Source organism: Chionomys nivalis, chromosome 4 (assembly GCF_950005125.1).
Source record: "Chionomys nivalis chromosome 4, mChiNiv1.1, whole genome shotgun sequence".
Lineage (NCBI taxonomy): Eukaryota > Metazoa > Chordata > Mammalia > Rodentia > Cricetidae > Chionomys > Chionomys nivalis.
Genome location: NC_080089.1, coordinates 66380674 through 66452009, shown reverse-complemented (window position 1 = coordinate 66452009; position 71336 = coordinate 66380674). Strand labels below are relative to the sequence as shown.

At 46.7% G+C, this 71336-nt stretch overlaps 1 protein-coding gene across 9 annotated transcripts; it reads left to right on the top strand.

Annotated features, from left to right (window-relative positions):
- Positions 1-26509: 26509 nt before the first annotated feature.
- On the top strand, positions 26510-54857 carry Tpm1 (tropomyosin 1). Of its 9 annotated transcripts, XM_057766878.1 has the most exons (10): positions 26517-26749; positions 27907-28032; positions 40039-40172; positions 43019-43136; positions 44287-44357; positions 45129-45204; positions 45654-45716; positions 45991-46060; positions 47468-47546; positions 49079-49270. In XM_057766878.1, the coding sequence occupies exons 1-10, from the start codon at positions 26636-26638 to the stop codon at positions 49080-49082; spliced, it is 855 nt and encodes a 284-aa protein (XP_057622861.1). In that variant the 5' UTR covers positions 26517-26635; the 3' UTR covers positions 49083-49270. The 9 variants fall into 9 exon arrangements, with proteins under 9 accessions (XP_057622867.1, XP_057622862.1, XP_057622863.1 ...); XM_057766879.1 differs by lacking the exons at positions 47468-47546; positions 49079-49270 and adding an exon at positions 54011-54857 and having other exon boundaries at positions 26515-26749; XM_057766880.1 differs by lacking the exons at positions 47468-47546; positions 49079-49270 and adding an exon at positions 52912-53000 and having other exon boundaries at positions 26515-26749.
- Positions 54858-71336: the final 16479 nt, after the last annotated feature.

Below are 71336 nucleotides of genomic sequence, written 5' to 3'. Positions count from 1 at the left end.
GGGCATTTAAGTTGTTTCCAGGTTCTAATTATGACAAAAAATGCTGCTATGAACATAGTTGAGCACATGTCCTTGTGGTATGATAGAGCATCCTTTGGGTATATACCCAAAAGTGGTATTGCTGGGTCTTGAGGTTGGTTGTTTCCTAATTTTCTGAGAAATCACCATACTGATTTCCAAAGCAGCTGTACCAGTTTGCACTCCCACCAGCAACGCAGAAGTGTTCCCTTTTCTCCACGACCTCTCCAGCATAAGTTGTCATCATTGTTTTTGATATTGGCCATTCTTAGAGATGTAAGGTGGAATCTCAGAGTTGTTTTGGTTTGCATTCCTCTGATGGCTGAGGATGTTGAGCATTTCCTTAAATGTCCTTCAGCCATTTTAGATTTGTCTGTTGAGAGTTCTCTGTTGAGGTCTGTACCCCATTTTTTTATTGAATTATTTGTTCTTTTGATGACCAATTTCTTGAGTTCTTTATATATTTTAGAGACCAGCCCTCTGTCTGAGGTGGGGTTGGTGAAGATCTTTTCCCATTCTGTAGGCTGCTGTTCAAAGCTAGTTTTTAATCTCTTAATACTAGTTTAAATATTTAATTATATTTTTTAAAAAACTTAAGTAGTTTTTATCTAAGTTAATTTTCAAAGTTTGATATATTATAATTTACATTAGATCTTTAAGTTTTAATAGGTTGTTTTACATATCTAGTCATATAAATATTGCCATATGAAAACATGAGAGCAATGAGCTGAAGGGCAAAGATAACCAAAGGACATGATGTTTATGTATTAAATGTTATTATGAGTTCAATTATTTTGTCCAATTAATATATAATAAAAAACAAAATTGATATGGCTTTAATTCATATTTCACCCTTAATTTCGGCAGATTGTTCTGCACATTTTAGTCAAATATTGTATCAGGAAAACATTAGCTGATGCAATAACTTAAATGTTTGTGATTGGCCAAAATTCAGATGTGGACACTCTAGTGCAATGATATCAGAATACGGTCTTCCCAGAAGCAACTATAGGAGGAAAGTAGAGTCCTTGTGAAAAGGGCTGGTACCCTATAAGAAAGTAGCAGAATTAGCTAGCTTTTGTTAAGCACTACTTTTTTTTTAATTTTTTTTTTTTTGAGACAGGGTCTCTTGTACTATGACTCAGGCTAACCTAGAATGAACTATGTAACCTAGGCAAGCCTCAAATTTTCTGCAGTCCTCAGCCTCCTGAGTTCTGGGATCAAAGGCACATCTGTCATGCCCTACTCTTTCGGCTATCAGAAGGTACAACCAAAAGTCAGTGGTCTGCAACCTGCATGAACCCTTGCATGAGGCACCCTGAAGAACCCTTGCATGGAGGCACCCTGAAGAACCCTTGCATGGAGACACCCTGATGAACCCTTGCATGGAGGCACCCTGAAGAACCCTTGCATGGAGACACCCTGATGAACCCTTGCATGGAGGCACCCTGATGAACCCTTGCATGGAGGCGACCCTGAAAAACCCTTGCAAGAGGCACCCTGATAAGCCTTGTATGAGGTACCCTGGTCTCAGACTTCAGGTTCTAGACCTGTGAGAATAAACTCCTGATGTTTTTAAGCCAGGAGTCTGCAGGACTTTGCTGAAGCCACCAACCTAAGATTAAGGCAGATTTACTTATTCCTGTTCCGTTCACACACCTCTCTAGGATTCTTCCTGGGCCAGCAAACAGTAGAATGTTGGGATATAGAGCTTCCTCTTCAGCACGTCACTCAGCAAGAAGTCATCCCCTCCTAGCTGGGGTGAGAGAAGATGAGCTGCTGTTTTAGTTGCTGTGTGTGTACTGCTCAGTTGCTGACTTGTGATATTTCATTAAATTTTACTTTTAATAAATAAAGCTTGCATGAAGATCAGAGAGTAAAACAGCCATACAAACCAAGCAGTGGTGACACACACCTTTAATCCACACTAGTTTGCCGTAGAAACCAGGTGAAAACAGCTCTCAGTCTCATTCTGAGGAGGAGGCAGGATCACCATTTTTGAACTGAGGTAGAGGTAAGAGCAAGTGGCTGGCTGTTTTGCTTTTCTGACCTTCAGGTTGAACTCCAATATCTGTCTCTGGGTTTTTATTAATTGTACTACATTAAAACATACTGAACATAGGTTTCTAATCTTGTTCAAGGTATTGTACCTATACAGCTCATTTAATAACAATGTAATGCAAACTTCTAGTCTTGGAAAGTTATTATTACCAACTATTTAGGATAATAAGAAAACACAGGTTAGTAATTAATCACCTATTATAATAGAACTTGTAGTCACATTAGGTATGCTTTCAAGGTCAAACAAAGATATATTTTAGATAGACAGATCATCTTCAAACACGTCAGAGGTCTACAGAATATGGCATTTAAGATATTTTATTAACATAGACTCTTTTTTATAGCAATGAGACATGTCTGCTACTGGCAGCACCAATCTACTTCAGAGAAGATAATGGGCATCAAAAAACTTCACACAGAGTTTACTTTCTTTGTGGCAAAAGTAAACCACTGGGCAAGAATATTTCTTGCTTTGACTGCTGACAGTATGCTGTCTTAATTGGACAAGCAGGACACAAAAGAAAGTAACTGCCAAACATTGTCAAGACAAAGAAGGATAACCCTTTAAAATATCCTGCTTCACAAAAAAGTCTTTCAGATATACTAGGCCTGTAGGCCGAAAATAGATGCCCCAACATTGAGAGGAACTTTGGGTGACTGTCCAGGCGGCCAACTGTTTCTGTCATTTCTCACATTTTTTTGGAAGTCACTTGCTCACATTTCCTGCTTACTCAGTTAATATTATTTCCTTCTTGGGTCTCTGAGGGAGTCAAAGACTAGATAGTTATCCTTGTTTACCTGATGCAAAAAGCAAGTTATGATAGAAAGTAAATTAGGTACAAGACTTTGAACTCCCAAGATAGGATAGGTATGGAGTATATTCTCTGAATTTGTCAAATACAAATGGACTAAACATTGTTTATGTATTTATTGTCTGTATATAATGTATAGTCATTGTACTTATTGTATATAGTTTTCTTATATTAGTTATATCCTTTTTATTTTAGACAAAAGGGGAAATGTAGTAATATTTCATTTATATTTTAATAAATAAAGCTTGTCTGAAGGTCAGAGAGTAAAACAGCCCCACTGGTCAGCTTTACAAACCAGGCAGTGGTGACACACACCTTTAATCCCAGTACACACACTAGTTTGCCATAGGAACCAGGCAGTAGAGGTACATGCCTTTAACCATGCTACATTCACTGTTTCTTACTTTGACCTTGGCCTTTTTACTAGTTTCTAACTGTTTTGTTCCTGGTCTTCCTTGACTGATGGCATCAATCACTGTCCTCCTGGGTCAGGTCATTGCCAACCTTCTTAGGTTATCACTACTAACTTTCCACCAAACATCTCATGATGGCCGTTGGCCTGGCTGCCTTGATTCCCTAATTATGAATGTTCTTCAAAGACCAAGGCTTGACTGGAGTAGTAGCTTGCTGTTAAAGAATGTTAATGGCATTGCACAAGACCAGAATTCAATCCCCGGCACCCACTAAAATCAACCTTGTGCCCTACCTCTCCCCAAAAAATACAGACTGCCCTTCCTCACTCATTTCATATTTTATAATAAAATATATATCATAATAGTTTTATTAGGCATGTAATGGCTAATCATGATTATCAACTTGACAGGATGTAGAATAATTTAGGAACAGACCTTTAAGCATATCTATGAGGGAATTTCTAGACAGGCTTAAACAAGTTGGGGAGACCCACTCTAACTGTGGGTGGCAAAACCACACTGGGCTGGAACACCCGGAGTACATAAAAGAGAAACCATTATCTCTCCTTCCTTAGCATAGACTACTTACTGCTTTGGGTTCAGCCCTGCCCCCACTCCCATTCTGGCACGCCTTCCCAACCAGGGAGTGAGTACATCCCAACCTGCCAGTCAAAAGAAACAACTCTTTTCTGATGTGACTGTCATTAGGTCCTTTGTCACAGCAGTGAGAAACTTTAACAAGGCTGGCAGTGGTGGCACATGCCTTTAATACAGAGGTTCTCAACCTGGTGGTCCCACCCCTAGGGTTGCAAATCAGGTGTTTACATTAGGATTCGTAACAGTAGCAAAATTATAGCTATAACATGGCAACAAAGATACTTTTTTTGGTTGGGGGTCACCACAACATGATCAGTTGTATGGACTAAAGGTTCACAGCATTAGGAAGGTTGAGAACCACTGCTTTAATCCCAGCACTTGGGAAGCAGAAACAAGGAGATCTCTGTGACTTAGAGGCCTGCCTGGTCTACATAGTGAGTTCCAGGACAGCCCAGGGCCACACAGAGAAACCCTGTCTCAAAAAAAAAAAAAAAGAAAAAAAAAAAGTTAAAACTAATGCAATAAGCTCGTCCTTCATTTCAGGGTAACATGTAAATCATTAAACTAGAAAGGAGGGGCAAACAAGATGGCTCAGCAGATAAAGGCTTTTGCTAGGGCTGGAGAGATGGCTCAGAGGTTAAGAACACTGTCTGTTACTTCCAGAGGTCCTGAGTTCAATTCCCAGCAACCACATGGTGGCTCACAACCATCTATACTGAGATTTGATGCTTTCTTCTGGCCAGCAGGCATGCATGCAGATATAACACTGTATGCTCAATAAATAAATAAATCTTTTAGGAAAAAAAAAAGGCTTTTGCTAACAAAGCTGAACATCTGAGTTAAATCCCTGAAAGCCGTGTGGTAAGAAGCACCAAGTCCTGAAAGTTTTCCTCTGATCTCCACACACCCTGTGGCATGTGTACCTACACACATGTAAAACATATATGCACACAATAAACAGGTAGGATGGGATTGAAAAAAAAAATTAATCTAGAAAGGAGATTATCTAGTTCGATACATTCTTTTGATCACTAGGGAAACTGAGGCAAATGAAAGCAGAAAGCAGATGAGTGACCTGCATCAGCAGGCAAGAAAAGAGAGTCAAGCTGCAGGCCTCGGGTTCCACATCACCCAGTGGGATACTTGCATGGCATTCGCTGCAGCGTCCCACCCCAATAAGTGTCTCCGAGCATCTCACAGAACATTTGTCATGAATTCCGGGGTCACACACCGAGTGCTGGTGTGACAGTGAAAAGCAAGAGAGAATGTTTCCTATGTAAAGTTGAGCCACAGGGCTGCCGCTGCCCGCGTCTGCATGCCTTTCTGGAGACTAAACATTTTCATGGTTCCTTTGGCTCAAGAGCTATTTTCTTGTTGAAAAACTGGTAGAAATTTCCCCATACAGATGGTAAGAAAAATAACTTCAGCTGGGCTAATCCAAAGACAAAGGCTTTTCTGAAGCAGAAGACAGATAGAAGGGTGGGTGGGCGGGCGGGAGAACAGCCGCTAATTTTAAATAAACACTCAAAGTCTCTTCTGGCGCTCATTCTGTTTGCTCGTGCCTAAGAACTCCTACCTGGATGGGGGTGGGGCTGGGTGATCTGGGGCCTTTGTGGTGCTGGGTGGCCTTGAGCCTGCAGGAACAGCTTCAGCTGGGTCCCCTCCCTGCTCTGCTAAGCTGCTGAGAGCCGTGCACCACAGGCCCTGTTCTGAGGGGACATTTGTCTTCTAGTGGAAGCCTTGTCTCAGAGATACTTCTCCTAGTGACAAAGACAGTGGCAGACTGACCCTGTTTCTAATCTTCAAAATACACCTTTGTCTTAATGAATGGAAGCTTCCTGGCACTGACATTTCTTCTGTTACAACTGTTCCTTGATTTCAAAACAATTTTTTAGCTAGGCATGGTGGTACACGGTTTTAATGTCAGTACTTGAAAGGCAGAGGTGGAAGGATTTCTATGAGTTAGAGGTCAGCCAGAGCTTCATAGACTTCATGTTTCTAATAATTAATAATAATAATTTGTAGATTTCATCCATTCATAATGTATGAACTTTTTATCTGAATTTTCACTTAGTTCTGGAGCTAAAATATTTCCAGTTTAGAGCCAGGGAGAGAGTTCAAGCCTGATGACCTGATAAAAGAAGAGAACTGACTCCTGAAAATGATCCTCTGACCTCCACACACACCCCATACACACACACACCCCATACACACACACACCATACACACACACACACCATACACACACACCCCATATACACATACACACCACACACACACACCATACACACACACACCACACACACACACACCATACACACACACACCACACACACACCATACACATACACACACCACACACACACACCATACATACACACCCCATACACACACACCACACACACACCATACATACACACCCCATACACACACACCACACACACACCATACACACACACCATACACACACACCATAAACACACCATACACATACCATACATACACATACCATACACACACACACCATACACACATACCATACATACACACACCATACACACACACATACCATATACATACACCCCATACACCCCCATACACATGCACACTCCATACACATACACACCCCTTACACACACACACCATACACACACACACCCCATACACCCCATACACACCCCATACACACACACACCATATACACCCCATACACACTCACCATACACACACACACTCCATACACACATGCACACCTCATACACGCACACACACTCCATACATACACGCACACCTCATACATGCACACCCCATACACATACACGCCATACACACAAATAAATGTATTTAAAAATTTTGACTACCTTAGTAATAATATTTATAATATTCACCCATGAGGCAAACTTAAAAAACAAAGAAACCTGAAAATATCTATAGTTATCACACCACTTTTCTTCTTTGCACTGAAGGGAGTCAGCTGCAGGTCCAGGGCACGCCTTTCTAGAGCCTGTGCTGCCTTGAAGGGATGCCTGCAACTGCACCACCCTGAGCAGCTGTGGGTGCTAGCCAGAAGTGTATGGTTCTAGAACTTGATTCTCTCAGATGGATGAAGCCACACACAGGTGGTTTCACTTGGCACAAAAAGTTAGGAATTGGGCTGTAGATGTAGTTCGGTTGGTAGAGTCAAACCCCAGCACTGTATGGTGACACAGGCCTGTAATCTCAGAACTGAAGAGGTAGAGGCAGAAGGATCAGAAGTTCATTCTTTACTACAGAATGAATTGTGGCTATTCTGGGCTACATGAGAACTTGTCAATCAATAAATCAATAAATAATAAGGAATTTCTCTGGAAGGCCTGGGGGTTCATAATAGTCTGGCCTGTAAACTGTGCGAGAGGGTTGGCTCAGCCTCCCAAGCATCCCTTCCAGAGAGCCGATGCTCCACTAATGAATGTAGACAACAGCCTGTGAAACGAGGCCCAGGCGTGATTACGTGATAAAGATGTCAGGGGTGGGTTGTGTGACCGTGATCCAGGCTTTGCTGAAGGTGTGTGTCCTTGCTGTTTAAGGAATACTCTGAATTGAGTTGGACTGGGAATGGAAGTAAGCACTTAAATCCCAGCCCTCTGGAGGCAGAGGCCGTCGGATCTCTGTGAGTTCGAGGCTAGTCTGGTCTACAAAGCAAGTTCTAGGACAGCCAGGGCTGTTAAACAAGAGAAATCCTGTCTCAAAAAACAAACAACAACAACAACAACAAAATTAAACCAAAACAAACAAACAGAAAACACTTCTTGAAAGCATATTGTTCACTCAATTATAAATATTTATTAGGCTGCTATGTTCGAGGCACCGTTCCAGCACTGGACTAAGATAGTCTTAACATAGAGGCTCTAGGGCTAATCAAAGATCATAAAAGAGCCAGGATGGGACCCCCATGGCCCCCACACACCCTTACCTTCTGCAAAAGCTAGATATTCTCACAGGAAGAAACACACTCCTTCCTAACAGTGTGACTACCTGTAGCCTTGTACTAACTACGTGTGTGTGTGTGTGTGTGTGTGTGTGTGTGTGTGGTGTGTGGGTGTTTTGCCTACGTGTGTATATGTGTGCCACATGCATGTAGTGCTCACAAAGGCTAAGCTGGATACCCTGGAGCTACAGTTACCAATGGCTGTGAGCTACCATGTGGGTGCTGGCGATTAAATCCAGGTTCTCTGGAAGAGTAGCCAGTGCTCTTAACTACTGAGCCATCTCTCCAGCCCTGTATTATCTGATTTTAAAAATAAATCAAAGACCTCGATTTCCCAGACATTCATTCCAAAAGTAAATTCTCCAAGAAAAAGTCAATCAACTAAAGATCATGCAAACTAGCCCTGATGGCTCCCCAACAACCTCCACCACCTGAGTCTCACCATGCATTGTTCAGGTACTAGGCATAAGAATGTAATGTTAGAACCTCGGTCCTCCTCCCACAGAAACTGACAGGCACCCAACGAGGTCTTTATGTCTGTGACTCCCAAGCCATCAGACCAGCTGATGCCATGACATCTCTCACCTGGGAAGTGAGTTTGCATCAATGGGACGGCACATCCTGCTCTCTACTTCCTGCCTTGCTGCAGGCTCTTGCTGTGGACGTCTCCCACCCTCAAATGCGTAAGAAAAATCTCCATCTCCTGCCATAGAGGCCCTTCAGAGCCTCTGCCATGCTGTCTATCTCTGCTGCTAGGGTCTGAGCTCTCCTCCAGAGCCTCTGCCATGCTGTTGCCCCTGTTTCTCTATCTATGGTATTGATAACTCTTTTAATAAACTCCTCAATCCCAATGATCCTCTTAAACCACTCAAACTATCCAAAACCTAACCCTAGCATAGCATCTCTACAGCACTGGTGTGGCTCTTCCCATTCCACCTGAGCTATAAGCATAGTTAGCATTGTGAACATTTCTGAATTAAATCAAGCCAGGCTGCAGATTCCCTATTCACCTGGCTCAGCAAGAAGTCCATGGTGTGTGTGTGTGTGTCCCCAGTTGTCAAAGTCTTTGTGATCCATGAGAGAATAATGACAAGACCTACAGTCATTGTGTTCTGATGTCCCAGTGTGTGGGGTGCACTCTTAAAAAAATCTGGGGTGGTAGAACTTATGATCTCCCATTCGATAAATGAGGGAACTGAGACGCCAGCAAAGGGAAGCTAGTCTCTGACAAGCCTTGCCTCTGGAAGTGAGAAAACAACCTGGGGTTGTTCTTGCTCAATTGTCACCCACTGGCTGACTCATTTCTACTCTTCCTGACCTGCAAAGACCATAACACATGTGGATGGACAGACGGACACACACACATTCGAATGTGTGAAATCTGACCCTACGTTAGTGGGACACCTGACTCTTTATGGTCTGTAAAGGTTTTATTGTTCCTTCTTTTAGAAGCTTGCTAGATCTCCCCAGTTCTCATAAAGGATATGGCTTCGGCCGCTGCCTCCACCTTTCGTGACCGTAGGTACCCCTTCTCCTCCAGTCACAGGCCTCTCTACCGTGGGTTGTTAACCTATCATCCACCTGCCCCAACTGCGTAGGAGGAAGTTGCCGTAGCCCATGGAAATGTTCGAGATCTTTTCAAACTCATCTTCCATTCTGTCTGTGAGTCTCTTCAGTGTATCAAATGACCTTTGACTACTTCCCCAAGATCCACCATCTCCCAGCTTGGGGGTCATGTTGTTCTCCCACCTGGAGCGTTCTTCCTTATTTGTCTGATTACTCCTTCAAGCCTTTCTCCGTTTTTCTCCTGAGTGTATGACCTCCGCTTTCTCTGAAACGCCACAGAATCTCGCCTGTTCGTCTAACAGTGTTTACCATTCTTTGCTTCTACGTGTTGTTCACAATTGGGCCTTAGAAGTTAGGAGTCAGAAGGTTGAGTCCGTGTCTCATCTCTGTAAAAACTGGGAACGCGAGGCACAAGAAAATCATCTGTGAAAACAGCTTCATGAGGGTGGAATGAGATAACAGAGAGGAGCAAGCCTGATTTATGCTACGCTGGCCCTCTCTCTGCCTCGGCTTGAACACCATATATGGTGTGCATAAAATGACCACATAGTAAGGCGGTGAGTTCTTCCCCTTGGATTAGCCACCAAGATTCAGTGGGCTCGTGTGCGCATGCCACTAAGCACCTTCCCTCACCCATCTCTGGCCCCACACGTACACAGAGTCCGGGGCTGGAGGTATAGCTCAGATGGTAAAGGGCTTTGCTAGCATGTCCTAAGCCCTGGATTTCTTCCCTAGCACCACATAAACCTGTCGCAGTGGGGCACGACTATAATCCCAGCCGTTCAGAGGTGGAGGCAGGAGGATCAGAAGTCTACGGGCATCTTGGGCTTCATAGCAAGTTTAAGGCTACCCTGGGCACCTTGAGGCTCTGTTTCAGAAACAAAGACAAAAATAATCAGAGCCTGGACTGGACAAGTGGTCTAGTCTTCTCACTGGCCCTGGCCTTGCACAGGCTTTAGATGCGGCTGCAAACTGTCCTCCACGGGTGCGGCTTCTGGAACCTGGGCAGAAATTCCCTTGCTCTGCAATAATCATCATCGTCATAACCAATTGGAGTCTCTGCATCCAGGAAATTGGTTTTTGGGGCCCAGGTCTGTGCTGTGACAGAGCAGTGGGAGAGAGGCTGCAGAGCACGTGACTTAAAAAAAAAAATGCAGCTAATCCCCATAAGTGAAAGAAAAAGCCACAGCTGCTGTTGCTACAGACCCGAAGGTGGTCACAAAGGCAGCATGGGGTGCAGCAGCCCTAGGCCTCCTGGACCCCTGTTATCTGATTGTTTGGGATCAAATACTCTGGTTTTGATCCCTAAGTGGGCTGAGCTGTTGGCTTGGGAATCTGCAATTGAAATGACAAAGACACCATAAACCACCCAAGGAAGGAACCCACACAGGCCCAAGTTCCTCATGAGAATCTTTAAGCTGCATCTTTCCCCTCTCTTAGCAGCTTTCCTTCATTTCAGGGCTAGGTCTCCAGGCCCTTCCACATCACACGTACAAACCCTTGAGTCACAGACAGTGCCGAAGGGTGAAGTACACCAGGCCTGTGAACTCTCTCCTGGAGTTCTGGAACTGGACATAGGAAACACTGACCTCTGTTGTGATCTTTACCCAGGAAGTCCCACTTTCAGAGATAGGATGAAATCCTAGACAGAAAAGAGAGGAGTCTGGAAATTTCCATCTTGTTTCATAGAGACACAGGTTAAGGGGACACATGGGGAAAAAACCACAAACAGAAAACATCCCACCAAAGACACTGACTTTGTTTTGCCTCATTGATTTAGGTAACTTGCATGGTGCCTGGCATCATGAGTAAGTTTCTTGACACTTAAACTAGTTGTCCAGGACAGACAGAGACTTAACCAAAGATGCATTTTAGAGAGAAATGCATAGCTGTTTAACAACTCAAAACCAAGTATAAGACATCATTCAGTTCAAACACAGGAGAAAGCTGTTTGGAGTAATGATCACTTCTAGCAGAGATAGAATGAGAAGGAGATGTTCTGGAATGTTCTGGTTCTTGATCCGGGAGCTGATTTTACTTAATCTGTTGAGTCTAGTAAATTGAGATCTGGAGATTCAATGAGCTACAAGTATTTAGCGCATGTTTCTTGTGTATGCTTTATGTTCGCAAAAGATTCAAAAGTACGAGGCTGGAGAGTGGTGTAGGAGGGTCTTTCTTTCTATGTGTTGCTTTCATTGGTCGAATAAAGAAAACTGCCTTGGCTTTTGATAGGACAGCCCTTAGATGGGCATGGTAGACAGAACAGAATTCTGGGAGGAAGAAGGCAGTATGACAGACGCCATGGCTCTCCGGCATGGCTCTCCTCTCCAAGATGAACGCTGGTAGACTCATGCCAGTAAGCCACAGTCAAGTGGCAATACAGATTATTAGAAATGGATTAAATCAATATGTGAGAGTTAGCCAATAAGGGGCTGGAGATAATGGGCCAGGCAGCAATTTAATTAGTACAGATCTCCGTGTGATTATTTCGGGGGTTAAGCTAACCAGGCAGCGGGAAGCAGCCTGTCATCCCTCTTTACAACAGGAGAGCATTTCCTGCTGTTGCAGAGTACCTGAGTTCCAATCTCAGCATCCATGTCAGGTGGCTCAAAACTGCCTATAACTCTAGCTCCAAGTGATCAGACACCCTCCTCTGGCCTTCACAGGTACCTGACTCATGTGCACATCCCTACACACATATGTACATGCACAAACAATATTAAAAATCTGTTTTCTTTTTTGTTGTTTTCTTGTTTTTCCAGAGAGGGTTTTTCTGTGCAGCGCTGGCTGTCCTGGAACTCACTCTGTAGACAAGACTGGCCTCTAACTCACAGAAATCTTCCTGCTTCTGCCTCTCAAGTCCTGGGGTTAGAATTGTGTGGGACCATTCCTGGTTTAAATAAATAAATAAACAGACAAACAAACAAAAACATTCTTAAGGTTCAAAAGTAAACCAGTAAATCAGGTGTTCAGAAACCACCTGACACTGTACTAGAAGAAATTAGCTATTCTACTTCCCTAACCTCCACACACAGATATATCTGATCCAAATAAATGACCAAAACTGGCCGGGGGATATAGTTCATTACTAGAATGCTTGTCTAAGATCCACAAGATCCCAAGTTCTGTCCCCAGAACAATTAATAAAATCAGCACACAAAGACAAGCAGGAATCTGCAGATACATCACAATAGCACAGTGGTGTGGATGTTAGTATTATCTCCATTTTTTGGCTGAGGAAGCGGATGCTCTGAGAGACTTAGTGGCTCGACCAATGTCGCACAGCTAATAAGTCAAATCTAACACTTTAAAAAGGTACAAAGGTGTTTGCCCTTGAGTCCTCTGTGAGAAGGGTAAAGCAGGGAACTATTTGGTTTTGTTAACATGTGGTTTTAGCTACAGAAACATTGTGTCAAGGCAAGTGAGCCTGTTTACTTAAAAGAGTCAATCTGCTGATCACTTTTTCACATATGAACGATGGAGGGGAAACTACAGATGTGGGTTCTAGACCATGCTTAATACAGCACACAATTTTATACAAAATGTATTCTTTTTTGTTTGTTTTTTTTAAAATATTTATTTATTTATTTATTTATTTATTATGTATACAATATTCTGTCTGTGTGTATGCCTGCAGGCCAGAAGAAGGCACCACCAGACCCCATTACAGATGGTTGTGAGCCACCATGTGGTTGTTGGGAATTGAACTCAGGACCTTTGGAAGAGCAGACAATGCTCTTAACCTCTGAGCCATCTCTCCAGCCCCACAAAATGTATTCTTATCTGTAGATAAAATTCAGGAGATACTGAGGTTGGGGAACATTTGAAATCCCTCATCAGACTCTTGCCTAGGTGACTCCAAATGCCATCTACACCCAAGAATATCATCTGTGTCCCCAAATAAACCCCTGAACTGTCCTCAATGGCAGACAGGTTGACCTGGAAGGGCTTTAGTATAAGTTGGTCCAGCATTAAGTCAGGTGTGCCCAGGGACAGGGCTTTTGATGTCTCATCTGCTTGTCACTGGTCCTTGCAAGGTGGTAAAATCCAGAAGCTTAGCAAGCAACGATCATACCATAGAGAAAACCCACCAGGAGCTCCCAGATGGAGGGACCCAGGACAGAGAGTGGCCACTACATAGTGAGACCCTGTCTCAAAAAAACAAAAACAAAAACAAAACAAAACAAGGGAGGGGAAAGGAAGGGAGGGGAGCAGAGAAAATATATAGCACAATAAAAACAATAAAAAATTTTTAAAAAGCACAAAAACCCAAAACATTTAAACTTTAAGGATATTGTTTCATACCCTTTTGATCACCGATTTCATACCTGATTCTCATCACCCCCCTCCCTCTACCTTCTTCCATCCCGCGAGAGGTGAATTAGTTACCATATTCTTCTGCAAACTTCCAAACATGTTTTTATTCTGTGTGGGTATAGAATCATGCGTATGTGTGAAGCACATTGCATGTCCATCGTGTATACTATTTTAGACTAAATTTTACCAATGTGTGTATGATTTGTTGATTACATTTTTCATGCACCAAAATGGAGCTGACAACTTGAAAGGGGATGAGCCCATTTCAGTCAGTATTTCAGTTTTGGTTCACTTCTTTTAATGAGAAAAAGAAAGAAAGAAAGAAAGAAAGAAAGAAAGAAAGAAAGAAAGAAAGAAAGAAAGAAAGAAAGAAAGAAAATCTGGGCACAGTGGCACACACCTTTAATTCTAGCATCCCAGAGGCAGAGGCAGGACGATCCCTGAGTTAGAGGCCAGCCCTGGTCTACAGTGCAAGTTCCAGGGCAACCAGGATTAGGCCGAGAAACTCTGTCTTGGGGAAAATAACAACAACAAAAACAAGTACTCAACTTAATTCTAGTGGCATTTTATATAATAGCATTTGGAAGCACTGAAAAGAGCCAGAGAAGAGCTGTATGGATGTAGTTCAGTTGGCGGAGTGCCTGCGTAGAATGTGGCATGGCTTCAGTCTCTAGCATCAAATTAAATTGGGTGTGGTGATGGCATATACCTTGTAATCCTAGAATTTAGGAGGTGGGAGCAGGGGAACAACAGAAGTTAAAAACCATCCCTAGCTACATAGTGAGTTGAGACTAGTCTGGTCTACACAGGTCCACACTGGGTCAGCCCGAGAATTCATCATCCCGCATTGACTGACTGTGACACCAAGGAATGCTCTGGATGGTATGGGCTGATGTCAACCGCCAAGATTAGAGCTATGCCGAGACACTCGTTATCCTGCATGACCCGCGACACATCTGTCCTCCACAAATGTCCTGGGCTTCATGAGAACACGCTCCCAATTCCAGCTTGTACCATCTTTAGAAGGCAATGAATTGAACCTGCTGTGGGAAAGAGGTTTGTGCCCTTTGTCCTGGAGCCTTGTCTCGTTTTTCAGGGCTATCGAGAAGGACTTTGCTTTGGGGAAATATGCAGATACTCTATGTTGATGCGAACACTGGAGGGGAAAATTGAAGTGAGAAGCAAATGGTGGCTTATCTAGCTGCTATTCCCAACCAGGAGCTGTGATGGCCCTGTAGTTTAGGAAGAAATGAACACGAAATGGCTCCCATTAGAAAACTGTCTCCTGGGTGGTGGTATTTTAGGACATTAGCTCAGGTTGCCTTGTCCTCAGTCATCTCCCTGGCATTTAAGCAGCCCCTTGGGTTACACAGCATGGCAGGTGCTGGGAAGAGAAGAAGGCCATGCTAAAAATATCAGCCTCTTCTGGAACTCTGCCTACCAACAGCCCAGAGAGGGAAGTTCCCTCCTCCAGCTATGGGACCCCAGAAAAGGAACAGTCAGTTTCCTCTGCCTCAAGCCCTAAGAAAGGTCTGACACCCCCCCCCCCCCCGGTAGAGTTGCCAAGGTGGAACAAATTCTTAGGAGAAAACTCTGACGGAGGCAATTCTCTGGAGGACTAGCAAGGCCCATGAAAGCAACAAACAAAATCACAGGCACTCGTAAGGACAACACAGGAGCCCTGTGAAAGTCTTAGGGAAAAGGTCTTCCCTATCACCAGAAAGAAATCTTTACAAAAGCAAAAATCAAGGGCACTACTCACTTTCAGTTTTCCAGTTCAGACCAAACCACCGCTGCTGAAAAATAACCTGTTGGCCCTGGGTCTGAGAGAGACCCAGAAACAGGATGCCAGACATCTGAATTTGAACTTGATACTTGGTCCATGTCAAGATTGGGAGCTTCTAGATTCTTGGCTTCTTATTCGGGGAACTAAAATAAAAGTCCATATAGATTTGCAAAAGTAGCAAGGAACATAAATTTAAAACAAAGCAACGGAATTGAATACACACTAGAAGTAAACACACTCCAGGAGAACAGTGGGCCACAGAGCGAACAGATGAGGTTACTACACGGCACCTCTTCTTATGAGGGTCAAGGAAAGGAAGACGTGCTTTACTAAGGGATGTGGCTTGGGTGCTTCTCTATTCTGATTGACAGATCAGGTCATAAAATCATTTTTTCCTACTGAACAGGTCTCTTTCCATAATGCATTTGATTTTAGCTGTGCGCACACTCAATTGTACATAGGCATAAGACAGCACACAGTGGGGTTGGAGAATTGATGCAGCCATTGAGAATACTTGCTGTTCTTGCAGAGGACCCAGGTTTGATTCCCAATACCCACCTGGTGGTTCACAACTACCTGCAACTCTAGTCCTAGGGAACCTGATGCCCTCTTTCAGCCTTCGGGGCGCCAGGCACACATATGGCTCAGAAACATACATCCAGACAAAAGGCTCATACACGTAAAATATTAAAATTTTAAAAATTAAAAAAATAGTGGTAAGTAGGGGATTCTCCCAAGAAATTGACTTGAAGAACAGAGTTGCGCACATGCATCCGAAGCCAGTTCAGCTTGAATTACCCTCCCCATTCTTCATAGCTGGATATGTGAAACAGGTTGGAACAGAAACTGTTAAGTTGGATTGTTGTTTGGGAGGAGAAAACTATTTCCCTTTTCAGAAAGAGGCATATGTGTAGCTCACCCAGGTGGGGGTCCAAGGTTGCCTGGTGTAGGGTTCAGAGAGGGGGGCATAGTCCGTGCAGGCGAAGGAGACGAACTACCAAGTGTAATATTAGAAACAGGAGTGTGTGCATAACCCAGACAGATAGAGTCCCAGGTTTCTCAGATGCTTCCTGAGCTTGTCTGCCTCAAACTTCCTTAACATGGAGGCTCTCCTTGAGCCTCAGTGCAGGTGGAGTAACTATCATACAGTCCCTCAACAGGTACCTGCTGTGCCCTCCTCCACCTATATGAGCTGTAGTTGGATGACTAGTATAGTGTGTGAGACAGCCACCCTGAGATGTGTGTGTGTGTGTATGTGCTCACACACATGTGTGGAGTTGTTCATCAGATAGTTTTATTAAGCCAGGATTGGGAAGGGGCACACACCTTTATTCTCAGAAGTTGGGAGGCAAAGACAGACAGATCTTTATGAGTTTGAGGTCAGCCTGTCTCAAAAAAAAAGGGGGAGAGGGGTAACCATTCTTCTGAGCAGGCAGGAGGCCAGCAAACTGCAGGAATCTACCTGTCTGCATCTCCCCAGCACTGGGATTACAAGCATACGTCATCACACCAGCATTTTAAAACACGGGTTCCAAAAATTGAACCCAGGTCCTCATTCTTACAAGGCAAGCGCTTTACCGATGGAACCATCTTCCCATGTCCTTCTCCCGGTTTGAGACAGGGTTTCATGCATGCCAAACTGGCCTTTAATTTACTATGCAGCTAAGTATCATCTTGAATTTCTAATTTTTCTGCTTCTACCTCCTGAGCACTGGGATTTCAAACCTGTGGATACACCCAGTTTATGCTGTGCTGGGGACTCAACCTGGGGCCTCCTGCATGCTAGGTGAGCACTTTACCAACTGAGCCATGTTTCCTGCCATCCAAGGTCATTTTGCCCTGGGTTCTATACTCTGCGGAGTAAGATTTGAGCTCTGCAGAGGTCACTTCCACATGTGTTACTGTTAAGTACATCAGTGGAAACTTGAGAACCGAGTATAGAAATATATGAATGAACAGGTGGCTTTCGATATGAAAAGAATGCGGAGGTCACTGGGAAGTAATGATTAAAGCCATCCAAGCTCAGATGTGAGCCCTGCAGCAGGCTGGAGTCTCTACTCTACAAGGTCCAGAGGCGCTTTCATTTCCTATTGGGTCTCTCTTGAAGAAGTCCTGAATGCTGTCCCTCACTGTAGGTTTTTCATTCCTCTCCCCACACACATTACTTGGATGCTTAATCTTCAAAGACAACGTGACTAACTTAGAACTCATTTGGTGATGGTGAAGCTCACTTCTGGGTGTTTCTGGGAAGGCCTTTCCAGGAGCCTTAACTGATAGCGGAAGGTGATCCCGAATGGGAGCACTGGCATCCATGAGCTGGGGCTGGGGCCATGCAAAAGCCAGCAGAGAGTGCCGGCCGGCATTTCCTCTCCCTTTGCTTCCTAGCCTGCCATGATGGGAGCTGCTCTGCTCCACTGCACCTTCCTAGCCATGATGGACTGAATCCTCTGAAACTGTGAACCCAAACAAACCTCTCATCCCCCGAGGGGCTTCAGTTAGATATTTGGTCACAGTGGAAAGAAGAAAAACAAAACAAACTAACAAAAAACCTCTCTGGTGGCTCCTTCTCTTTTGATCTTTACCTTACAGTGTTTTAAAACATGAAATGAAATATGCTAAAATAGGCTTAGAAATGAACACAGTGAAGCTTTGCTGTTGGAGCAGAGACTTTTGTCTTCTTCTCCCTGAACTGTCACCTCCCAGGGAGGTGGATGCAGCAGCTCACTGCCCTTGGTTTTCTGCAGTGCAGAGGCTATGATGGCAACACTCACCCTAAAGTTGTCAGAAGAGGCTGTAAGCAGGGAATGAACTTGAGAGTGCTTTCTAACACTTTACATCATAAAGAGAGGGTTGGACAGATGGTGCAACAGGCAAGAGCACTCGCTGCTCTTCCAGAGGACCCAAGTGAAGTTCCAGCACCCGCAGTGGCATCTCTCAACTACCTGTAACTCCAGCTTCAGGGAATCTAGTGCTCTCTTCCAGCTTCTGCAGAAACTCATTGTACACACATGCACGCATACACATACATAAAATAAAGTAAGATTTTGAAAACAATCGTTCTTAAGATGGCTAAATCTCGTTACTAATTGGGACTTGGTTAACCCGATTAGACCCACACATTGATACTTCTGTCAAGAGGCACAAGAGAAAACATAATGCGGGAAAACCCTTGTGCTCTTCTTCTTCTTCTTCTTCTTCTTCTTCTTCTTCTTCTTCTTCTTCTTCTTCTTCTTCTTCTTCTTCTTCTTCTTCTTCCTCTTCCTCTTCCTCTTCCTCTTCCTCTTCTTCTTCTTCTTTTTATTCCTTAATGTATTAGGAAAATGGTTTTGCTCATGTTCTCTTTCCAGAGGGTAAGAACACTCCGGGGTCTCAGCAGAGTCCAGGCCAGCTATGGTCACTAACCAATAAAGACAGGCAGCCATGATGGTCCAAAGACTCCAAAGTGTTCTCAAGGCTCCACCCTCGCCCCTGCTCCCAGCAGAGGCTGTTTTCATGGCCCTCGATGACCCTTGGGAAACAACAGGCTCCAGTGTATGATGAGAACGTGCTATATCTTGTCCCGGAGGACAGGGAGCCATGAGTATAACACGCTGCGTTCCAAAGCCTAGTGGAAGGCGCATGTTTCTGGATTTAATTGATTCTTCACTTTCCCTTCATTGTGTGAGTCAGCGCAGCGGACTCTGGGGGAGTCACAGAGCACAGGTAGCTCTTGCTGTTCAACACGGTGTGACTGGCGGGTAATGAGAGTTTTGTTTTGTTGTTTTTTAAAAAAAGCAGTGCCTCACGTACACATTCAAGCAAGCATTCCTGTTGAGGGTGTCAGTTAGGAAGCTCTGCTCATGTGGACTTTCTTTTGTAATTAAATATTGGGGAATGCTGTATGGTAAGTACAGATGCTTTCCCCTGAGGGAAAGGGGCAGTGTGTTTACTAGGCAAACTCTCTTAGGAAAACTGAACCAGCCGGGTGTGCCGGGACAGGCCTGCAATCTCTGTATTTGGGGAGGCTGAGACAGGGGATGCCTATATAGACTACATTTCAAGTTTAGGCCCTAAACTTAGCTTAGGGCCCAAGTTCAGCTTAGACAATTTAGGAAGTCCCTGGTTCAGAAAGGTGGGATAGAAGTGAAGAGAGGAAGGAGGGAAAGGAGGACAGGGTGGGAGAAAAAGGAGGGGGCGAGAAGGAAGGGAGGGGGAAGGGAGAAGGGAAAAAAGGGGAAAGCTGGCCTACCTATGTTATTCTCTGGACTGGAAAAGATCTCAGTCAGCTGGGGCAATAATAACAAAACTGGAAATAAATGCATCAAAGGGAGAGTTTTACCCAGCATTACACAGAGGTATTTTTCCTAGAGGAAAATACCCACGTAACACGGACTTTGGATGTCCCCTAAAACCATGCGTTAAAGACTTGGTGGACATTTGGAAATGGAGGAACCTTTAGTTGGTGAAGTTGGAAGGAAGGTGCATCATAGAGCATGCCCTTGAAGGGGATGTCGGGACCGTGGCTCCTTCCCACCGCTTCACCTTCTGGCTACATGGAGACCAGCCCTCTTCTAGCTCACTTCCCCACTTTCCCACTAACTGATCACAGGCCCAAAGCAACAGCCAACTAACCACGAAATAACACCTCAAGAAATCAGTCTTTACTCCTTGTGTATAGTTGACTGTCTCTGGCGTTTTGGGTCAGTGATGGAAACTAGCCAGCCTATCTCCTTGCCCTGTCCCTTGGTGCCAAAAGCCCTAAATATTTTGCACATTAAAGTATCCAAAGATAGACTTGGTGGCTCACGCCTGTAATCTCAGCACCTAGGATGCTGAGGTAGGAGGACTGCCATGAGGTTGAGTCCAGCCTGGACCACAGAATGAAACTTTATGTCAAAACTAAAGGGGGCAGGGGCATAACCCAGTGGCAGCACACTCACGAAGCACACACCAGGTCCCAAGTTGGATTCTCACTACTGATTTTATTTTAAAGGTGCCAAATGTTCCCGACACATGTGTGAGGCCTTAGTAAACCTCCTGTATTCCTTCTGAAAACAGAAGTCCCACAACACAGGACAGCAGCAGCATGTCCAGGAAGAGTCCCAGCGAGGGCCCAGCATTAATGGTGTAACAGAGACCAGAGGCCTCGAACCAGACCAATGATTCTTTGCAATGAACGCCTGCGTGTAAAAATGTGTGAATAAAAGGATTTACTGCGTGACTTACTGTGTCACACTGCAGCTTCCAGGATGAGATTTTCCCTTTTTCCCCTTTTTTTCTTCCTTTTTTCTCTTAAATTTTATTTTGTTTTCTTTGGGGGTTGAGGGAGAGATAGGTGGGATTGGGAGGCATGATGTGAAAGACACAAAAAATAAATAAAAAGAAAGTTAAAAAATTAGATGTTCCTATCTTGGGTGGAAATGTGATCTTTTGAAGGCTGTTTCGATACCTCATCTTTACGTTGACTGCCGACTGGCTTGCATTTATAATCGCCATGGGAAAAATCTCTGGGCCTGCAAATGAGGCAATATCTAGATAATGTTAACTGAGGGGTGAAGACTCACCCTGAGTGTAGGGGGCACCATTCCATAAACTTGGGAGCTAGACTGCACAAACAGGAGAAGGAAAGCTGAGCACAGGCGTTCCTCGTGTTTTGCCTACTGGTCGCGGACATGTGACCAGCGCCTCAAATTCCTACTGCCATGCCTTTCCCTCCACAATGGACCAATCCCCTCACACTGTGAGCCAAAATAAAGCTCCCTTCCTCAAGGGTGCTCCTTGTCAGGTGTCTGGTCACAGCCATGAAAAAAGTCACTAATACGTCTCCCCAGACAGTAGTTCTCCGTGACTGCGATTTTTTAACAAATACTTGTGGGAAAATGTCTGAACGCCAGGTCAGGATGAAGTATGGACATTCAGTGTTCACACAGAACCTCTGAGCCAAGGGTGTTGTTTGTGTTTGTGTTCCCACACCACCATTGCTTGGTGACTTTTTTGTTTTTGTTTTTGTTTGTTCTTTTCTTTCTTTTTTTCTTTCTTTTTTCTTTTCTTTTCTTTCTTTTTTTTTTTTTTTTGGTCAGGGGTGTTGAGACAAGGTTTCACTGTGTAGCTTTGGAGCTTGTCCTGGAACTAGCTCTTGCAGACCAGGCTGGCCTCAAACTCACAGAGATCTACCTGTCCTCTGCCTCCCAAGTGCTGGGATTAAAGACGTGTGCCACCAGCACCTGGCTGTTTTTTTTTTTGTTGTTTTTTGTTTTTTTTAATTTTAAAAAAGTCAGGGGCCGGGCGGTGGTGGCGCACGTCTTTAATCCCAGTACTCGGGAGGCAGAGGCAGGCGGATCTCTGTGAGTTCGAGACCAGCCTGGTCTACAAGAGCTAGTTCCAGGACAGGCTCCAAAACCACAGAGAAACCCTGTCTCGAAAAACCAAAAAAAAAAAAAAAAAAAAAAAAGTCAGGGTTTTTGCTTGTTTGTTTGTTTGTTTTACGATCAAGAAGCACAGACCTTCTCACACGGCCTTGGGAAATGAGAAACCTAGGTCTTTGGTCTTTCTCTGAACTGTGTTTCTGTTCATTTCAATACGGCTGCCACATCCTTCTAACCTATGGTTAGAGTTCTCTGCTTCTTGCTACTGAAACGATCTAGAGTTGTGGATTCGTCACTTACAGCTAACTCCGTTTCAGTATCAAACAAGCCACAGACTTCAGGGACCTAAAATCACAAAATATAAACCCAAAGGTCTTGGTCTTGTTACATGTTCACCAAGAGTTGGTCATGGGGAGGGGTACGGGTCGTGTGGGAACCCAGAATGGCAGAGAAATGGCAATCTTCAAAGATAAATTCTGTGAGGCGTGAGCTAGCTCTTCAAGTGTCCAGCCCTGTGAGGCATAGGCTAGCTCTTCTAGTGTCCACCCCTGTGAGGCGTAGGTTAGCTCATCAAGTGTCCACCACAGGTCACATAAGCTCGCAATGCCTTGACTAAAGCAAGCACCTAGTGTACTTTGGTGAGGATATATAATCCTGTCAAGGCACTAGCTGGCAAGAGGGAGCCCAAGTGCCTGTAAATAAACGAAATCACTTTTGCACGTGGCCCCTCCAGTTCAATCTCCAAATCCTTTTCATTTCATCAGTTAATAATTTCTGTTTTCTGTGTTCCTTAGTGTGAGCTACAGTGGGAGAGAAGCTGAGTGGCCCAGTTTACCTTTGCCTCACAGGCCACACTAGCTGTTGGCTGGTCTTTGTACCTGGCCTTATTAATGGCTAATCACTGGAGCACAGAGATATACCATACAGCAAGTGGCTATCCAGCCATCTCTTCATGGCTCACTTCGAGGATCAGAAAACTTGTCCAGTACAGAATTTGTTGTTGAAATCATGACATTTGGCTTGTCATATCCCTTGATGGAAGAAAGTGATGGAGGTGGGTCTTGTATCTATCTGTTGCTTTCATTGGTTAATTAATAAAGAAACTGCTTGGCCTTTAATAGAACAGAAAATTAGGTAGGTGGAGTAAACAGAACAGAATGCTGGGAGAAAGAGGCCGAGTCAGGCAGTCGCCATGATTCTCCCACTCCAGACAAACACAGATTAAGATCTTTCCTGGTAAGCCAGCTTGTGATGCTACACAGAATATTAAAAATGGGTTAGATCAATATATAAGAATTAGCCAATAAGAGGCTAGATTATTGGGCCAAGCAGTATTCAAAAGAATACAGTTTCCATGTAATTATTTTGGGGCTTAAGCTAGCTGGCGTCCAGGAGCTGGGCGGCAGGAACGTGGCCCGCAGCTCCACACTACAAGAAAGGTCATGGGTAGGACAATCCATGAAGCTGGGTGGTATGTGGCCAGCTGTCAGGCCATTCAGAGAACAGAAGCCAACAGGGGTGAGATGGTAATGACTGAATTACAATGTAGGAACCCACCATGTCAACCCACCAGTGGTGACAACATGGTAGCTCTGGGACTAGGGAGCCAGCTTAGTGAGCACTCGACTCCCCAGAATATACACTGAAAATCCAGGTGTGTTGGTGCACACCTGCCATCCCAGAACTAGAGCAGGGGATCCCTGGAGATCTTTACCTGACAAGCTTAGCCTATGTGGCAAGCTCCAGGCCATTGTCTTAAAACCAAAGCAGAAGCCGGGCAGTGGTGGCACACGCCTTTAATCCCAGCACTCGGGAGGCAGAGGCAGGCGATCTCTGTGAGTTCGAGGCCAGCCTGGTCTAGAAGAGATAGTTCCAGGACAGGAACCAAAAAGCTACGGAGAAACCCTGTCTCGAAAAATCACAAAATAAAACAAAAAAACAAAAAAAACAAAGCAGATGGCATCCTGAGGAGCAGCATCCAAAGTTGACCACACACACACATGTGCACACACATGCATGCACACACACATGCACGCACGCACTCACGCACACACACGCACACACATGCACACACACAACACACGCATGCACATAGAGTTAGCTCGTTGTAACTCCATTTCTATGCTTGAGCTCCATTGGTCCAGCCTTTGTAGGTGAGAGCTCCAGGGCTAAGGAGAGGTGGAAAGAAACATGTAGCTTCTATCCACACAAGAGCCATGGACTATGTAACTCCAGGACTCATGGGGCAGAGGAAAGAGGACGGGAGCTCAAGAACAGCCTAGAATCCCACATCACCCTGCCTTTCTAGCCTAACGTCAAAAAAACCCTGTTGCCCATCCACTGCCAATGGCTTCCGGCCCCCTCTGCTACTCTCCTCCAAAATCTCTTTAAAAGATTCCCAAAGCAGGCTCTTCTGTCTGCTCTGACCTGGTTCTTCCCGGGTCTTCCTTTCTGAGGTCTTGCACCTCTGCTCGTTCTCAACATCCAGATGAGAAAGACAAATGTCCCCCAATTTTGAGTTCAGAGTCTAGTAGTGCCTGTAGTGTGTGTAGCAGGTATCCAGCCATGCTATATGTTTACTGAACTGTAGCTTTAGTTCATTTCAAAAGGCTTTAGTGAGTTTTTCAGCTCTGCCTAGCACGTTGAGAAAGTCAGTATCCACTTCAGCACCCCATTAATATAAGAGAGAATTGAGGAGGCTTTACCATGGCTAAGGCTACATTAAGAAGAAGTGGTGACATCCATTTTGGATCTCAACTTCTAACTCCCTAGTCCCTGTTCTTCCCCCTCTGTTAAATCCCAGGTTGGAGAGTCAGCTCCCTATAGCCCACACATCTGAATACTGCCCAGGGTCTATGCTCAGTGTGTCAATGCTCTGAGCCATTTGGCATGTGGCAAGTGAAGGCTCTAGTGAATTTACTGTGCCACAAAGTCCCTGTGCATCCCACTCCAGTGCATCCCACTCTGGGGTTCCGGTCTTTACAAGGGGGTCTGCTTTCCCTCCTGGGCAGTCAGAAACCTGAGAAAATCCTGAAGAGGAATTTGATCATTCTCTCTTGGAGGACTTAACAAGTCATTTGGCCTGCCTAATCTGCTCGGACACCGTCTGGGGAATATTTTATATCCATGTAGTACAGGGTGTAAATTATTCTGTAGGGACTGTTCACAAGACCCTTGCAACCCTGTCTCAGATGGTCATCGGTAAGGTTTGGGGACAGACCCCCTCTCCTGAAGACTCATTGAAACTGAAAAGATCAGGCTTCTCCTCCTTGGGGGATGAAATGAGATACCTTTAAACGGAGGGGGAAATCCTCCTGCCTTCTAGCCTCACTCACAGAGCAGAGCTGGCCCCTTGCCTCTGCAGAGTTCAGGCTGCGGATCGAGCCCCGTTAGTTAGACTCATTTGTACCATGTTTTCAGCACCCCGGCAACCAAGTGCTTAATAGAGAGATGGACTCTGTGTGTGGATCAGCGCGAGGAAAAGATGAAGAGTGAGATCTGAAGGGACTTTAGAAATCCTCTACCCTCTGAGGAAACCCGACCGGCAAGATGGCGCAACAGGTAAAGGAGCCTGCTGACAACCCTGAAGACCTGTGTTGGATCCCAAGACCCACAGGGTGGAAAGTTGTCCTCTGACTGTCACAGTCCACCAGGGCACCAGTGCGCCTCTGTGATCCCCCTACACCATGAGTAAATGAAAACAATCAAATATTCAAATACGTAAACAAATAGAGGGAGCTACAGAATTGAGGCTGTTCTAATCACGGCTACACAGTAGATGAGGGCTAAAGATCAGACGCCAAGATGCCCTAGTCTAAACTCAACACCCTCCCCCCCCCGCCCCCCGCGCGCGCGCAACTCCCACAAGGAAAAAAAAAACCAGACCTCTACACACTAACACACTCCCTCACCCTTCCCAAAGCACCAAACACGCGCATAACTCAGTCAGCTGGGCCCTAAGGCCCTAAAGTATTTTATTACCCACCCCATTTTAGTAAAAAGATTCAAGAGACATCAGGAATCATCCTCACACCTTCCTTCCAGCTCCATTTCTCTGCTCTGGTTGAACTTTCCAGAACATAAGAGCCCTGGTCTACACCTGGTAGGCCGCGAGCTCCCAGAAGAGCGCAGCTGGGTACTGAGAGCTCCCAGGTCCAGATGCGAGGTGCAGAGACTGTGATAGGCGGCCCCCAGGCTTTAGGCTAGGCACCCCAGAATCTAGATGCCGAGTGAGACCAGTGCACACGCGCCACCTGCCCTGTTCCCAGGATCCCGGGTGGTTCCGGGCGGGCTCTCCTGGGGATCCTGATGGCCAGGCTATGGCTCTGGGAGGTGGCTAGAGACTCGCACAGCGCCGGGCTCTGCTCCAGCGAGGTCCGGGCGCTCTTTCCCAGGCGCACAGGTTTAGAAATAGGACGGCCTTGCCTGGCCGCCGCCTCGGAGGCTCGGGTCCCCATATATAGTCATATCCACCGTCAACTGGGAGGCCGGCAGGAGGCAGCGAATGGGCGTGCGGGCCCCGCGGGAGGAGCGAGGAGGGGGCACGGGGCGGAGGCAGGAGACTGGGAAAGGGGGCAGGAGGAACAAGCTTTTCCAAAAAAGTATTGGCTGTCCTAAGGAATGCGGTCGCCCCCCTGGGAAAGTACATATCAGAGAGCAGCAGGCAGCTCCGCGCTCGCACTCCGTCTCAGCCACCCCACCGCGCTCGTGTCTTTGCTCCCGACGCTGCCTAAGGGCCCCTCGCCACTGCCACCATGGACGCCATCAAGAAGAAGATGCAGATGCTGAAGCTCGACAAAGAGAACGCCTTGGATCGAGCTGAGCAGGCGGAGGCTGACAAGAAGGCGGCGGAAGACCGAAGCAAGCAGGTCTGCGTCTACCCCGCCCCCCACCGCCCCGACTCAGCCCCCGGGACCCCAGCGGGCACCCTTTCCCCATCCCATCCCAAGCCCAGGGTGTCCAGGGGCGCACATCTTTAAAAAAAAAAATGGGAAGGAAGGAAGGAAAGAAAGAAAGAAAGAAAGAAAGAAAGAAAGAAAGAAAGAAAGAAAGAAAGGAGGGAGTTAGGTTGATTGGCTGATTCTAACTTTTCTGTCTTGTCCGCCGAAGATGCTGGTGGCCCTTCCAGAGTCCGCGAGGTCCATAAACTCCCTAGAGAGGCTCTTGACCCTCGGGATTGGGAACCAGTTTTGAAAGGGGAAGGGAGAAAGGATACCAATTCTCGATGTGACTGAGGGGAAGGGTGGGGGAGTCCAGCAAGGCTCAAGTCCTAAAGTGTCCGAAGTTCTTTGAACTTTTTGGTTGGGGAGAAAGAGCCCCTAGATAAGAGATGGAGACTTTGGAGGGAAGAGGGGGACTCACTTAATTATTTCCTAAGAACAAAGATGGAACAGACTAGAAGACACAAACGGAAAGCTAGCCAAACAGGGGCGTGTTTCTGTAACCCTTCAAGTCGGGGACCTGAGCTCTCTAAGCTCTCCGCAAGAGAGTGTGGTCCCGGGGGTGGGGGGGGGGAATGTTGAGAGATGAGTCACTGAGCGGTTCCAGCTCTGGGAGAGAGATTACCTAGGGTCCCTTAAGCCCCAAAGCAGCGATCTCTCAGCCCCAGGGCCCCAGCCAACCTGGCACCCGTTTGTTGTGTGTCTCACACCCGGTCCATGCCGGCCGCCCGCGCCCGCTTGCCGCTGCCCCCAGCTCGAGGAGGACATCGCAGCGAAAGAGAAGCTGCTGCGGGCGTCGGAGGACGAGCGGGACCGGGTGCTAGAGGAGCTGCACAAGGCGGAGGACAGCCTCCTGGCTGCAGACGAGACCGCCGCCAAGGTACCCGGGCGCTCGGCGTGGCACGGCACACGAATGGCTAACTTTCTCTTTCTCTCTCCCTCCCTGTCTTTCCCTGTCTCTCTCTCTCTCCCACTGTCCCTGTCCTTTACGGTCTGTGCACCCTCACCCCGCACCTTGCGGGATCACGCTGCCTGCCGCACCCCACACCCTCCCCCCTCCCCCCGTACTCCCCGCCAACTCCCAGCTGGAAGATGAGCTGGTGTCACTGCAAAAGAAACTCAAGGGCACTGAAGATGAACTGGACAAATACTCTGAGGCTCTCAAAGATGCCCAGGAGAAGCTGGAGCTGGCTGAGAAAAAGGCCACAGATGTAAGTGCACGCTGACACTGCCTCCCTCACCTCCTGTCCGCGTGACCATTCTGGGGGTCACCACAGGGACTGCAGAGCAAAGGAGGGGGGGGGGTAAAACCTCCTCCTGCCGGGACACCTGCACACAGCCTGGCTGTGGCCCAGAGCACTGGATGACGCCTCTGACTACCGCTGAGCACATTCGTTTATATTCCATGCATTCCTTTTTCTCTTTTTCCTCTTCTTTACCTCCTCCCCTTTGGTCGGAGGTGGGTGGGTGAGAAGCTGAGAGAACACAGCCTCCAAATTGGGACTTATGGAGGGGAACTTATACCTGTTGGTATAAAGCCTCTGAAGTGTGTGTCATCACCAAGGTTTGTGCAAGACGGGGTTTTCTTGTTTGCCACCCTCAGTGGCCTCCATTGCTGAGCCTAGTCTGGACACAGAGAGCCTGGTCTTAAAATGTACTCACGCTCTTACTTCAAAGGCTAATCTTGCAGGCTACAGGGGACACTTTGAGGCGCTTTTTCTCACTAGGCAAACCTTAAGACCTGCCCAGGGAAGATGATACTTACTTGGGTCTGCAGTCTGAGGCACTAGATCCAGAAAGGACGCAGGGCGTTATATATAGCTCAGTGCTTTATAAGGCATAGAGAGCTGGCTGCCCCTCGCCCGCCCCACCCCCACCTGTCAGCCCTCTGACAGCCACCGCATACTCCAGGGTGTGATAGACACAGCTCCAGCTCGGCTAACACCCTCTCCACTGCCCTTCGGAATCTTAACTACAGAGCTAGCCTCTTCTGTCTAGAAAGTCAAGCTGAGGGTCAGTTTTCCAATGAACTGACTTCACCCCCACATTCCCCTGGAGAAGCCAGTTAAGCCTAGAGGCCCAATTAGAAAAGAATTCCTTGGGAAGCTGATAACAATTCCAAGAATGTGTGAGTAGCAGACAAAGCTACACCCGAAAGTCGAACCCCCAAGTCTGACAGCAGTTTGTACGGTTTTTGGTTTTGTGTTTTTGGATAATGTGTAATGCAGATTATCCAAGGGTTTTGAAACTGGCAAGGCCTTTTGTATCACGAAAGGCTTGAGATTTATCTAGTGTTCTTGGTAACTGAGTGGTATGGAGAACCAACAACTGGGACAGGACAAAAGGAAAACTTTCAGTGACAGTCAAGTTCCCTGGAAAGGAGGCTTGGGGAAGCATGGTTTAGTGAAAACTCATGCTAAAACCTACCTGACTTTAGAAAGAAAAAAAAAAAAAACAGCCTCCGCCAGTTTGTATAATGTGAATCAGATGTCTGCTTTGTCCGTGCTAAATGGAGGATACCCATCTCCCCCAAATCCTCTGGCAGGACATTTATTTAGGTTTTTCAAAAGAGCCGCCGATAGATCTAAGGGAGATATTCCTTATAAGGAAAGGAATTCAGAGAATTTGCAAATAGCCCAGTGTGAAAGAAAGCAGGAGGAAAGAAAGTTACTATAATTCTTAAGGGGGGGTAATAATTGTTGTAACTATGGAGTGGTAATCTTGTCTTCAGTGAGAAATTGTGGAGGGGGGTACTGGAATGGGGTGGGGCAGAAGCAGAAAAGAGGCTATTTAAAGTCAGCTGTGGGGCGGGGCCAGGAGGAGAGGGTGGTTCTTAACACCAGTTTTGGTTCTCTCTATGTGCTGGAAAACTGTCTCTAAATATGGTGAGAGTGTGCACTTCTCTGTTTCTTTTGGTTCGTGTATTTCTCATCTACCTCTGTAAAACACCGTTGGATCGTTGGAGACTAGGAATGTTGAAGGGAGTTTGTGACGTTATATTTAGAGCCATCTTGACTCACTTAAAATAGCTCAGACTTGAGGAGGAAAAGACAGGTGTCGCTTGAGGGGAGAGGTGGAAGTGAAGTCATTCTTCTGGAGAGTTGCAGTGAGGACGTTTTACTCTCTACTGTTAAAAAAAGTCATTTTTTGATTATTATTACTAAAATCATTTTCCTATTTTACCCAAGCTACTTTACAAGCTATAGTCTTCCAGAAACGGTTTTTTCCCAGTTTAAAAGGAGCTGGCATCCCTAGCAATCTGTTTTGGATTTTTACTGGTTTTTTCACCTACAGGAGGCTGAGTCCTGTTAAGACTCTGTTATCTTGGCTCCTTTCCCCCAATAACTGATGGAGCTGATATTTGCAGGATATGAGTCTTTATCCCTCTAGGTCTCCTTCCTGATGTAGTGACTCAGGCTTAACCAAACTCCGGTTTTCCCCTGGGATCTCTTGGGATGGGACCCAGCCACAGTATTTCCATCCCATAGCTAAACCTAACAACTAACTGCCCATAGCTCTTCAGTAGTGACATCAGCTTGAAAATAAACTCCTGAAACATGTTTGAAAAGCAAGATATTAAATCACTAGGATGGCTGCTTACTGCACTGGCAAGGGGCCAGCATTTTCCCTGGCTGCCTTTGGAGGGTGCAGATGCCCTGTCTGGGTATCCTCAAGGTTGGAGGCAGATGGTCTGGGAGCTTTGGGGAGGAGCTGTACCCACCACTGCTCAGCGAACCAACAGCTTGGAAACCAAGCAAGAGTCTCCACCTACAGGACTTGATTGAGGCCCTAGTGGGAGTTTGTAGGCTTGCTTTCTGCAGCAGAGACGGGTGGGGACTAGGAATTCCAGAGGTGTTCTGGTTTTGGAAGACAGCCTTGGCAGAAATGTTTTCTTTTTCTACCTTTGTTTATAACACACACACACACACACACGCACACATGCACGCACGCACACACTTAAATAAGGACTGACTTTAACAGCTCTCTTTGACCAAGATACAGGAGGATATAAAGCCCAGAGACTTGACAGGCTTTTAAAAACACAGCACAGGAGGGAATGGCCGAGATGGCTTCTTTAGAGATTGTATTTGTGTGACTTTGCAGCTGGTAACCAGAGGCTCTGTCACAGGCTTCTGTAGTCTTGTACCTGGGGTTCATCGGATTCCAGGTATCAGACTGAATTAAAACCAGGAAAGGTTAGGATGCTTGCCTTGTCTGAAATTGCACAACTGGACACGGGCCCCAGCCAAACTCTAAAGGCAGTGCCTGTGATTGTTTAATTATATCGTTTGAGTCTTAACTGTATGTAAGGCATTGTTCAGCGTTTTATAGTATCTGATAATTCTCAACAGCCCCGCGAAGAGCCCTGTGCTATTATACTCGTTTTTAACAGATGAAGCCCTGAGAAGGCATTTGTCCAAAGACCTAAGAGCCAGATTCAAATCTAGAACTGCTGTAATTAGAACAGTCTAACCACTCCGCATTGTCAGATAGGAATTTACACTTGGCCAGATAACTCAAGTGTTGTGGTTCTTGTAGTCAGGAGCTTGTGTTCCGGGATTCTTTACAAGAACCGGTTTCCCTGAGGTATTCATATCATAGGCTCCAAGTTCCTTGTTGGGATTCTGGGAAGTCGGGATTGCAGAGCGCTCCGGACTGCCAACAGGAGTCGCCATGGCCTTTAGCATTCGGAATGATGGCGCTCTTTATGACCAGAACAGTTCCTTTAGGGAGCAGTCAGGTTTTGGAAGGCTCCTACCCTGGCTCAGTTTCAGAGTAATCGGGATTCCGGAGCGCTCCAAGCGGCCAGCAGGAGTCGCCATAGGCTTTAGAATCTAGGTCCTCTACTTGGGGCCACCCAGGGGCAGCGGCAGAGTGGAAGCAAACGCCCTCCTGCGGTGGCCTTCCTCCAGGCGAAGCAGCCCAGAGCCGGTCGTCCCCGCGCGCACGCGCAGTGGTTCCACCGGCTGCCTGTTTCCCGGGGTCCGCGGTGCCCCGCCCGCCTGCCAGCCGCGCCCGTCCTCTGCTCTCGCGCACCCGCCCGCGGCTCTCTGCGGCCCCGAGGCCGTGACTTCCGGGCTGCTTCTGGGCCGCAGGGGGCGCCGGCATTGCAAAGCCGGCCTGGGCGGAACGCGCCGGACTTGGGCTCGGTAGCTGCAGCAGCAGAAGCAGCAGAAGCAGCAGTAGCAGCTACAGAGCGCAGAGACAGAGCACAGCCTCAGCCACCGCCTGGCCATGGCGGGTAGCAGCTCGCTGGAGGCGGTGCGGAGAAAGATTCGGAGCCTGCAAGAACAGGCGGACGCCGCGGAGGAGCGTGCGGGCAGCCTGCAGCGCGAGCTGGACCAGGAGCGGAAGCTGCGGGAGACCGTAAGGGACCCACCCATCACCCCAAGGCCCCATGCCGCACCTGGCGCACCTAGGCCAACTGGAACCCTGCTGCTCAGTCATGCCTTTGTATCTCTTGTCTAAAGTCAAAAAACCTCCGCGGGTAGCAGGAGTGCTGTTGAGAAGGTTCAGGGAGCGGTATTTTTCCCCTAAGAGGACTGCATTTCTGGGGCGATCATGAATTGTGTCCCAGGGATGTGCACTTTGCGCTACTGGCATTTATTTACTCAAACTGGGGTTGGAAGGAAGAGTCCCTCCTTTTAAAGATCAGTCTCTGGGGAGAAGCACTGTGGGACTTCGGGGCCTTCAGATGCTGGACTTTTGTCTGTGTTGATCCTGTGATTCCTAAAAGCTATTTCTCTATGGAGGTGAAAGACATTGACAGTACCGGGTTCTGAGGGAAGAACTAGAACTTGCAGAGCTTGCATCCCTTATAGCGTTAGGTTTCTCAGTCTTCCCATCTTCCAAGTAGATATCCCACTACAATAGATATCCTTTTGTTGCGAGTTTTGGAAAAAGTTGGCCAGATGTCAATGGTTACTGGTTATACCTCTTGCCGGCTACCCCCTCCTCTTTGTCTAATGTAGTACCTGGCTTCCTTTCTTCGTAAAGCAAATGTATCCAGCAAACAGAAACAAGGTTTCAAAGGGAGTTTAGGTATTAGAATTTATCGTGTGTGTGTGTGTGTGTGTGTGTGCGCGCGCGTGTGCGCGCGCGCATGAGTATTCGCACATGGCTGTGTCTTAAATCAAGGTATTCAAACACCTTGGGAGTTTTATGACAAACTATAATATGGTGTCCAGCTGTGCTTAATATACACAGGACTATTCCAAACTGAGTCATTCCTCCAGGCTGAGTGTAATGGTTGCATGGCTTGCAGAAACTTCACAACATGTTTTGTATAAAATACAGAGAACCAAGGGAGTCTTCCTAAGAGGAAGGCCCAACTAGAGGAAGTTTAAGATAAAAATACAGATAAAGATTAAAAATAATCAATAGATAAAAGATAGCAGTATTAGCTTGAGAGGACTAGTTAGCAAAAGTCCCACTGTAGAGGACTCCAGGTGGCTGGGGATACATTAATGGTGATCCATGCCTGGCTAACCACTGTGAATCAGTGAGCTAAAAAGCAGGATGCAGAGCACTGGGCCCAGTTTGGCAGTATTTGAATCCTGGCCCATCTCCTCTCTGGCTGCGGACAATTGTTAGTGCTTTGGTTTCCTCTGAGTCTAATGTGGCTAGTATGTAAAGAGATCACAGCCAGGCTTAGCAGACAGAGGTAGTGCTACTTACACTGCCCTTTCTTAGCAATGTCCAGCCCTGCCCTGCCCAGCATTCTTTACAGTAATGACTTGGCAATGGCTCCTAAAAATGGCCCTACTCACTTCATTACCCATAAAATCCCCCCATTTAAGGCTTTTAGTTAACAATTATTTTTTTTCAATTTTAGGAGGGGAATTAGGCAGGCTGGAAGGACTGTGGGTCGAAAAGGCATTAGTGATGGACCCTCACTAGACTCCTGGCCTAGTGACTGGTGGCACACACAGAAGACACACCTGCTGTCTTGTACCTTGTTTTGGTTTGTTTTTGTTTTGTTTTGGTTTTGGTAATAGCATTTGCAGGCTAGTTTGCTAAGGACAGAGCTTTCATTCATTTCAAAACTTCATGCCTTTGTTGAGAGCAATTTAAATCCCTTTTAAAGAAAATTTAAGATCATTTTTCAGGAATCCTCTAGCAGGGTGATTGGTATTCACAACAAAGGCTGAGTATGACCAGTGAGACTGATGCAAACTGCCGGTCACTCCTGACTCTTAGGCTGGAGCTCACGTATGGATGGAGCTAATTTAAGTCGTTATTAGGCATGGCTTAGGCTATGAGTTAAGCTAGCAGTTTCTCTTGGCAGCAAAGATTAAGATTTGGTGACAAAGCCCTGAGCCACTGCAGAAACTATTTCAGTGTAGAGTTGGCTCTGGTTCAGGTACTCCGAGGTTCGGGCAGACCTAAGGGGCCCTCTTAAACTGATATGTACCTTGGAAAAAGCAGGTATCGCTTACTTCCTCCTTGTTTGTTTTCCCAAGGCGTGTGGGCCCTTCAGAATCTTGGAATGAAGTTACTTTCCTTGATGGAATGCTTGACTCTAGGTCTTGTGTCCTAAGGGTTTTGTAGGGTGGTGAGACGCGTGTTTCAAGTAGAAAAAAAGCACTTCCCTCTCCAGCTTTCTGGGTAGAACCTGGCAGATGAGGAGACTTAGAAGTGCAGGCAGGTTCTTGATGGCTAACTTTATTAATCATGGGAAATAACCAATTTCCAAAACTCCCCAGCCCTTTCCTGACTCTTGAGCATTGGCAGCTTCTTCTGGAACCAGGAAACAATGTACTCTGCTTGCCACTTCTAGGGTGACTGTGACTGACTGGACTCCGGGTTCCCACTTTCCCATGCAGTCACAGCAAAGGCCCCTAAGGACCTCACTTTCTTCGCCTGTTGCTACGCCAGCATGCCTCCGAAATTACAGGCTTCGGCCCAGATAGAGGAGGTTGTGTTTATCTGTTCTCCATGGGAGTGCCCCTAATGTCCGTCCATCCGTGTGTGTGTGTGTGTGTGTGTGTGTGTGTGTGTTTTCCCTTTCTTGACCATATAAGGGCAGAAGTTTTACTTGGCTCTAGTCACTTTGGTCTTGCACAGCGGGCTGGGTGAAACCCTCTCTGTGTAACTACAGCTTACATGAAATAAAAGACCTGACCTTTGATCGTTTCAGGCTCCGCTCAGATTCAGTCAGGACTTTGAGAATATATTCCAGAGCATTGGCTTTCAGAGTAAAAGGGTTTTCTTCTGTCTGTACTGGCTCACACACGGGACTTTCATGTCAGTCTTCGATTTTATTCAAGTCTGGTTCGGAATAGCATTTTGCAGTGCTGAAGTGGAAACAAGGCTTTCTACACACATAGTCCCTTGTTGGGTCGGCAATAGCGAGCGCCTGTTTTCTCTGAAGGTAGCCACTTCCTTGTTTGGGGGCAGGGCAAAGGGTAGGAATGGTGAGCTGGCAGGACTTCCTTGGTGGGAGTTAGTACTTACAGGGGCAGGGAAATGTACAACACTGAGGTTCTCACATGTGTGAGCACTGGGTGGAGGTTTAACCAGGGCTCATAATTGCCCCGCTATAACAGTCTCTTTCTGAGTAGCTCACTACATGTTGAGTTCCAGGATCACTTTTGAAATAAAAGAAACCAGCAACCCAACTGGAAAGGCTTTGCTGGCAGTGTTGACAGATGGGGCCACTGTGAGAAGCCTAACTCAGTGCACTAAGAGTGATCTACATACCCAGGAATAGTTTGTGTCTGGGGTCTCAACCCTCCCCAAATGCCTTATTTCTATGTGCTTTTGACTGATAGGCACAGGGCAGTAGGTCCGTTCTGACAGACAGCAGCAACAAATACTTAAGACCACCTGGGTGCTGTGATGCCGAGACCCTCAGGAAATATCTAGCAAAGCTGCAACCCTGAGGAGAAAACCAAACCAGAAATAAGCTGGTGAAGGTGACAGGTGTGGGCCTATGGAGCACAGCACATAATAAATCAGGGTAACTCATGCATGCCATCTCTGCGCTTGAGATGGCCAAGGCAGAAGCATCGCCAGCCAGCCTAGACGTCAGAGTCTCAAAATGAGGGTAAGAGAATAAGAGACGGGACTTTTATTAGGAAATTAAACTTGTCTTGGGGTCTGAGGAGATCTTTAAAACTGTTAGGCCAGCATAAGAGAGCCCTTGGAGCAGAATGCAAGGTTCCCCCCAGGAAGGTGGTTTGTCAGTGAGCCCAGGTACCAGTCTCAAGCTCTCATTCTTGAGGGTTAGAGGGCAGTGTCCTTGTGTGAGCTCCTAGCCACTCTAAAAAAGAATCACGATGACTTGCTGATTTTCTTGCAGTAACTGCTTTGCTGGTGTTAGCCAGGATCTATCCAGACAGTCTCTTAACGTACTTGGAGTACTGCAGGTCAGGGGATGGTAGGGAACCTTTCACTCTGGTGTCTGGGAGAGACTCCAGGGGTGAGAACCACCAATCCCAAAGCATCCATAAACTCATATTTAAGAGGCCAAAGGGCTTGGATTTCAGTCCTGCCTCACATTGCCCTGATGGAGCTCTCCCGAGCATGCCTTAGCCCACTGGGTCCGAGGTCCTTCCCTTGGTCTTAGTAGAGAGCTTGCTGGGCAGCTCCTGCAATCCTTCCCAGCTTCCTTGGGTGGTGATGGAAGAGAAGGGCTTGCCATTTACATTGTGGGTCCTGCCCCTTCGCACTGGCCTCTCAATCTCTAGGCCTGGGAACCAGGAGTCTCTGTTTCTATTACACGTCTCCCAGTGGGGTCGTATGTCCAGCTAGTGGTGGCCCCTGTGTGAGGTTCAGGTTCAAATCCAGTTCAAACAATGAAGCTTCATTACATATACTTAAGAGTGTCTCCTCCAGATATGGTCTCTATAGCTTGGCCTTATCCTCTGCCAAAACTGGCCCAAAGGAACCAGTCCTAAGTCCAGCCACTGCATAGGCACCTGTGTGAAGCCCTTGACTGGTCTTCTTGGAGGTCGTTAAATAACCTGAGTGTCAGGGAGTTTAGAGTTGTAAAAACCGTGCTGGGGGAAGGATGTGGGGGGATATTTACAAAACAGCACTCAACTGAGCTGCATCAAGAGCCAGAGGAAGTGTGTAGAGGGGGTGGGAGCACAGAAGGAAGTGCAGATCGAATGTGGTGGGCCCTTGTGTGCAGAGAGGCAGGAACGAATCCGGGCTGCCATGGCTTCTGGTGCTGTGTGCCCCCCAACCCCCCAACCCCCCACCCCCATTTATTCCCACCTCTGTACATCAGCAGTCATCCTGTGAGCCAGTCGGGTCCTCGAGGTTTGGTTCCACTGTGGGGAACTTAGGATTTCATGTGCAGAAGTGTTTTTAAAATCCTGCCCATGTTTGTCTGATTCGCCAGCAGCAGGAATAGTGAGGGCACTTGCTTTTATCTTAAATAATAATGATTTTATTATGTAACACTATAGTAAGAAGGGGTCTTTTGAACATGACCTAGGCACTCTAGAGAAATCCATACCAGCCCTTCTTGGCCTTTAAAAAAAAATGATTTATTTGACTTGTCTAATGGCTGATATTCTCTTTTTTAAAAAAATATTTATTTATTTATTTATTTATTATGTATACAATGTTCTGTCTGTATGCCTGCAGGCCAGAAGAGGGCACCAGACCCCATTACAGATGGTTGTGAGCCACCATGTGGTTGCTGGGAGTTGAACTCAGGACCATTGGAAGAGCAGGCAATGCTCTTAACCTCTGAGCCATCTCTCCAGCCCTCTGATATTCTTATAGTAACTAATATTGTGATAACTAATATTTTTGTAGCAACTAATGCTGGTCAGGATTAGACTACCTGGGGCACTGGGTGTTCAGAGGTAGCCCAGGGGTCTTGAAACCACCGATCCCAATCGATTTTCTGTTTTTGTTTTCTGTCTCCACCCCACCATCCTGTTTGTAAAAGGAATAGATTTTTTTCTAGAAATGAAATACATATAAGAGGAAGAAATTTAACCTGACCCAGAGCTATGACCTTAATATGTATGTATTTCCAATTAAAGAGACTGAGGGAGATGACCCAGAGATTAAAAGCACTTGCTGCTCTTGTAGAGAACCTGGGTTCTGTTCCCAGTACCCACATGGCAGCTCACAACCCTCTGTAACTCCTGGCTCCAGTTGCAGAGCACCTGGAACTGGCTGCAAGCACACGTGTAGGGAAAACACTAGTACACATAAAATAAGAAGATAAAGGAATGGTTGTTCAAAGGCAGTTAACTCTCTGTAGTTAATAAATTGGTTATTCCAAGCCGGGCAGTGGTGGCGCACGCCTTTAATCCCAGCACTCGGGAGGCAGAGGCAGACTGATCTCTGTGAGTTCGAGGCCAGCCGGGTCTACAAGAGCTAGTTCCAGGACAGGAACCAAACGCTACGGAGAAACCCTGTCTCGAAAATTAAAAAAAAAAAAAAAAAAAAAAAAAAAAAAAAAAAAAAAGAAAGAAAGAAAGAAAGAAATTGGTTATTCCAATCCCTCCACTCTTCGAGGAAAAACTCAGTCATCCAGGACATTTCCAGCTTGGCCCAGTTCCAAGCTGTTCTCCGATAATGATTGACCTTGTGGGCTGGTTCAGTTGTAACTGCTCCTCCCCATTCATTCCACACTAGCCCTGCTTCCTGCCTCGGGCAGCAGTTACTACATAGTAGCTTTTTTCTTTGAGATAAGTGTGTCTAAAATGTGTGTGTGTGTGTGTGTGTGTGTGTGTGTGTGTGTGTGTGTGTATATATATATATATATATATATATTTTTTTTTTTTTTTTTAAAGACTGCAGCCATTCATGGTGGTGGGAGAGTCCCTGTTCACTGCCATTGCTCAGATAAGACCTAAGCAGATCTAGATGAGCGCAGAGCTGCAGGGTCTCAGTTCCTGTGACTCAAGGACGTGATTGCGGCCTCTCTCTAACTGCACATGCTTTTCTAGTTCCCTCAAGAACTTTGGAAGCTGTTGTTGTTTAAATTAGGGTGCTTTCACTTGCTCAGTTCAGTAGACGAGAGTGGCCTTGAACTTAAAGACAGGTGCTTAAGCAGAAAGCTGTAGCAAGAGCTCTGAAGCATGGATTGCGATTGCGAGAAAAAATGGCTCCTAAATATCCTAAGGGCTCATCAGCCTTTGGTGAACACTGGTTGGGAAAGGTTGAGGATAAATAACCTAGTTAGCAAGGCCCACCTTCCCTTCCAGGCAGTCTAGGCTCAGGGCTCTGATCACCGAGAGACTAGGACTCAGAGCAAAAGTACTTAGAGCAGGAAGCAGTCATTGCCTGCCCACGAGAGAAACACTTTAATTCAAAGCTTTTTAAATTAAAAGATTAAAATAAAAACAGTATCTATGTTGTTTCCCCCTTAGACTTGTGAAATTTCTTGTAACAACCTTGACTTTTAAGAAACTCCAATAAGCTTAGGGGGGAAAAAAAAAGACCTTGGGGCAATTTGTCTTGGCCTTGTTCCAGGAAGGTCAGTTATTCTAAAGAGGTTACCGAAAAGGTGGGGCAAGGGGGAAGTTTCTAGATGGTATTAGATCTCCATATGGTATGGTTTGTTGTTTTGGTTTCTGGTTTTTGTTTTTTTAATTTTCCTGGTATGTGTTTTTAAAACCACTGGATTTTAAAATATTCGGTCTCATTGTAAGTCTCCTTTGAGAAGTCACTTAGAGAAAGAATAGTTGAATGAAATGTGGCATTCCGAGTTCCGTTCATACTGTTGGGGACTCTGCAGCTGGGCCTGGATAGGGCCCCATGTTCCCCTTTCCAGCCTGCAGGGAGCTGTGAGGAAGCCTTCCTTCAAGCAGCAGGAAGGCAAGGCATGGAGACTAGGGCAGGACAGAGCTGTGTGAGCGTGTGTGAACACATGAGAGTACGTGAGCGTGTGTGAGCATGTGTGAGCACGTGAGCGTGTGTGAGCGTGTGTGAGCATGTGAGCGTGTGTGAGCGTGTGTGAACCTGTGAGCGTGTGTGAGCGTATGAGCATGTGAGCGTGTGTGTGTGTGTGTGTTGCTGATGGCCCACTCTCTGCTGAGAGTTGTTTCTAGGTTTGTGTCTTTCCAAGTGTGATGCTCGTGAGTGAGGACTTCAGCTGGTCAGGACTTGCAATACACTGGAAGATAGCTTACACCAGGCCCCAGACTTCCTGTCTGGAACCAGCACCTCCTTAGTCCTGGCCAGTTTCTGAAGGTACCACCCTGGCTTTCTCCCAGCTCTGAAGTGTCTCACTTTCTGCCTAGGCTGAAGCTGATGTAGCTTCTCTGAATAGACGTATCCAGCTGGTTGAGGAGGAGTTGGATCGTGCTCAGGAGCGTCTGGCCACAGCTCTGCAGAAGCTGGAGGAGGCTGAGAAGGCCGCAGATGAGAGTGAGAGGTGAGACTACACCATCCAGCTCCTGAGTGTGTCTGCACATTGCCCAACACACACACACACACTGAGAGATGAGACTGCACCATCCAGCTCCTGAGTGTGTCTGCACACTGCCCAACACACACACACACACACACACACACTGAGAGGGAGAGATGGCTTAGCACTTAAGAGCACTGACTGCCCTTTTGAGGACCGTGGTCTGAGTCCCAGCACCCACATGGCAGTTCACAAAGGTCTGTAACTCTAGCCTAGGGCATCTGATGCTCCCTTCTGGCCTCTGCAGGCATATGATGCACAGATGTACCTGTAAGCAAGATACCCAGATACATAAAAAAGTAAAATAATATAGCCCAAGAAGTCTTAGATCTAGAGAAAGGGGCTATGGTAACCAAATAGGTAGAAGAGAAAGCATAGATAAACCAGATCCAACCTACAGGCTCTGCAGAATTGAAATGTTCTGGATTTAATACATGTATACACACAGACACAGTCAGGGGCTTCTGTGTTTTGCATCTACTTCTACTGTAACCTGACTTTAAAGACCCAGCCTTGTCATAGTAAAGGGAACCATGTTTCTTGCAGGCCAGCTTTATCGATTTCTTTCTTAATAGTGGGATGGAACACCTGGAAAGAAGCAACTTACGAAAAGAAGGATTTATTTTGGCTCATGGTTCAAAGGGACGCAGCCCATCCTGGTGGGCAAGTTATGGTGACAGGAACATGAGGCAGCTGCTCACACACTGGGTCCACAGTCTGGAAGCAGATAGCAATGAATGCTAGTGCTTGGCTAGCTTCTCCTTCTTATGTAGTCAGGGACTCTCACCTGTGGAATGGTGCTGCCCACATTTAGAGTGGGTCTCCCCACCCTTACAGGCCCCATCTATAAACTCCCTCACGGGCGTGCCCAGAGGTTTGTTAACCAGGTGATTCTAGAGCCTGCCAAGTTAACAGTCCATTTTAACCATCCCACCACACACTAACCTCATGCAATCTGAAAGGCTTTTTAAATCTGTACTTTGCTGTGCAAGCCACAAAGTGTGAGAATACTACATGAGGCTCTTGGCATTCTATTGGTCGAGGGGTGGCATAGCAGTGTGAGCTCAGAACAGTGCGGGTATGCCTTACCCCTGCGGTGAACCTCTGCCCTCTGGCACTAGATACAAAGAGTCCCTGCAGACTTTAGGGCTAAGGAAGCTTGTTAGCTAAAGTTTTCCTCTTGTTCTTTACTACGGCTCAGTTTTCTTTGCTGGTCAAGAGTAGTCTTGCGCATAACTCCCTCCCTGTAGTGCACTTTGAAGGCAATCTGGCAGAACAGGACTGGAGGAGAGGGGATGTCTACTCGTTTATTTTGATGATTTCTTCTGGCGTCTGAGGGCACTGCACACACATGGCGCATATGCAAACACGTAGACAAACACAGACAGGAAATAAAAATCAATGCCTTTTAAAGAATAATGCTTTAGGGCTGGAGAGATGGCTCAGTGGTTAAGAGCATTGCCTGCTCTTCCAAAGGTCCTGAGTTCAATTCCCAGCAACCACATGGTGGCTCACAACCATCTGTAATGAGGTCTGGTACCCTCTTCTGGCCTGCAGACATACATGCAGACAGAATATTGTATACATAATAAATAAATAAATATTTAAAAAGAAAAGAATAATGCTTTATTAAAACTGCTTACTTAAGTTTTGTTAAGTGAAATCCATTTATGGTTTGCTTAAGCCACAAATCTGTAAAATCTAGATCAGCTAACATTTCCTGAACTGTAACACCATGCTACCATATCCAGTGCCAAAGTCTTGCCTCCCAACACCTAGTCATCCATTTTTTCTCTTTCTCTCACCCTCTGGATAGGGTTGCTCTGTGTGGCTGTCCTGGAACTCTCTATGTAGACGAGGGCAGCCTCTAACTCAGAGATCCACCTGCCTCTGCCTCCTGAGGGCAGGAATTAAAGGCATGTGCCACCACACCTGGCTATTCATCCATTTTTAATCTGAGGCTTCCCTCAGGAAAAGGGAGAAGGGGCATGATCGCTACATTAACAAATAAAGCATGGTAGCTTTCCTTGTTCCCATGCTTCCCGGACTCAGATAGGATCCTGACATAGCTCCTTCCCACGTAAGAATAGGTAACTTAGAGGCTGGAGAGATGGCTCAGAGGTTAAGAGCACTGGCTGTTCTTCCAGAGGTCCTGAGTTCAGTTCCCAGCAACCACATGGTGGTTCACAGCCATCTATAATGAGATCTGGTGCCTTCTTCTGGTGTGCAAACATACATGTAGGCAGAACACTGTATACATAATAAATAAATCTAAAAGAAAGTTGTTGTTGTTTTTTTTTAAAAAAAAATAGGTAATTTAGAAGTTTTACCAGTACCCAAAATGTTATCATTTTGCTGACCTTCCCTGTCCCTTTAAGAGACAAGCTCTGCCCACCCCCAATCGTGCCCCCACCCTTCCTGATGAGGCAAGCTGATTTCGAACCTCACTTCATCCCCTCTTTTTGTTTGTCCCTCTTCTGAAGATGTAACTATTGCCTCTCCCCTTCCCCCATTTTTGTCTTTATCTCTTCACTCCATAATCCCCTTATGCACTAAATAAACTCTGTACCCAAACTCTCTTCGCATGGCGTGTCTGTGTCCCACGGCCATGAATCTTTCCCAGAGTGCACCCAAAGATCTCATTCACAGTGAGCAGAGAGAAATATGTGTCTTTTCTGCAGTCTTGCTCTGTGCTGGAAAATAAATGGCTCTCTGTTCAACTTTGGTGAGCCGGGTGTGTGGAGCCCCATGTTCCGCAGCAGCAGTGGTCATCTCTCCGTCTCTGCTCTGCCCCTTGCTTGTCTTTCCAGAGGCATGAAAGTCATTGAAAGCCGAGCCCAAAAGGATGAAGAAAAGATGGAAATTCAGGAGATCCAGCTGAAAGAGGCCAAGCACATTGCTGAAGATGCTGACCGCAAATATGAAGAGGTGAGTTTCTGGGGCCCAGAGCCTTACAGACTCACAGCTGTGACCCAGAATAGGATGCTGTCTGGGTCCCTGGCTCTAGCAGTCAGCTTCCCTCATAGAAGTGGATGGTTCTGGGAAGCAGGATTCCTTTACCTGCAGAAACTGCTTCTTATTGTGATGAAGCCAGCACAGTCACCTGCACTGGGAGGAGAGACCAATACCTCCCCCCATACCCTAAAGACTGGGACAAAAACATCTTAAGCCAGAAAGAGGGAGAGCCAGGCCCTTAGGAAAGGAAGCTGGCCTGCTGTCATGATCCAGATGTTTCAGTTCAGATACTGTAGAGAACATGGACCCCAGAGCTCATTGGGAGATTTCATAGAGGCCTCTCCAGGGTGGTAGAAATCCTTCGTTATCCAGGCAGTGGTTGTGCACGTCTTTAATCCCAGCGCTCAGGAGGCAGAGGCAAAGACAGGCAGATCTCTGTGAGTTCGAGGCCAGCCTGGTCTACAGAGTGAGTTCCAGGACAGCTAGGACTGTTAAAAAATCAAAGAGAAATGCTTCGTTAGCACGGGCTCTGTCTGCAGTAACGTAGTCCCCTATGGAACAACGCGTGATGGTGACCGCAAGGGTGACTTAGGTTCTGGTTTCTCTTTCTGCATTTCATCACGATTGTCTGAAACTGCCCAGGGCTTGGAGCTGCCTCAGAGGAACCTTTCCTCTGGACTGGCGTTTCTGGCTGGAGATTTGACCTTCAGCCATCTCACTGGATCTGGCCTTCTGTGCAGATCTCCATGTGGTGTAGTCTCTGGGTTTATTTTTGGTGCTCTCTCGACAGCCCCCTTCCTTTTCAGTCTAAAATGCCTCCTCATGTCTCATCGTTGTGCTATTTTTAAGATTGCAGATTTCATATTCCTCTCATTCCGAGAATTGCTGTGGGTGCTGTGTAATTATCTAGACCCCACCTGGAGCCAACCATTCCAGTCTCTGAGCAGGGGCCCCGGTCTCTGCTGAGGGCGCGCTGCCTGTCTCTAGTCTGCGGAAAGAAGAGCGGTCCATTTGTAGTCGACTAGAATCCCTGGGGCCGGTGGATGTGATCGCTACCCTATAACCACCCCCTACACCAAGTACGCAAGACCTCAGTGTGTCTGCTGTGTTTGCCCTGCTGCAGGTGGCCCGTAAGCTGGTCATCATTGAAAGTGACCTGGAACGTGCAGAGGAGCGGGCTGAGCTCTCAGAAGGGTAAGCGGGCCCATTGCCACCACATGTGGGGATGCTGCAGAGCAGTGACTAAAAACAGCATGACCTTCTAGCAGCTGCACCTTCGCCCACCTCGGCTCCAGGCTCCTTGCGTGCTCCATGTGCTGTGGATGAGCCATGAGCGCGGACCATGGAGGAACCATGTGGGGTGTCTGTGAATGCGTGTGGCACTGCATGCCTTACCTGCACTGATTTTGTGAATGGCCTTGTGCATTTCCTGTGTCCACTAACAGCCAAGTTCGACAGCTGGAAGAACAATTAAGAATAATGGATCAGACCTTGAAAGCATTAATGGCTGCAGAGGATAAGGTACTGACGGCTCACGTATGGTTTTTAGGTTTAACTGCATCCCAGACAGCTTTGAGCTTCCAATGCCTACTGGTTGGTTTGCTGTAATGACTGTACCTTCACTACACCCTCTGCTATTTATATCTTGCTTCAAGTGCTTTCTCTTGGTCCTTTATGCTCTTTGTTTTTCCCTTCATAAATACTCTGAGGGGTGGCCAATAAGAAGCCAAACGATCACACCATGGAGATGCTGGATTTTGTCCCTCTGTCCTTCCACTGTTGCAGCGGAAGGCAGAGCCCATGGCAAAACCAAGCTTCATGCCTCGTGGTTTGGCTACTTAAGGCAGCCCCCACCCCCGTCTCTAGGACTCAGTTTTCATTTTTTCCCATCCCTCTCCTTTTTTTTTCTCTTCTCGCTCCTTGGGCTTGTCTCCCACCCTTTCTGCTTCTGATCGAAAACATTAGCAAATGTGCTGAGCTTGAAGAAGAGTTGAAAACGGTGACGAACAACTTGAAGTCACTGGAGGCTCAGGCTGAGAAGGTAGGCCAGGAGCAGGGATTGGGGACGACACCTTTTTAAAGGGCTGCTCCAAAGAAGCCCTGCTGTTGAAACTAATGGCGCAGGAGGCATTTTAGCAAGGGGCAGCATTTTGAGACAATTTCCTAATGGTTCTTGGATGGTAGGATGGTTTTTGTTTGTTTAGTTTCTTTAAACGAAAAAGATTAACAGAGAATGTATCTTATGTTGGGCAAATCATCAATTCAATTTAAACCAAACGCCAAATGGATAAGTTATCTCTCTCCCATCCCATGTAAAGTAATAGGCAAGAAAGCAGAGAATGTATTGTAGTGTGCCATGTGATACCTGAGGTCCTGTTACCTGCTAGGGGATCCCCAACATCTGTTGGTTGGGCTGGCACGTTCCCTGTGTGAGAAGGCATGAGTGTGAGAGCCGCGGCCTGACATCTGGACCGCTCTTTCTAATTACAGTACTCGCAGAAGGAAGACAAGTACGAGGAGGAGATCAAGGTCCTTTCCGACAAGCTGAAGGAGGTAATGCGAGAACCTGAAAGAGGCTGTCTAGATGGTGGTTAGGGTTCTGTGGAGTGGGTCAAGGTACCGTCCTTTCGAGTCGAACGGTCCAAGTCAGGCATGTTGAGAGGTTTTCTATGTACCATGTTAGCTAGCTGCTGTCGCTCACAGTAGGCACTGAACCTGACTCTCCAGGGTGATAAACACCTGAGGTCCGTCCTCTGGTTTTCCCTGTATCTGTAGCGACTGGTCGGAATCTCCCTGACTTTGACTCAAGTGAATTAAATCCTTACAGGCTGAGACCCGGGCTGAGTTTGCCGAGAGATCAGTGACTAAGTTGGAGAAGAGCATCGATGACTTAGAAGGTGAGGCCGTTAACATTTGAGATCCAGACCTTGTTGTTGAATATCTGTCTTGATAAAACAGTCATGCCATCCGAGGGCTTCCACCCCGACTCTCTGTCTTGCTCTCTCACTTCCTGTCTGGCTCTCCTCTGGGGTTCTCACCTGTGACACTGAAACTCTCGGACCCTTTGGGATGGTTTGTCAGAACCAGACAGCTTACTCTAATTTCTTGGACTTCAGAAGTGGGTCTGGGCTGTTTTTCACTGAGGGAATAAGTATAGATGGATGTGACTCTGCTTTATTCTGTGTCTCTGGTGATATTTCCTAACTATCAGAACAGTGTGGGTGTGTTTTAGACACGCCCATCTTCCAAGCGTGTGCCCAGAAGAAGGCCTTGGTTTTCTTTTCTTTTTTAAGCCATTCATTAGCAATCAATAGGGCAGCAAGTCTCAAGATTACACTTAAGCATTCTTAAAGAAAAAAAAAACCAACCATACATCACAGACAGAAGGGGTTGAAGGAGGGCTTGAAGGGTGTTTAATTACCAAGACAGCAGCCAAGCATAGTAGCACTCACCTTTGATCCCAACACTCAGGAGGCAAAGGCAGGTGGATTTCTGAGTTTGAGGCCACTCTGGAATATACAGCAAGTCTCAACCTAGCTGTTGAGACTAGAAAAAGAAATAGAAAAAACAAACAAACTAACAAATAACAACAAGAAAAAAAAGAGAGAATGGGATGTGGGTACAAGCCTGCCGGTGTGTGGCAAGTACAAACCCACAACCATTACAAAAATTAAACTGCAGACAAGCCCCAAACTGTGGCTTCCTTTTCTTTTCAAACTTCTGGTACTGGCAACAGGCACCTCAAGAGAGAAAACCATGGGAATAATTTAAGTACCGCCAAAAAATCAAAATCCCATGGTCTGGCTTGGGCAGAAAGTGAGTGGTTTGAAGGTAGCATTGCAGATTGTCATTGAAAACTGAGCTTGCTGCCTTTGAATATACCCCCCCCCACACACACACACACACAGCTTATAGCTGCAGGTTGCTGACTACTCCAGAGTAAGCAGATAGCTCTGTGAAAAGGAAGAAGTTCCATTGCCCACCAGGGGAGACAGTCTTCTGTGGGTGTCTTTAGGATTTAACAGTTCATTGGTATTACCTACCCTTGGTGTTGTGTTTTTCATATTGGGTCTTTCTCATTTTATTTTCTAATGGGTTTTTGTTCTCTTTGTTTTTGTTTCGATTCCTTTAAAAACAAATCGCACGCCTCCTGCATTGGCCATCTGCTGCGGCACCAACCCCTTCATGCATTGCCCTTTCCTTGCTGACGTGTCGGGATGGCGCCCACACCACTCTTGCTCACCCTCCATCTCTTGACCATTCTCCATGTCCTTGCACCTCTGCCTTCCACTTCCTGCTCATAGATGAGCTGTATGCTCAGAAACTGAAGTACAAAGCCATCAGCGAGGAGCTGGACCACGCTCTCAACGATATGACCTCCATGTAAATGCTCATGCACCCTGCCTGCTCGCATCCTCACCCTCATGCTTGTGTGATGAACTCACCATGGCTCCCTTCTCAGTCTCCGCTCTCCATTTTTGCACCTTTTGTTGGCTCTCTTGCATAGCCTAGCATAGCCATGGTCTTTTTCACATTGTGCTAACAAAGACCAAATGGATCCAGTCCACGCAAAACATTCCAGTGTCCTTTTATTTCATAAATGCAAATCTGACTTCTTTCCACTGAGAGATGAACTGGACTCTGAATGGCCCTGAGTACTATCCTTTTAAAACCTTAAACCAGACTCAAATAAATCTAGAAGGCCATGTTGCAGTGATGCAGGAAGCTAGGAAGAAATACCAGGTTGTTTCCTGGGATTCTGTGAAGTACAATATGGTCATTTTCACTTAACACTGTTTAGAGTATTCAGATTATTAAAAATCTGAGGAAAAGGAAATGGACATGACCAAGTACATATCTCAGCTTCCTGTAACGAATTCCAGAGTATGACCAGCCTTGGTAGTACCTGACTTTTATCTCAGTACATGGGAGGAAGAGGCAGGTATATCTCTGAGTTTGAGGCCAGCCTGATCTATAACAAGTTCCAGACCAGCCAGGGCTATATAGTGAGACCCTGTCTATAAAAAGAGAGAGAAAGAGAGAGAGAGAGAGAGAGAGAGAGAGAGAGAGAGAGAGAGAGAGAGAATTCTAAATCAAAAATGAATGGTTTCCTGAGGAACCAAGTCTTTTATTTGCTGTGTTTATTATATTGAATGGAATTAAAATACCCACAGTAAATGCTTGCCACAACTGACATCAGAGAAACAAGAAATAAAACATTTACACAATATTAATTTGTAAGTTACTGTTTATATTTTACTCATGTGAGTAATAGTTGGCCTTGTTTGAGGACCCTCAGACATACACAGCTAATTTACATATTACTAACCACACTTGTGCCCCTTGGGATTCTAACCCCTGGAGTGTTTCACAGAGGTCCTAATACTTGTGGGTTCCATCAAAGCTGGGAATGGCGTTTCTCTAACCATTCAGAAATATAGTAGCCTCAGGGGCATGCCATGTGCCTGCTGCCTTGGAGATTCCAGAATATCCTTTAGAGACCTGGCTGTCACCATAGAAACAAGAGCATGCCTCTTCCCCACCACTTGTCAATGAAAGCAGAACCAGGTCATCTGTAGCCCAGCCCTCCCCAGTGCTCAGATGTGATGCTCTGTGGGGGAAACTCTTAAGTGTGACAAAAGTCCCAAAAGGAGGGCTTAGTTTAAGGTTTGTTTTTAAGTTCTTTTTTTAAAGTAAGGATTTTAAGATCTTCCTCGAGGTTGGCCCATGACAGCCTTGGGTCCAGACACTTGTTGGCACAGATGGCCTCCCCAGGTGCAGCTGGCAGTGGGTTTACGCGCCTTAATACTCGTTTGCATTTCACATACTGCATTCATCCGTGTGGTTTTCCTTCTTCCTTTTTCCTTTTCCATTGCACCATTGTTTCTCTCTCTCTCACCTTTTGTTTCACACAGATAAGTTTCTTTGCTTCACTCCTTCCAAGACTCCTTCGTCAAGCTGGACGTCCCACCTCTCTGAGCTCTGCATCTGTCTGTTCTCCAGCTGACCCAGGTTTCCTTTTAGCGCCCAGCTTCAGGCCGGGCACATACTGTGTTGTCTGTTGTACAGGAGCTATCCACCCAGTGTAAAATAAACACTGTAAGCTATTCCCGTTTGCTATTCTCTTACTCCTTATTTATTGACGCTTTCATCTCAACACTAAATAAAGCTGCAGTTCGGCTTCCTGCATCTCAGGGTACATTTTTCTTCTGAACACTGTATGCTAACATCAGGAGTTTTTAAGGGGTAGTTCCTTGTGCAACTTTTACAATAATAACCTGGTTTTGAGATGCTGGAGTAAGGGCCCAGCCATCTGTGGTTTTAGGAATTGTGATAGTTCTGACAGTTTGGGTTCAGAATCTCCACACGGTAGATAGTGGGAATCAAATTCTGGCTTGAGCAATGTTTTCCCTGCCAAAAGTTTAGTTTGGGGTGTGGCACCCTCTCTGTGCTGATACAGAGATGGCTCCATCTGGCTCAGTAATGGAAGTCTGTGTAGCCATCCTGTACTTGGTAGCTAGGGAGTTTGCATATTGTGAAGAACTAGGATTCTAGCACTGTAAGTCATGGCTGTTATATTGTCCTATTACACAGAGATGAGTCGAAGCGTTTGTCTTTAAATACGTTCATTACCCAGATACATTCATTTTGAACACAAAATCACATTATAGAATTTCTAAATATTAACTACATTTGAGCCATGGTTTATTTTTGGGATCTGAAGCACAGCATATATTCTACAGAAGGTGTGCTTATGTAAGGTGAGTTTAACCCCTTCACTTCTGAACCATTGCAGCTAATTCACAACCCACCCAGCCCAAGAAGCAATGCTTGATATCACTCACAAACAGCTAAGTAACCTTTATTTGAGAATTAAGACTTTAAAACAATGTGACCACCTCTAGCATTTTAGCTCTTAACGTCAGCCTGGCTCCGTTCCTGTGTCTTAAGCCTGAGTAACCCTCTGGCTCATGTGTGGTACTTGTTAGCCTAATAAGACTGGCATACCACTCTCCTCAAATCAGTTTGGGCAAACTCTGAAAATAGCCATTTACTCTGAACTCTTCAGAGCAGAGCGATTTTTTTTTTTAAAAAGAGGGTCTGGATTAAAATATTTTAATTAATGATATGATAGACTCTAATTTTAGGATCCAGGCAGTGTCTCTTCACCAAAGGGTGCAAAGGCTTCTGCAGTTTCTGGTGTTTGTTTTTTTTGGGGGGGGGGTTGTTTTGTGGGTTTTTTTGTGAGGGGTGTTTTGTTTTGTGTTTGTTTTTCTTTCCCTGAGGCTCCTTGGGCCCACTTCTCAATGATTTTGGAACCTTGTTCTCTTTAAAGTTCAGAATAATAGTAATGTCCTTTCTCAGAGCGATCTGTCACAGAGGAAACTAGACTCTTGGAGTTCTGCCAAGCAGACATTAAAGCATTTTGGGATACAAATTTCTTGACTTTCCCCAAGATTTCTCCTATGAGCATTCACTCTGGGGGAAATAGGAACAAATGGATCATGAAGGCCAATCCCGGGTAGCTTAAGGTGTGTACATCAGGAGCATAGACAGCAAATTTTGAGTTTATCGAGAACCTATTTAGTGGCCTTCTAGTTGAGCAAGGGCCAGACTGTATCAGCAACTCTTTCAAAAGCTTTAGTTGAACCAAACCAACAGCATTGCCAGCTCTGAGACCAGAGGCCTCAAGACGACTGGGATCCGTGCAGAACAGGAGAGAGCTCTTACGAATGTGTCTGGTCCCCGCCTTGAGGTCATCTCAGTCTCCAGCTCCCTTGCAGCTAGAAGGAGCAAGGCCCAAAGTGGGTTGATATGGGGACCACTGCCATTTAATCCAAATTCCTAGTTGGCCTCTGGATTCCCTAGGGTTTCCCCAGTGCTTTCCTCTTCTAGATGGCCAAGCATGTGGGCTCAGCAAATGGGACAGTCCTGCCCGCTGCTCAAGGTGCTGGTTCCCCGTGTTACTGCGGATGTAGTAATGGTAGTAATGGGGTTTCTGGTTTGCAACTTCTAAGTGTGGGAGACACTGGAAGGCAGCAGGATAGAAGATAAGCTGGCCATGTTGAAAGAGAGTCTATACTGGCAGACATTGTGTGTTTGGAGCCAACGGAACAGAAAGTCTCACTGGGTGCTACCTGGAGGAGGTGACAGCTGACTGGAGTTTTGGATATTCAGAAAACTTAGATAAGAGGAAAAGGCATGGGTTGAACATAGTTCTTCATAGTATGTCTGCAACAGACATCAGGAGTGTAGCAACTTCCCCCACCTCCCACCATTTATGAGAGAGAGTTGACAGAATCGCTCCGTGCCCAGCAGTGAGAGCCGTGGTTGCTCTCTAGGTTGACAGAACCGCTCCGTGCCCAGCAGTGAGAGCCGTGGTTGCTCTCTAGGTCGCTCCGTGCCCAGCAGTGAGAGCCGTGGTTGCTCTCTAGGTTGCTCTGTGCCCAGCAGTGAGAGCTGTTGCTCTCTAGGTCGCTCTGTGCCCAGCAGTGAGAACCATGCTTGCTCTCTAGGTTGACGGAATCGCTCCGTGCCCAGTAGTGAGAGCCGTGCTTGCTCTCTGGGTTGACAGAATCGCTCCGTGCCCAGCAGCGAGAGCCGTGCTTGCTCTCTAGGTCACTCTGTGCCCAGCAGTGAGAGCTGTTGCTCTCTAGGTTGCTCACTAGGCAGTAGGATTCTTAGCTCTCCAAGATCATCAAGTAGAATGTCAAGGTCCACGGAGTCTCCATCATTCAAAGCAACCACACACCCCCCACTTTTCCTAGTAGGTGCTAGCTTCTTTGTCACCAGGTGTCCCCTGGCTCATCAGACACAGGCTGAGTTCTGTGGTGGACTGCTTTGCACCTGAGTGGACTACAAGGCAGTACCTAAAGCTTCTATCACACTGGGCAAGTGTAGATGTTTGAGAAGGTTTATTTAAGGGGGGACGCATACCACAGTGTACATCCGGAAGTCAGGGGACAGCTCGTCCGAGTTGTTTTTTTTCCTTCCACTGTGTAGAACTTGGGGGACCCAACTGTCATCAGGCTCTGCCGCAAGCACCTCTACCCGCTGAGTCATCTCCCTGGCCCAGTTTTATTTATTTTATGCATGCCGTCAACACCCAGCATGAATCTCATCCTCTTGAAGCACACGGATAAGTTCTGAATCAGCGTGGAGTAGAGATAAACACTTGTTTGCTGTGGGTGACACACCACTGAGGTCAGAGGAGAGTTCAGACTTTGTATGTGCCCCTGTGTCTAGAGGGGAGTCTTTCAAAACATGTCCTTGTGGTGGAAATGGTAGTACTAGCTCAGCACCACCCTGCACCTGAGCAGTGAGGATGGGGTTCAAGAAGAGTGGATGGAAGTGGGCTGGTCAGGGGCTCACCTAGAATCTCTGCGGAGCTCTAGCAAGGCATGAGTGGCAGGACCTGGCCTTAGTCCCCAAATCTGTTGTCCCAAACTGCACATAGCTCAGGTCACAGGATGGTTTTAATGAGGTGCAAAAGGAACATTGGTACCTTCCCACATCCTACACCTCCTTCCTTCTGCTCTACATCTCCATCAAGGTTCCAGCCCTTTCTCCATTCTCCCAGGCCTTGCCATGCACTGTCGCAGGGCACAGGATACAGGACCTTGGGTCAGGGTACACCACTGCTGTCCTGTGTATCCGTGTTTTCCAGTCTGTTAACTGCCTCTCACTGACTCGAGCTAACCTCTTCTTCTGTCTCCTCTTTTCTGCTAACCCTTGCTGACCTGTCCAGACCAGCTCTACCATCAACTCGAGCAAAACCGCCGCCTAACTAACGAGCTAAAGCTGGCCCTGAATGAGGATTAAAATTTGTGTGGAGAAACTTGGGCCAAGTTCTAGGAATGGAGCCCCTGTTCAGGAAATCTATGACTCATGGGATTGAAAACGATCGCTTTCTGCAGAAATGGAAAGGAAAGGCATTGGTTGGAAGACCAGTCTTGCCTTGTTTTCCTCTGTATGTCTCAGTTAAATCCTTATTAACCCCCCCAAAGTTTTTATGATATATTACGTATATGTGAAAATATTTATACCAATCAATTCAGCCCTTCCCACATCAGCAGGTCCACTTTGAACTGACTGATAATGACCAAAAAACACCAAAAAAAGTTTTTCTATTTTCTCTTAACCAGCTGTGAGTCCTGCTTTAAATATCTATTACAAATGTGTGTCCCTAACATCTTCGTAACATGTATAGTGTTTGAACTGTGATTCAATGTACCTATGCTTGGGCAAAATAGCTTTTGAAAGCAGGAGCTCATATCAGAAGTCCCTGGTTGAAAGGTATGCTTCGTTTAGCTTAACGGTGTTGGATTCTGGTGGGTGTCATTCTAATAAGTAGAATACCATAAAAATACTAAGAGACTGTGCTAATGAAGTGTGCATGAGGTGTGTCCATAACCATTTGTGAGCAGTAGAAATAAACCGTTTAAAAAGTGGTTAGAAACCTATTTATGTCATCTTTGTTTCTGTGAGGTTGTGTGCTCGCTCACACAGCTACCAGATCTTTAACTGCCTGTAACCCAGAATCCTCTGCTGGTATTAACTTCAGTTTGTGTAACAATGCTCTCTACCTGTATTTGGTTTGTGCCCCTCCCTTGTTCCCGCAGCACCCTGTGGGTGAGCCTTCACCAAACACATCCTGCCCCTGCCGTCAGGATGGATGGATGGTGTAGGTGCACCCTGGGTCTTGTCTGGAAACGCGTGCTGTCTTAAGCATGTAGAGTGCCGTTCCTCTTCTGTGTGTGCGACTGATGTTTGCTTACTACGTGTGCAAACCACTACCACGTCTGGCGCGCAGCTATTCATGACTTCATTTTCTAATCCCATCACAGAGAAAGTGGCTCATGCCAAAGAAGAGAACCTTAGTATGCACCAGATGCTGGACCAGACCTTACTGGAGCTAAACAACATGTGAGAGCCTCCTTAGCCGCGGCCACACCCCTTCATTGTCCTGTCTTTGTTTTCTTTCGTTTTCAAACACCCGCTTCAGGAAACTCCTTCAACGCATTTTTATATACTTTTAACCACTGTCACCAAAACATCTGCAAAGAGCCAGCTAGGGCAGGGGGTGGGGAAAGACACACAGAGAAGCAAGGCCCGGCCGGGACCCTTATCACTTAAACGTGCCATTTCCCAGGATGATGTTGCCACACTTCTTAGCGTTTTAGGCCTGCGGTTTGCTTAGCCAGGGTAGGAAGCCTCACAGAGCCAGAAAGATTTCCAGCCAGAGTGCCAAGGTAGAGTCACCAAGAAGACTGATGTTGGAGACAATCGGGTGCGGATTGGTGCTACTTTAAGCAGAAGGACCCCTGAGGGTCTTTTGTTCAATATTATACAATTTAGACCTCCGTCCAACACTAATTTATTTTCAGTTTTACTGCAAGACAAGACTATGGGTTTCTTATGCCTGTCTTCATTAAAGCCAAGGGTCTGGAAGCCGCACTGGTCTTTTAAAAGTCCCTTTCCTTCCCAACTAACACACCTGCAGCCCCTTCCAGCTCAGCAGGGAGAGCATTCCATGGGGAGTGCCCCTCTTTGCAGTTCTCCATGTCAGGGTGAAAGATCTAGGCACTACATACATAATTGGTAAAGAAACGGCATTTTCTGAAGAGTTATAACTATATGTAAACATTGTATAATGATATGGAATAAAATGCACATTGTAGGACATTTTCTAAATCTGGTGGCCCTGTCGTCTTTTTTTTTGTTTGTTTGTTTGTTTAACTTCATGAATTTTAGACTGGTTGACATGCCTGGTTGCTCGCAGTGATGTTCCGAGCCAGATCCCCTGGCTGCCCTCTCAGCCGTGATTTGAGTGTGTTAAGGTGGCAGCAGTCAGGGAAAGCCCTTCCTAAACGTCATTTTCCATGTTCCTGGCCTAGCTCTGTAGACTGAGAGACAGACCCTCTGCAATGAGCTTACTGCTCCGGATGTTTCCCTCACATTGTAGCTAAGTCTCAAACAGTGGTGTGTCCACATTTCAGTTCAGCCAGTGGTGGGTTGAAGTACCCAATCTCCGGTGAAGCTTTGTGATTATCCGCGTTCAAGTTCACGCAAGTTCTCCAGTTCACTCCATCTTCTATTTCTCAGAGCTAGAAACTGAGACTGTTGTTTCCTAGCTCTTGAAGACACTAAACAAACAGACTATAAACAGAGTCAGTTGGCTTTGGTCTTACTACAGCAAGATTTAAAGGGGCTGGGGGTGGTTCTCAGCAAAAGCAAACAAACAGTGGGGTATAAAGCGAAAGCTCCCTTCATAACGTTTTGGTTAACAAGCATTAACTGTTCTGATTGTATGACAAAGATCCTAAGCAGAATCCTGCACACCTGGCTGTCCTGTCTGTAGAAAACTGTCCCCTTACCCTAGGTAAATAATTGTTGGGAGTCTCTGCCTTCCCCTGTGCGCCATCCCCAGCTCCTTCAGTATAGTCATGGGAGTCTTCCCCTAAGCACAGGGCTGTCCCTTCAGATCTGGCTTCCCATCAGGAGTTGCTGTGAAGGGCCTCAGCCTGAGGTGTCACACACAGATGAGGTGAGCATAAGTCTGCTGTGGTGACCTGACTGGAACCCAGGCTAGACACCTAAGCATGCTCTATACCACCGCTGCTGTCCTCAGTCTGTTACGTGTCCAGAAGACCACCTCTGTGAAGCTAAATGAACCCTCCCTTTGCCCTGGATAAGGGTAACTGTTACTGTTCTTGGATAGCAGTGTTTTTTTTTTTTTTTATGTGCTATAGTCTGTTCACCTTACAAACAGTAAAAGAACAAGTCAGGTATGCGTAACTCCACAGCTCACACGTGATGGCCAAGATCTCACGGTTTGGCTTGGAGACAGACGCCAAAACTCAATCTGGATTCTTACACTCTTGTACCTGTCACAGCAACAGAAAATTGGGGAGCCGGGCGGTGGTGGCGCATGCCTTTAATCCCTCCCAGCACTCGGGAGGCAGAGGCAGGCGGATCTCTGTGAGTTCGAGACCAGCCTGGTCTACAAGAGCTAGTTCCAGGACAGGCTCCAAAACCACAGAGAAACCCTGTCTCAAAAAACCAAAAGAAAAAAAAAAAAAAAGAAAAAGAAAATTGGGGAGAGTTGCAGGAGAGGAGCCCTGGAAGATGTAGGTGTGGCCTACCCGTTAGCAGCAGGCATAACCACGAGGGTGTGGCTTAACATCAGACCTCTCCTGGGTCCCTGAGATCAATTCTCTGTGAAGCATCATGCCAATTCAATAATTTCCACATCTATCAGATTAACAGAGCAGCCATGCCTCTTGTCTGAGCCCGTGTGATAGCCTCTGGGCAGGCCGCCCAGTACAGTCAGGGTGAAGAGATTAGGACGATGACTGGGTAAAGCCAGGCTGGAAGCCGACAGAGACAGTGAGGAGAGGATTGAAGATTCACGATGTGAATACTATTGCTGAGACCGCAAACAGAAGGAGGGCTGGGTAGCTCAGGGTAACTGTGAACTCCTCAGAGGAAGGAGATGGACTAGAATATAAACATCTCCAAGACAAACTCACATGAGATCCAGCATCCTCAGGGGGAAGGGGGAAAAAAAGCACAACATAGGTCCACTCTGAACTTAAAAGCTGGCCGTATATAGAACACTGCCTCCCCTGACTGCTCCTGGGGACTCTTCAAGAAAAACAAGATCTGCCCGCCATGAATACCAGTGTGTTGCTGTCAATGCTGGTGTGTTGTCTTCGTGGAGCCTGGTTTTGTTTCGCTTTTCTCCATGAAAATATTTTTTACTTGAACCAATATTTGAGTGTGTTAAGTTGTTTCAGCCTGTCAATGCTTTATTAGATGTATTTTCTGCTCCAGTCAAATGTACATGAGGAAGAAAATATAAATTCTCCCACCAAGACAGAAAACACCAGTAGATTTGGGGAGCCGTCCTTTCCAGAATTATGGATTGTTTGGAAAGTAATGTGTGACGACAGGTAACACACGAAGTGTCCCCTACTGTCACATACGCTTCTGACACTGAGGGTTTTCAGAGCTATGCTCTTCCAAGAGGTGACATCAGTTTTCTGTGTCACACAATGAGTGAGGCTGTATTGAGCGTTTCCTAGTAAGAACATGACTTAGTCAAATGTCTGACAGATGGGCACAGACCCAAAGGATAAGGCTGGTTCTTGCTGCCTGTGAGCGTTCACTTCCCATCTGCTGCCAAGCCTGGGAGAACAAAGAGTCAAGTCAGGGCCTTATCGGAGCCTGCCAAGGCTGGTCCCCCGTACACAGATGCCCAGACTGGGAACGGCCTCCTCTGAGGCTTGGTCCTTGTTCAAGGCCACTTGGCCAGTTTACTTCCGCTCAGCCGAGGACCTGGCTGCTCCTGTTCCTCACATCACAGTGAGACCTGGTTAATGTGGCCATTATATGTCTTCATCCTTTAAGGAAGTGGTCTCACCTCTTTCTGTGCCGTGAACTTCCTCAGGACTCTGCACAATGCTGTAGTGAGTATCAATGCCGCCCTCTCAGTCTCTTGGCTGTTCCTCAGCCCCACAGCTGTATTGAGCCCTAATGGAAATGCTAAGGCCACTCTTCTTAAATAGATGTCCGCAGCTGAGGAGATCGTCAGCACAGGGTTTGAGGGCCATCTCCAGAACCCACTTTAAAGAAGGGACAGGAAGGAGAAGGAGCGATGTCTCTCCATCCTCCAGGGGTCTCCTGTTTTATTCTCAGCACCCACGTGACAGCTCACAACCATCCAGAACTCCAGTTCCATGAGATTCAGTGCCATCTTCTGGCCTCTGTAGGTACCACACACACAAGTGGTGCACAGACATACATGCAAACATAGCACTCCTACATATTAAAAAAAAATTAATAAGCTGGGCACAGTGGTGCACACTTGGAATCACAGCACTGGGAGGTGAAGCCTGGCAGAACCCTGAAAATTGCTGGCCAGTCAACCAGCCTAGGCCTGGCAGAGCCCTGGAAACTGCTGGCCAGCCAACCAGCCACGCCTGGCAGAACCCTGGAAACTGCTGGCCAGTCAACCAGCCTGGGCCTGGCAGAGCCCTGGAAACTGCTGGCCGCTCAACCAGCCTAGCCTATTTGGCAAGTACAAGGCCAGTGAACAATCCCATCTCAAAGCGCAGAGTGGACAGCGGCTGAGGAATGACAGATGAGATTATTCCTGGCCTCCACACACCTGCACTTGTCACATGTGCATCTGCACACATGTTCAAGGAACAAGAGTCAGTAGTGCCGCCCCTGTGGCTACCACCGTGTGTGCGGCTACAGTGCCCCACAAAAGATAGAATTTAGTCGTTGGTGAGACAAATGACCCAGAATGAAACACAGCCAGAGACGGATTCTGTAACGTACATTTGGATTTCTCTTTTAAGCAAAGCACTTGGCCTTTGAAAACAGGATGCTGGGCCTCTGTCCATGTGTGGAGCAGCTGCTAAGTGCAGGCAGGCAGGCAGAATTCTCAGCGCTGCGCAAGATGCTAAGCTTTGTTGTCAAGGTGACACACGTGGAAAACAAGAGCCTCAGCTGAGAAATTTCCTCCATTAGACTGGCCTGTGGGCATATCTGCTGGGGGCACTTGAGTGTAGGACGGCCCAGCCACCTGTGGGTGTTGCCAGCGTGTCTGGGCCACAGAAGTAGCCGAATGGTGAGCCCGGAAGCTCCTTGGTCTCTGCTTCTGTTTCGACCTACACATTTCAGCCTTGAGGTCCTGCCTGGGCTTCCCTCATTGATGGCTGTGCTCAAGTGTGGAAGCCGAAGTCAAGCTGAGAGGACCCAGGTTGCTTTTGGTCAGTATTTATCACAGCAACAGGGAAATGAACTAAGACAGTGTAGGCCCAGCAGAGAGTATCCACAGGAGCATTCAGCCCTCATTGACCCTACAGGAGCCATAAAGCAAGATGAATGCGGAATCCCCTGGTCCCCTAGATTCAGATGAAAGCTGATGACAGGTAAGAAACACCCCCGCCCTTCCTGCGCCACTGCTTTTTTTTTTTTTTTTTTTTTGGCAGAAGAGCAGCCCACGGTGATGGCTTCCACTTTATTTTCGACTCGGTGTTGATTTGGGATGCTACCCTCCCAGTGAAATTCTTGTCTAGAGTCTTAGACAAAGCATTAAAGTCCCCTGTGCCTACAATAAAGTAATAAGAGCCCTTCCACCTCCCAGGGAGCCTCGCTTTGATGTGCTGACCACATCCCGCACCAGCTTCATCCCAAGCTTACTTCCTCTATGGAAACTATAGTTCACAGTAAAATAACCCCCAAGGAGTTACTAAGGACATCATTACCCAAAGTGAGCCCAATATTGGGCTTAAAAGAATCATTTCAGCCTGTTGCTGAAAGTCCAGTGACCTTCACAGATGTGGAAATCAAAAATCAGTACCCGGAAGGCAGGAGTTTTGTTCTGAGGAGCATGCTGACTCCACCGGGAGCTGAAAGGCCTGCATCCTGGGAACCCCAAGTCAGCCACATCTAACTAATGGCTGGCACAATCGGCATGAAGCCCACCATTGTGTTCCTTTCCAGAGAGTTACATAGACATTTCTTTCCAGAACACTCTACTGCTGTCAGCCTAGCCCCTTCACACGAAATTCAAAAGGAACCAAGGATAGGCTGACCAGAAACAGGAATATAAAAAGTGTCAAGAAGCTGTAGGGGAGATGGCCAGTGGATGAAGTGCTTGCCACACAAGCCTGAGGCCCTGAGTCTGGGTCCTCAGCACCCAGGTAAAGAGTAAGGTGTAGTGTGTGCCTGTCATCCCAGCATGAGGGAGGAGAATGCAGGAGGATCCACTGAGCTCGCTAGCCAGTCAGTCTAGCTAAATCGGTGAGCTCCAAGTTCAGTGGCAGAGCCTATCTCATAAAAGTAAAAATGGAGAGTGAGAGAGGGCACCCATGTGTGCACATGTGTATGCACGTGTGTGTGCGCGCACACACACACACACCTTTGTTACTCTAATCTCTTGTTCTGCTCACATAGGCATAGAAAGGGCTCCAATGTTGTCTGTTTTAGACAGTGAGCATATATTGGAATTAAGCTTCATAATTTGACCTAAACGGCTAAGAATGCAGTCTCATTCCTGTTTAAAGAATGGCATGCATCATGTTAGGCTGGAAGTTATAGGATGATGCAGAAATAGCCTGGGTGAGCGTGGTGCACACCTTTAATCCCAGCACCCGGGAGGATCCACTCGGGTGGAACTGTCAGCCTGATCTACAGAGCAAGTTCCAAGACCGCCAGGGCTACACAGGGAAACCCTGTCTCAAACCCCAACCCACAAAACAGATGATGCAGACAGTGCAGAAAAAGTCTGAGATGGACTTCTGCCCTCCGGGAGCCTAAGTAGTACAGAGGAAGCCCCTGATGAGGCACACACGGGGAGATCTGATTACACAGCAATTGAGAGTGAATGATACAGGCATACATCAAAGGCAGGCATGCCCCCTTCCAGGAAGAGTTTGCCCACCTAAAAGCAGTAAAAAGGGCTTTCTTGATCATGCTGTATAATTTTCTCAAAGGTACTCAGGCCATGGGCAGGTCAGGACTCACCCTTGCTTCCCAAACCCTAGAAGTAAGAGATTTTCGCCTCATAAATGTAATTTTACTATTTGCGCTGTCCACAGGGGTGTTTTGTTGTTGTTGTTGCTGCTGCTGCTTTGTCATTTTTGTGGCCTTTTCCCTGCCAGACTCACTTAAAAGTTTCCTCTCAACCACCTCGCACTGCTTGCTTTGCGACACTGACCGTTTTCTAACGTGATCTTACCACACCTTTATTTTAAGAGTTCTCTTATTCTCTTATTAAAGGAAAGAGTCAAGCATAAATAACAAACAAGCAAACTTGAGGCCAGGCGAGATGGCTCAGGAGGTAAAGGCACTTGCTACCAAGCCTAAGGACACGGGTTTAATCCCTGGACCCAGGCAGTGGAAGAGAACCAATTCCTGAAAGTTGTCCTCTGAACTCCACCTGTGCACCATGACATCCGCATGACCACACTCATACACATACATGCATGCAAACAAATAAACAAGTGTAAAAAGAAATTTAAAAATAATAGTTACATAAACTTGAGGCTGAGGATGTGGATCAGTTCGGAGAGTGTTAGGCTAGCATGTGCAAAGCCCCGGGCTCGAGCTTCAGCATCATATAAACTAGATAGGGAGACATCCTCCTGTAATCACAGCACCTGGAGGTAGAGACAGGAAGATCCTGGGTTCGAGAGCATCCTCAGTTGTATAGTGTTGTGCGATATTTGTACACTGTGTGAAGAGGTGTTGTGGTGATTGGTGTGATAAAAAGCTGGATGGTCAATAACTAGGCAGGTGAGTATATGCGGGAATTTTGGGCAGAGAGAAAGGTCTCTGGGAAAAGGAAATGCAGAGTCACCAGCCAGCACAGGGGAAGCAGGATGGGCAGTACTGAGAGATGAGTTATTGATCCACACCAAGGAACACAGACTTAAAAATAGCGATATCAGTTAATTTAAGTTATAAGAAATAGTTAGGAACAAACTTAAGCTAAGGCCAAGCTTTCATGATTATTAATAAGTCTCCGTATTGGTATTTTTGAACTGGTGTTCCAAAGAAAAATCTGTCTACAGTATAGGGAGTTCAAGACCAGCCTAGGACACATAAGACCCTGGAATCCTTAGGGACTGTGAGGTCAGGATTCTGATAAGTAGGAAGTTATGGAAGGAACCGGGGAAAGGTGAATGGTTGAGAATGTCCATTAGCATTCATGTGTCTGGGGAAGCTGCCAATGCTCCACCACCCTGCCCACCACTGACTCTCATAGAAGAGAATTCAGTCACTTGCTATGCTTGAATTTCCTCAGCCAAGCCCAGCACCTCCCGGACAGGTCAGCAGATTTGGGCGTCTCCAGATCATCCTCTTTCCACCCTTCCCCAAGAGAGGAGAAGTAGGTCAGTGTGCAAGAGGGAACTGCACTTCGTTCCTGTGTTAGTGTGAGCCACTGGGCTGGGGCAAGAGTTTGCCCTTTGCTTTTTTAGTTTTGATTCCTGCCCAAGGGGGGAAAATGGGGGTTACTGATGTGCATGGATAATTGATGTTGGATGGAAAAGACCTCAACCTGAAGAATTAGTTCCAATTTGTATAACAGCAAAAGATGTGTATTGCATATGTAAGGAGATATGCAAATTTTAGGCAGCAATTTGCTAGTGCAAATATAAAGTTGTTTGCCACAGATACAGGGTTGCCAGGTAAATAAACCAAATGTGCACTCAAGGCAAAGGCCACCATTTAATTATAGTCCCCTGATTTTCTTTCTTTCTCTCTTGTTCTTTTTATTTTCATTACAAAGCATTATAAATCAACAGAGAAAAATCTATACAGGAAGAAAAGTCTGTCTATAATCTCAACCTATGTGTGTGTGTAAGGGGGGGTTGCATCTCTCCCTGGAACTCTCTATGTAGACCACAGGGACCTACCTGCCTCACCTCCCGGATGCTGGACTTGAAGGTCTGCCTGTGCCTCTGCCTAGCATAAGCCACCCTTCGGCCTTGACTCTGCAGCCACAGATGAGTGTGAACTCTTCACCCTCCTGCTTCTACCTCCTTGTGCTTGCTTTTTGTGTTTTGCTCTCAACTAGGACTGATGGGAGATTCTTTGTAATGTAATATTATTTAACTTGTGAAAGGTGAAAAAATGAAAAAAGAAAGGAAAAAGGAAAAAGTGAGGCTGGGAAATGGCTCCACTATTAGAGCCTTTGCCATACAGCTGTGAGTACCAACTTCATACTCCCAAACCCAAACCTGGAAAAAGGAATAAGGAGCATGCCCAAAGCAAGGACGCTAACAACACAGGCCATATGGGGGACCTCTGTACTGAATCGGTGTGCACACATGGAAACTAACAGCACAGGCCTCTGTACTGAATCAGTGTACACACATGCTGCAGGTACTCATGCATGCACGCGCACACACACACAAAGGAAAGAGAAACACTATTACTTTTAAGTGTGGGCACAGCCAAAACATGGCATTAACAATTTTGTTGACTATATAATGATTCCTGCTCCAGTCTCGACTGAACAACACAATTTTTACTTCCAAGCTTTGGGTCTTACAAAAGAAACAAAGCATTTTATACAAACTTGTTGGGCTAGAGGCCTCAGAGAAGTGCAGTTCTGCAGACTGGAAATGTAGATAGAGCTCTTGCCTGGCTTGCCCAAGGCCCTGGATTTGGAGCCCAGCACTGGGGGAAAAGAGATAGAAATAAAAGAAAGAAAAAGAGAAAGAAAAGAAAGGCTCATATCCACTATATATGAACTTTCAATGCAGAATGAGAAAGAAAACAATTTCATAAAAAAAGACCAAATTCTTTAAAAAGATCTATAGCCGCCCATGTACGTTCTTTCCATTTCTCTCCTTGTCTCCTCTGCTCCATGCCCAACACAACTTGATTTTTAAGCCATATGTCCACTGAATCCACCCATTCTATCCTGGATCTCTTGTCTAAACCCAGAGCTGATAGAAAACCATACTGAGCTCAGATAAGGGCCTTTTGGGGGGCAGGGAGGACCCTTATTACTAGAGAATAAATAGAGACAGAGGGAGGAAGAAGCCACAAGGAAATGCAAACCATAGTCCCCAAAAGACAGCACAAACTAAGCGAAAAACCAGACCTTGAGGTAAGACCAGAATTTGAGTCACCTCTGCCGCTCACTGTGAGACCTTCAGTAAGCGACTTCCCTAGTTATCTCCCCACCTGCAAAATGGGCGAGAATAATAATAATATAATAATACCTGTACAATAAATTTCTGGACATGGTTGAATAAATGCCAAACACAACCAGCTCAGTGACGGACAGCTTTCCGGACTGTAACAGAAACATGATCACATTTTGCATCATGGCAATCATTAAAATCATCCTCCCGGGGCCTCAGAGAAAAAGCTGCTCCTCACCTCGTCCCTACTCACCTGCACAGCTGCCGCTGATGCTCATTGCTTCGGGGCCACCCATCAGGTTGTGTCAGGGCAGAGGCCCGTCAGCCCTGTAGCCAGTTTTGATCTTCCCTCTAAACTCACGAGGAAACAAGGGCTTCCCTGCCCCGCTGAAGGCCAGTGTTAGTGAACAGCACAGACAGCCCCACTACAGGAGAAAGAGGAGGGACCCCCACAAGTGACTGGACTGTCAGCAGCTCTCCAAAGAGCCACCTCCCCTTGCAGCATCCAAAAGACAGTGCCTAGCTCCAGTGTCTCTCCCAGGGCATGATGGGGGTTTGCCTTCAGAGTTAGGTTTCCTTGCAACTTTGTAATGACACTGGGAAAACCCAGCTCTCCTGCTTACCCAGATACTAGGAGTTTACCTGAGGCAGTAGAACGCTGACTGAAGACAATGCTACCCTGTGCTCTTTTGCTGAACTCCTCGGTTGCCTGAGCTTCCTGATGGTTTTGTGTCTGGCTGCAGCTTCCACCTCTGTCTTTAGCCTATAAACAGTGCTGTTAGCAGGAGGAAACAGGCTGTTCTCAGTCTGAGCAGGTTGTATTCAGGCAGGACCTTGAGCTTCGTAGCTAGCTGTGGCTTTCTTTGCCTGTAAAATATTTCTGCTATGCCCCACCTCGCAATCCCCTCTGGCTAGCACAAGGCTTAAAGCCAAGTGTCTGCATTGTCCTTTTCGGTCTGTCTGGCCAGGCTATTCGACACCAGGGGACATCTTTCCTTTCACACTCTATTGTCCTAGGTCTTCAATTACATTCTTGACTGAGAGCCTGAGCATGGAGAGTGGGAGCTTTAGAAACCGTAACACAATAACTACATACGTGTGCAGCCTTCCGCCTGTTCTGACGATGGTGCACACCCTTGGCTGCCTACGTGGAGGGTCGCTGCCTGTGCTGGTTCATTTGTTTCTGTCGATTTGATAAACTAAAGTCACCTGGGAAGGGAGAGCCTCGGTTGAGGAACGGCCTCCATCAGCTTGCCCTGAGGACATGTCTGTGGGGAATTTGCTGGATTTCTGGTGGCTGTGGGAGGGCCCAGTGCACTGTGCACAATACCACCCCTGGGCAAGTGGTCATGGGTTATACAAGAAAGCAAACTGAGCCGATGGTGGGAAGTGAGCCAGGAAGCAGCCTTCCTCCATGGTTCCTGCTTCCGTTCTTTGAGCACCTGCCCTGGATTCTCTTGATGGTGGCCAATAAACGAAAGCCAAATAAATGATTTCCTACGCAAGCTGCTTTGAGTCAGTGTTCTGTCGCAGTAACAGAAAGCAAACCAGGATGTTGCCATTTCCAGAGAGCCAGGGGAACAGACCTCAGGCTCAGCTGACATGAAAGGGAACAAGAGATCAATTCGCCACCCCACAGCCGAATTATTTTATATGGCTTTGTAGTGAGTACATTGGCAGAAAAGAATGTCTCAAGCAATGAGCGAAAAGAAGAAAACCAGGTGGTGAGATAGAAGGGTTACTCAGGAAAGTGCCTGCTATTCAAGCATGAGGACCTGAGTTTGATCTCCAGAACCCACGTAAAAAAAATAAACAAACGAAGCTAGGCATGGCAATACGCACATGTAATTCCGGTACCGGGGGACTTTTTGATTCCTCCTCTGATTGTAGCCACGCTTTGGTCATTCACCCATACTGTCTGGCTTCTATGTTAGCAAATAAGATCAGAGCAAAGTAATAGTGGGAGCTTGCTAACCTAACTTTATGCATATTTAGATACCAGTTACCTCAGAATGTTTAGAATTCAATGACCTTAGAATGCAGCCCATCTAACCCAGTGCCTGGTACATCCTTCAGAAATGGCTTGTTCAATGAACTGGAGAACCCCATTATGGCATGAAAAGGGCCAGCCACTATTTGGATCTTGCGTGTCCTCCAAAGGCCCATGTTACAGATGTGGTCCTCGGAGTTGGCACCATTGGGAGATAGTAGACTATTTAGGGGATGGAGCCTAGCGAGAGGTCTTTCGGTCTTTGGAGCATGCCCTCATTGAGACCCAGGCTCCTTCTCGTTCCTTCTCTTGCTTCCTGATGCTATGATTTTATTCTGCCATCTGCTTCCACCATGGTGTTTCTACCTCACCCCAGACCTGAGAGGAACAAGAACAGCCAATCGAGGACAGAAAATGTCTAAAATTTTGAGCCCATGTTGTATGAAGCTGCGGTGGACTGCATTCCCAGCGCCCGGCCACCCGCACTGTTAGCTTTACCCGAAATAATTACACGGAAACTGTATTCTTTTAAAACACTGCCTGGCCCATTAGTTATAACCTCTTATTGGCTAGCTCTTATATATTGTTCTAACCCATTTCTAATATCTGTGTAGCCCCACGAGGTGTAGCTTACCAGGAAAGATCTTAACCTGCGTCTGTGTCTGGTGGGAGAATCATGGCGACTGACTGACTCGGCTTCTTTCTACCAGCATTCTGTTCTGTTTACTCCACCTACCTAACTTTTTGTCCTATTAAAGGGCCAAGGCAATTTCTTTATTTAACCAATGAAATCAACACAAAACAGAAGACTCTCCCCCCATCAAGCCCAAATGAACCTTTGCTATTTATAACTTACGTGATTACCTTCATCTCTTTGTCATATAGCAAAAGGAAGCTGGATACCACAGGACGGTTTCATTATAACAGTTTCCCCTCTCTGAGGGCGGGAGCTGGTATTTTGTTATCTGTGAACTCATGTGTCCCTAAAGTGTAATCAGAATCAGTGGAAGTCTGTTCAGTTCGTTACAGATGGATTGTCCCCTACCTAAAAGAGAAATTAGTGATAGTTTATGACATGCCAATTAATAGCTGGACAACGGTGGTGCACACCTTTATCCCAGCACTTAAGAAGCAGAGGCAGGTGGATCTCTGTGAGTTTGAGCCCAGCCTGGTCTTCAGAGTGAGCTCCAGGACAGCCAGAGCTGTGCAGAGAAACTCTGTCTTGGGGGAAAAGAAGAAGAAAAGCAAGAGAGAGAAAGAGAAAGGAAGAAAGGAAGAAATATAGTTTTTCTTTAGTCTTTTTTTTCCCCCAAGACAGGGTCTCCCTGTTTATCAGTCCTGGCTGTTCTGGAACTCTCTTTTTAGACTAGGTTAGTTAGCCTTGAACTCACTAAGATCCGCCTCCCTCTACTTCCCAAGTGCTGAGATTAAAGGCATGCATCACCACGAACCAGCCTTACTTTCCCTAAAAAGTTTTTAAATTATATTTATTTGATTCTCTTACCCACCTTCATCCCTCCCTCCCTCCCTTTCCCTCCCTCCCTCTCTCTCTCCTTCCCTCCCTCCCTCATCTCCGTCCTTCTCCCTCTCCCTCCCTCCCTCCCTCCCTCACAGAAAGTTACATGTGAACAGAAGTCTCAGCAATAGAGTACTATTTTTGATATTTTTATACTTGTGGTTTAGATCATTCTTTAGGTTTAGAGAAGTGAGAACATACTCTCTCTGAGCCCCAGGGACAGGCTTGTTGGAGATGAGGATTATGTCACTGCAGGTAACTCTTCATCCTGTCTGTTCTCTGCTCATAACTCTTGGGGCTCGATCCCATCGGCCCAGGCGCACTCCGTCCTTAATCCCCGTGTCTCAGCTCAGTGGCGGCAGAATGTTTGAATTATGACCAGCGCAAGAGACAGATTCCCCCAGGGGTCGTGGAGGAAGTGATTTACTCCAGGTAATCCCAGTACCAGGTCTAGGAAATCATCTGTCTCCACTAAATGGTTTCCATACTGTAAGGGGTGGGGGGGGGGGCAACACGGAGTTGGGGGTGGGGGAAGTAGAGATCCCGGAAGGGGAATTCTCGCATTCTCCCCCACCTCCGACGCAATAGATTGCTGTCATTTTAGTCCCCAGGTCTCTGCATAAACTCACACCACAAACACTTGCTGCTGGGCAACTTTATGGAGAGTGAACCAGGTTCTAGTTGCCACCACAAGGATGTTCAAGTCGGATGTTACCCCTCAGTGGAGGAAGCTGACAGAGTCCAGGAGTCCACGAGTGAGACTCCCTGTGGCTCTCTGGAATTCTGGATTTTCCTGGATTTACCAGAGGGATTTTGTTGGTCTCACTGGTGCAAGCCCTAAAGCTCTGTCTTCCTTTCTCACTTGGAGTGTCCCAGAGCAAGAATGTCTGAGGCTTCCCAAGAGAGGAGAGGCTTCCAGCTACATTCTGAATGACTAAGTGTGTGGTGTGTGTGTGTGTGTGGTGTATGTCTGTGTGTGTGGATGTATGGGTGTGGTGGATGTGTGGGTGTGGTGGATGTGTGTGGATGTGTGTGTGGTGTGTGTGTTCACATGTGTGTGTTTATGTATATACAGCTGTATGTAGAGGTCAATGTCAGGTGTTTCTTTCAGTTTCTCTCCACTTTATCCTTTGAGACAGGAGACAGATCTCTCACTGAACCCAGAGCTCAACAATGCCTAGACTGGCGGCCTAGAAAGCCCCCCAAGGGTCTTCCAGCCTCCACTCCGCAGGGATGGGATTACAGGGGCTCATCGCCACCTCTAACCTTTTTACATAGGGGCTGAGGACTAACCAGGTAGTTCCCCATGCCTTGAGAGCAAGCACCTTATCAACAGGGCCAGCCCCTCTGAGGGACAATTATTTTAAAGTCGATTCTGCCTCAAACATGTGCGATAAGGATGTTTGTGGAAGGCAGCAGATGTGCCGCCCGCCTGCAGTGAGAGCTTCTCCCTTTCTGTGTTAGAGTGTAATGGAGTATATTTAATGACATGCCTTCAGACTAAGCAGCCACGGTGAAGAAACCTTCCAAGTTGTCCAGAGTCATAAAATCATCAAAGTTATCAGAACTGGAAGACAGGCCTAATTTTACAGATGTGGAGCCAGAGGCCAGATGGTTGGTCTCACAGCTAAGGGGCAGCGGGGCTTGTGTTTGATCTAGGGTTCCTAACGTCATATTCAGAGCATTTCCTGTGAGGCTCCTCTGTCTGCCTTCTCCTAGCTGGTGGAAGTGGGGCTGCATATAAAGTTAGGAAGGCAGATAACTGGTGGATGAAACCATGTCATTAAAAAGAAAAAGGGGAGGGGGTGGCTCAGTGGGTAAGAGTATTTGCCATGCAAGGACTGAAAGCTGAGTGTGCCTGTACAGTGCAGGGAGGGTCACAGGGACTTGTGGACCACTGGCCTAGCCCCAAGGTCAGTGAGAGACCCTGAGGGATGCAGAGATTATAGAGCAGGTAGGGTATCTGACTTTCTCTGACTTGACACGTACATGCATTCACACATGCCTGCATACATGTGGGCATCTATTCTCTTTACATATACCCTGCATTCACACACACACACACACACACACACACACACACACCGAGACAGAGAGCGGCTACTTGCCTCAGACAGAGGAAGCAACAAAGACGGTTCATCCCGTAGGTGCCCTAGCGAGGGTCACTGAGTGAAAAGCCCTTACGCCGAGCTTTGAGACACGCCTTGCTGCCAGACAGACAACCCTAGCTCCCATGGTTCTGTGGTTTTATGTAGCATATTTTATTTATATCAGCTATAACATGAACCCCATTTTAACTGACAGCCACACTGAATGTCCAAAAGGACACAGGGATGCGAAACAGTGGAGCTGGAACTGGGGCTCAAGGCTGGCTGTGTTTCATCTTAGGCTCTGCTAAGAATGTGTGAGCTGTTGAACAAGGGAGGGGCCTGTAGGAGTGGTCAGTTTGAGGTTGGGCAGCACAAAGGTCCAGGGCTTTCTGATGGTCTAACCAGATGTCCTTCAGGGATCCCAGAACTGAGCTGTAAAATCCAAAGAAAGCTCCCACCAACAAAGAGCCAATCCCCATTGTGCAGATCATAGCCTAGCTCAGCTTCCCCGTCCCTTCGAAACTGGAATGCCAGGGCACCCTCGCCCACAGACTTCATAGGAGATGAAGAACAGGTCTGGTCTGAAGCCAGGCCAAAATTTTCTGCTGATTTCCTGTTCAGAAGAAAAATAAACACCCTGAATGGCTTCTCTGCCTAAGAAACATTCCCCAAGCAAGCAGGGCATTGGGCCCATTACAGGCTGATGATGCTGACAGAACCGGCCTCCTCATTACTTTGTCATTACTGGGTCCAGCTCTGTCCCCTAAATAGCACACCTAACTTCTAAGTAGATCCTTGCCTGTTAAACAGGGTCAAACTGTGACTGCTATAGACCCTGGATACTTTTGCTTTTATGAACCTCTTCCTCCATAGATATATGGAGAAGCTGCCCTGCTCTCCCCACACTGGCCCTTCCTTTCACACCCCAGGGCACTGTTTGCTTTCAGCAAGCAGCAAGCCTCTATTTGCTGAAGGAAATTCAAAGTGGGGGAAAGTCCAGTAGTCAAAGGCAGTGAGGAGGAAAGCGGCCTTTAAAAAGCCCAGAACCAGGCGGGGCAGTGGCCGCCTACACCTTTAATCCCAGCACCTGGGAGGCAGAGGCCTTGTGAGCTCAAAGGGAGTCTATCAACAGAGTGAGTTCCAGGACAGCCAGGGTTACACAGAGAAACCCTGTCTCGAAGAAACTAAAAATAAATAATTAAGTAAATAGATCAGGGTGTGGAACCTGAGGCCTGGAACTTCTCTTTCTCTAGGACTTTTCCACCCGATTCCGCAGTGTCTGGAGGAATTACAAATCTGTCATGCGAGACTAAAGTTCAGAGGAGCCAGAGGTAGGAGAAGATGCAGGTGAAATGAAGCCAAAACCCACATTCATCTTGCTACTTCTTGTGAGTGGGAACATGTCAAAAGACAGACAGGAGTGTCACCCCACAAGTGGTGAGGTCCCAGTCCTGGGAAGTCCTGGTGGCAGCTCCTACCTCAGAGCTTCAAGAGAGAAGAGACACAGCAGTCAGGCTTGTGACAGATGGAGAAGAATGTCATGCAGATTCAAGGGTGCTGATCCGGATTATCATCCCCGACAGAGAAAGCTGTAGAAAAGAGAAATGAACCTGTAGCCTAAGCCCCTGGAAAACTACCCTGAGCAGTGTGGCCACACAATAGCAGGCAGGCAGGTCAGGAGGTACAGAATGAGGGAGGGTATAGAGAGAATGTAGACATCCAATGGACAAGGATGGAACCAACCAGATGGCAAAAGGCCAGGTTACAAGAGTGACAGCTGCCCATGCCTTGGGCTTTGTCCACTTGCCAACTGTGTGATACGTCCAGGGTACCCATGAAAAGGTCGAGCATCATGGCCAGGTTAGGTAACCCTGCAGCAGGAACAGGCAGATAGGAGGACCA

Bases quoted from the DNA above. Each gene is read 5' to 3' on its own strand.
- Tpm1 (XM_057766885.1), top strand. From the start codon at position 26,636: ATGGACGCCATCAAGAAGAAGATGCAGATGCTGAAGCTCGACAAAGAG. The intron at 44,358-45,128 runs GTAAGCGGGCCC...CGAAAACATTAG, and splicing joins CGGGCTGAGCTCTCAGAAGG to CAAATGTGCTGAGCTTGAAG. The intron at 46,061-49,078 runs GTGAGGCCGTTA...TGTTTCACACAG, and splicing joins GAGCATCGATGACTTAGAAG to ATAAGTTTCTTTGCTTCACT.